Consider the following 72089-nt stretch of genomic DNA (forward strand, 5'->3'; position numbering starts at 1 on the left):
AGAGAGATATCAATGTACAAGGTTGGGGGGGGGGGCAAAGAGAGAGGGAGAGAAAATCTCAAGCAGGCCCCATGCTGTCAACATGGAGCCAGACAAGGGGATCAATCTCATAAAGCATGAGATCATGACCTGAGTTAAAACCAAGAGTCGGACACTTAATCAGCTGAGCCACCCAGGTGCCCCAAGACAGATTTTTATTCTTGAAACTCTAAGTGTATTGTCTGAAGCTGGCTTAGGGACACAAACAAGAGAAGTTGGGTTTTTATGTCTGAAAGGTAACACTGGGCTGGAAATCTCTTCCTGGCTCTCTATCTCCCTATTGCCCAACTGATTTGAAAACTTTTGACCACACAGAAATATTTTAGCATGAATGTTTTAGCAGCTTTACTCATAATCCCACAAACTAGAAGCAACCAAGATATCCTTTAGTATACGAATGGATGAACTGTGGTACATTAACATAATACAATATTATTTCATGATTTTTTTTTTAAATGAGCAATCAAACCACAGGAAGTCATGGGTGAACCTTAAATGCATATCACTAAGTGAAAGATGGTAGTCTGGAAAAGTCGCATACTAGATAATTCAATTATATAACATTCTGCAAAAGACAATACTATAGAGACAGTAAAAAGATAAGTGGCTGCCAGGGGGATGGGGACAGGGTTTGAGTAGGTGAATCACAGAGGATTTTTAGGGCAACAAAACTATTTTGTGGGATTCTGTAATGTGTATACATGATATGCATTTGTTAAAAGCAATAGAATTTTATTCCACAAAAAGCCAACCTGAATGTATGCAAAATTTTTAAAAAATTAAATCATTGGGGCTCCTGGGTGGCTCAGTCAGTTGAGTGCCTGGCTTTTGATTTTGGTTCAGGTCATGATCTCATGGTTTGTGAGATTGAGCCCGGGATCAGGCTCTGTGCTGAAAGTGCAGAGCCTGCTTGGGATTCTCTCTCTGCCTCTCTCTCTGCCCCTCCCCTACTTCTGTGCTCTCTCTCTCTCTCTCAAAATAAATAAATAAACTTAAAAAAATTAAATCATTTGGGAGGTCAAAGGATCTCAGGTATTAAATATGTACAAAACGGGGTGCCGACTTGTTGGTTAAGTGTCCGACTTCAGCTCAGGTCATGATCTCACAGTCCTTGAGTTTGAGCCCCATATTGGGCTCTGTGCTGACAGCTCAGAGCCTGGAGCCTGCTTTGGATTCTGTGTCTCCCTCTCTGTCTGCCCCTTCCTCACTCATGCTCTGTCTCTGTCTGTCTCTCTCAAAAAATAAATAAATATTAAAATAATTTTAAAATATATGTACAAAACAATCTTACTGAAAGGAAGAGATATTATTGAACCTAACTAACTTTAGAAATGAATGGAGTCTGTAAACCTAATAGGAAAAGGAAGTTTACATAAACACTGTACTCTAGTTGATAAACTTGTTTTCCACAGGGGTATGGGTTAACAATTCTGATACAGCTACAATACATGTATACTGTAATTGAACAAATAAGTAAATGTATGGTGGGTGGTGGGAGCCATTTTTTTCATTGTATGAGAGGGAATTACAGATAAGCAAGGGGAGGAAGCCAAAATGATCCATGATCCATGTGGTGATGGATTGGAGTTGGAGACATCAATGTGTACTCCTGTTTAGCTTAATATAGGTTACATGGTTCCATATAGAAATATTTAAAGATATGTGTATATAAAATAGTTAGTATACTCATTTATATTTCCTTGCTTTTTCAACTGAGAAGGCCTAGAAATAACAATACTACACTAGCAATGAACACATCTAGTGCCCAGATCTGAATTTCCAATTCCATTCTCGAAAGAGGGAGCCAGCAATCCTTGGAAAATAAACACTCAACAGGATAAATGGAAAGACTAACATGACAAGGAATGACATATCAATAAGGAAGACCCTAAGTAAATAAATAAGCCATGTCTAAAACGAAAAGGCCAAAAACTAACAGCAACGTTATTTTTCCAAACTTCATTTATTAATTGTTTAGAACTAGGGATGCATTTTACTATGTATTATATTATAAAATATTCACTTAATGAATATGTTTTATTACTACTCTGTGCAAAGCACTGTATTATAGAGACAAAACTATGAATGTGGGAGGTAAATTAGAATGAAATCAAGGCCCCTTCTTAGGGTTTGGCTTAATAAATAGGAAAGCCACATAATGAGTTGGGGAAGACTAGGAGAAACATGTGAGATGGGAAAAAGATAGGAAATTAATAATTTCATTTTATCCCGGATACATTTGAGATATTTATCATTCTAATGGTGTTATCAAGCAAGCAGTAAAATATAAACCTAATGTTTTAAAATGTCATCAGAGATAAAAATTAAAAAGCATTAAGACAGTCATTGTTAAAGTCATGGAACTAAATAAGATCACTTAGGAGAAAAATGTGGAGAAAGAAGACAATGAGGCCTACATTACAATCTTGTGACACTACAAGACTTAGAGGCCAACCAAGATCTAGAGACCAAAGAGAAGAGGATCGAGCCAAGAAGATTCAAAAGAAGTATCCACGGATTCTACCATTGTTGACCTCATAGACACACAGAGTAGAATGGTGGTTACCAGGGGGTAGAAGTGGGGAAAATGGGGAGGAGATGTTGGTCAAGGGGTACAAAATTTCAGTTATGCAAGATAAATAAGTTCTGGAGATCTAATATACCAATGGTGACTAGTTAATATTACTTATATTGTATACTTGAAATTTGCTAAAAGGGTAGATCTTAAGAACTCTCATCACACACACAGCCAAAAAAGTAACTATATGAGGTAATGGATATGTTAACTAGCTTGATTCTGGTGATTATCTCACAATGTAGACTGGCCCTCTCCCTAACCTTCCACCCCTGTTAGACTGTAGCCTAACACTACATCACAATGCCTACATCATTCACCTCACTTCATCTCACTATGTAGGAAATTTGTCATCTCACATCATCACAAGAAAGGTGAGTGTATAGCACAAGATATTTTGAGAGAGAGAGAGACCGTATTCACACAATTTTTATTAGAATCTATTGCTACAATTGTTCTATTATATTATTAGTTGTTGTTAATATCTTACTGTGCCTAATTTATAAATCAAACTTTATCATAGGTATGTATGTGTAGGAAAACACAGTATATATAGGGTTCAGTGCTATCTGCAGTGTCAGTCATCAGCTGGAGGTCTTGGACAACATTCCCCATGGAAATGGAAAAGGGGAGACTACTGTATACATATATCACAACATCAAGTTGCATACCTAAAATTTGTAAAATTTCTATTTGTCAATTACACGCAATAAAACTAAGCTAAATTAAATTAAATTAAATTAAATTAAATTAAATTAAATTAAAAAGTGTTTTTAGGGGTGCCTGAGTAGCTCAGTCGGTTAAGCAGCTGACTCTTGATTTCAGCTCGGGTCATGATCTCATGGTTCCTGGGATGGAGCCCTGCATTGGGCTTTGCACTCACAGCATGGAGCCTGCTTAGGATTCTTTCTCTCCCCCTATCTCACTGTCCTTCCCTTGCTCATGCTCTCTCTCTCTCTCTCTCTCTCTCTCTCTCTTTCTCAATAAATAAATAAATAAATAATAAAAACATTTTTTTAAGTTTTTTTAAAGGAGTACCCAGTGACAGAATACCAGGAGTATACAATACCATGAAAGCCAAGAGGAAGGATAAATCATGTGGAATGATAGTGAGAAGCCACATAAGATGAGACTAGAGAAATGTCCACAGAGGGGCACCTGGGTAGTTGAGCATCCAACTCTTGATTTCAGCTTAGATCATGATCCAGGGCTGTGGGATAGAGCCCCATTTTGAGTTCTGTGCTGAGCATGGAGTCTGCTTAAAAGTCTCTCTCTCTCTTTCTCTCTCTCTCTCTCTCTCTGCCCCTCTCCCCCACCTGCTCTCTCTCTAAAAGAAAAAAAATTAATGTAAAAAATGAATTTTTAAGAAATAAATGTCCACAGAACTTAGTTATATAGAGGTTATTGGTGACTTTGACAGGAACAGTTTCAGTGAAATAATGAAGATGGAAACCAAATAGTATGTACTCCTCAACTATTTATGTTTGAAATTTCAAAAAAATCACAGGGTCTTTCACTGATAGAAAATAATTCATTCATTTATTCATTCTTTCATCTATCCACCCTGTGCCAAGCACTGGAGCCAGAGCTAGGGATTCACTGATAAACAAAGCTTCTTTCTCTAGGCACTCCCAGGCTGATAGTAATGATCACAGGTATACATATAATTGCAATAAGATGTAGTGGCAACAGAAAGGAAGGACTAATTATTTTAACTTGGGTCATCAAGGCTGGTTGAGACTTGAATTTGAGGTATTTTGGAGACCTCCAAAGGCATACCAAGTAGGCATTTCAATTTATGGGTCTGAAGGTCCAAAGAGATATCTGGGTTGAATATATTAATCTGCCTACAGCTAGTATTTGTGTGGAGGAGATGGCCTAGTGAAGGAGTAGACATCAAGAAGAGTAGCAGGCATAGTGGAAAAGCTTTGAAGATGTCAGACATTTAGAACAATGCAGAGGGCTTTGAGCCTGAAAAGGAAGAGGGGTCATTAATTCCTATGCTGCTAAGAAGTTAAGACAAATTAAGATGTAAAAATATTGAGTGGGTTGACCAAATGGAGATCATGATGAGAATTGAAAGCATCCTTTACTTGCCTGCATGAAATCCCCTACCCTACTACCTCTTCCCCAATCTTCTCATACCATCCTTCACATAAATTAAGAGCCACATTTTGAGCCTCTACTGAAACCTAAAAATTAAAGAAGCACTTTCTGATTGTCAGGCTACACATTTTTTTAAATTCCTGCAAGACTAAAAACAGAGTCGTTTTTGTGAATAAAAGATAAGGTAGAATGAAAAAATCAGCTATGCTTGAAAAATCAAAGAAATGTTTGCATATGTCTAACTCAGTTTTAGGGCTTCTCTGAGTCCATGGCCTTTGATACATAGCAGGCAGTGAATAAATGAAATGGATTAGATGAAAAATCTCTCCTCTGTCACTTACTAAATGAGGAAACTAATCTAAACATTTGCTGAAAATTTTAAGAATCTATAATAATTAGGACATTAGACAAGTTACTTGTTGACTACAAAGGTGAATAGGAAATGACTTCAACAATCTAGAACCTGTGTAATTGATCATCGTCTTAAAGAACATCAGTCTCCCCACACCACCCCCCTCTTAGCCTACTGACATACGCAAGATTTCCCCACGTAAAGAAGAAATACTTGAACTTTTCTTCACCTCTTCTCTCCTGCCTCCTTCTCCTTCCTTTGAGAAAGCTACAACGAGAGGTCTCAGTGTAATTCCAAATAAACATCATTTTTCCTGAGCTTGCAACCTAGTCTCTGCTATCACTTTCCATACTATAATAGCCCCTTCCCTTACCCCATCCTTAAATAATAACTTTTATTTTTATTTCAATGAGAAAACTAAAGCAATCAGAAGAGATCTTCCACATGCCCCCTCTACCAAATCTATCCATAAGGCCACCTCTCCAGGTGTATACAGGATCTTGTTGCTTCTAATCTGATCAAAGACTCTTTTCTTACAATTGTCCCCTCTCTTTTTTCCAGCATTTTTTACTTCCTACTGGATAATTCTCATCAATATGTAAATATCCTACAATATCTCTCTTTAAAAAGAAATCTCATGTCTCCCCACTGTTACTGCTTCATTTCTCTATATCCCTTTATGGCAAAAATTTTTCAAAAAGTGATTTCTACTGTCTTCCTTCTTTCCCTTCCATTATCTCTGGAACCCACTCTAATAAGGCCTCTGTTCCCACCCCATCACCAAAACTGCTATTGTCAAAGCGTGATGCTGATTTTATGTGTCAGCATAGCTGAACCATGGTGCCCAAATGTTTGGTCAAACATTATTCTGGATGTTTCTGTGAGAGTGTTTTTGGATGAGATTAACATTTAATACTGTGGACTTTGAGGAAAGCAGATTGCCTCTATAACATGAGGGGCCTCATCTAATCAAACAGACCTACCTCCCCTGAAAAAAAAAGAATATCCCAGCAGATGGACTTCAGTCTTGATCCATAGCATCAGCTCTTCTCTGGGTCTCCAACCTACAGACTCATCCTGAAGATTTGTACTACCCAGCCTCCATAATCATCTAAGCCAATTCCTTGAAATAAATCTCTTTCTATAGATATATGCACATCCCACATGCCATTGGTTCTGGTCCTCTGGAAAGCCCTAACACAACACACAAGGTCATGAGGGACCTTCACCAAATCCAATGATGAATTCTCAGCACTCTTCTTACAACCTTTACCAACATTTGACACAAATGAATCACATCCTCTTTCTTCGAAAATGTTTTGTGCTTCTGCTGTAAGGTATACTCGAAAGTTGCAATGAGAGGAGATCCAAAAAAGTTTTCATCTCCAGGAAAGAAAGTTTTGGGTTTGTTTTTGTTTTTGGTTTGTTTGTTTGTTTGTTTTTTGCATCTACAGGAGGTGATGAATATTAACTAAAGTTACTTTGGTGGTCATTTAGCAATATATGTAAGTCATTATACCTTAAATGTGTACAGTGCTATATGCCAATTATGTCCCAATGAAACTTAAAGGAAAAAAATGTTCTGTCCGTGTTTTCAGGTATTAGTCTCCCACAGTTTTCCTCTGGGTCATGGGCCACACCTAAGTCTCTTTGTGGGATCTTTCTCATCAGCCCCAGAGCTCAGGCTCAGACCTCTTCTCTACGTTACCTACACTTTTCTTTATAACACTAGAATCCAGTGCTGGTTCTTCCCCCCACCACTGCAATCGGAAAGAAAGAGCAGGGGGAAATAAAACATTATACCACAAGGACAAATGTCATCAGTACCTATAAACTCAATTCTAAGGGGCTGCAGAGGAACTTGAGATGAGAGGCCTATAGAATTCTAGAAGAAAACTCTGGCAGATGGGATTTCAAGTGTGGGGTGGTCACCCACTAAAATCATTTCAATTAACATCCCATCCTGTCCCAGGAAAAAAAAAGAAAGATTTGTTCAGCAACTGAGACATGGAAACAACTTGTAGGTTAATGTCTAACAGACTCATTGATTCTCTTACTTTCCTTTAAAGTATCATCATTCCTGGGACACCTGGGTGGCTCAGTCAGTTAAGTGTCCAACTTCAGCTCAGGTAATGATCTCATGGTTCGTGGGTTCGTGCCCAGTGTCAGGCTCTGTGCTGACTGCTCAGAGCCTAGAGTCTGCTTCCAATTCTGTGTCTCCCTCTCTCTCTGCCCCTCCCCTTGTGCTCTGTCTCTCTGTCTCTCAAATAAATAAACATTAAAATAAATAAATACATAAATAATCATCATTCTTGAGCTAACATTCATATATTGATGTCCAGAAATCATTTTAAAAACCAGCATATGCACAAGTCTTAAACACATCTAAGGCCACCCTTCCCAGAGAAAAGTGAAAGCAGCCTCCCTTGGGATCTCTCTTTTCCCCGTTCAAACGCCTTCCAAAAAGGGTCTTTCATGGAATGTGGTGATCCTTTCTTTCAGCTGTTCTGTGAACAGGCCCAAGCATAGTAAGCCATGGGAGGAAAGCAAAAGGAGGCAGAAATGTTTGGCATTTTCCCTGGGGAAGTTCTACTTGTCCAAAAGAGTGAGTGACTTTTGACCAATGGGTGCTTCAATAGCATTCTTTCATGGAGTCTCAAACAGAAAAAAAAAAAAAAAAAAAAAAGAAAGAAAAAAAAGAAAGATGGAAATTCTGTTCAGGGTCACCTGGGTGGTTCAGTCAATTGAGTGTCTGACTTCAGCTCAGGTCACAATCTCACAGTTCGTGAGTTCAAGCCCCACATCAGGCTCCGCACTGACAGCTCAGAGCCTGGAGCCTGCTCTGGATTTCCCTCTCTCTCTTCCCCTCCACTGTTCTCTCTCTCTCTCTCTCTCTCAAAAATAAATAAACTTTAAAAAAATGTTTTTTAATTCTGTTCATAAGATTTTTCTCTGGAGCTTTAGAGATAGGCAGCTGGAATTCCTAGCAGTTTGAGTCTCTTAAGATTAGAAACTAATTTAGATTAGTCTAATTTAGATTAGATCTACATGAGAAGAGAATAGAATGTGAACAGGAACACCAAAGCTGGACTAATCATCACTAGTGTTAGCAAAGCCTTTCACTGGTACAACATCCACCAAACACCCCATATCAATCTCCATTCCATACTTCTATCTGTACTGTACCAGTGGTGTGCTGGAGTTGGCTCATAGTGACTCATGAGAGCCAACCATTAAAATATTCTGGAATTTGTGATCTTATTGTTAAGCCCAACATCACTTAAAAAGTAAGTTATATATTGGGGGATCCTGGGTGGCTCAGTCGTTAAAGCACCCAACTCTTGGTTTTGGTTCAGGTTATGATCTCATAGTTCATGGGATTGAGCCCCATGTTGGGCTCCAAGCTGACAGCACAGAGCCTACTTGGGATTACCGCTCTCTCTGCCCCTTCCCCCACTTGCTCACTCTCTATCTCTCTCTCTGTCAAAATAAATAAATAAACATTTTAAAAAAGTAAGTTATATAAACTTGAAGTTAAAAGCAAAGGTAGGGGTGCCTGGGTGCCTCAGTCAGTCGAGCGTCTGACTTCGGCTCAGGTCATGATCTCGCAGTCTGTGAGTTCAAGCCCCGCATTGGGCTCTGTGCTAGAAGCTCGGAGCCTGGAGCCTGCTTCTGATTCTGTTTCCCTCCCTCTCTGCCCCTCCCCTGCTCATGCTCTGTCTCTCTCTCTCTCTCTCTCTCTGTCAAAAATAAACATTAAAAATTTTTTTTAAAAAAAGCAAAGGTACTAAATGCTCAAAACCCATCACTTCCTAATTATTTTACTGCATTTTATTCACATCATGATTTACTTTTATTGTATCTGTATGGCAAAAGTGCTACTTAATGGTGCTCTACTATGCATGTTTTCCTGGCTCATAGTTCAGTGACTTCACATTAGTACCTTGAAATTGGCCATGAAATTAGCCATGCTGGGTATATTTACACCATGGAAATTGGCCAACACTGGTAATTATGTCTTTTTATGCAAGGTTGAGGGGAGCTAGTTGTTGAAATTTAACCACACTCCCCAACCCCATTTTTCCACATCTTTTTTTTAATGTTTGTTTGTTTGTTTGTTTGTTTGTTTGTTTGTTTTGAGAGAGAGAGTGTGAGCAGGGGAGGGGCAGGGAGAGAGGGAGAAACAGAATCCAAAGCAGGCTCCAGGCTCCGTGCTGTCAACACAGAGCCCCACACAGGTCTTCAACTCACGAAATGTGAGATCATGACCTGAGCCAAAGTCAGACACTTAACCAACTGAGCCACCCAGGTGCTCCAACACATCCCTTTATTATAAACATGGAGTCACTCCTTTGGGCCTCAGTTTAAGCCCTCCTTCCTCCATGAAACCTTCCCTGATCACCCCCAGCCTAATATCGTTCCCCACTCTAAACTCCCATTGCATTGTATGCCAATAAGCCTCAACTAGCCCTTGGTTAATAGTGCAAGGGAATAAAACAAACCTTTTCCCATGGCTATATACTTTTCTCCTACCTTGTAGATTGAGTGCTCTTTAACAGCATAAGCTGAGTACCTGGTAGGTATTCAACAAATGCTGAATGGAGATCTGTATATGGAACTCCCTAGATAACATGACCATGTCCCTGTTTCCAAGAAGCTTGCATCCAAAGGATGGATACTGACCAACTTAAATGTAAAAGTTTCTTTTTGTTGATGATTTAAATATTACCAATTTGAAATGCAGTTGTCCCCAAACACATATAAACTCACTCTGATGCTCCCTCCTAGGGGGGTAGTAAGTTAGGCCAAGTGTTTCTTTTTTTTTTCCCCCAAAGTGATTCTTAGTTTAGAACTCCATGGAGATACACTTCAAGTTGACTTCTAAAATGTGGAGGGGAAAGAAAGACTCTGGAAAGGAGTTAGTCTAATCCAGCCCAGTACCCCACTCCCCCCCCCAGCTAAGCAGACTTCCAAAAGGTGCTGGAACTCCTGAGCCATAGAATTCTCTCAGGAGCCAGCTGGGGGTGGGGCACAGGCTGGCTCCACACACCTTGCAGAAGAGCAGCTGGCAGAGGAAGAGGCACAGGAGGAGAGCTGGCTACAGGAGGGGAAAACAACTCCCTGGGAAGAAAAGTGTCTCCAACCACAAGTGACATTTGGCATTTGCAAAGGAAGCAGCCACAGACAGGAGATCACAGCTGGTTTGACTTACAAATAACAAATCCAATCCTGTTTCTTGCAGCTTGTCTTCTATCTGTAAACACAGACGAAGCTATCCACAGATGCAGGTTCAAATTACCCTAGTGTTCCAGAGCTCAGCGTGGGGGTTTTGGGGTGGGCCTCAGAAGAGTTAATGGACAGAGTGAGAGAAAGGAAGATGCCTCTCTGTTCTCATCACCTCCCAGAAGTGGGGGTGATGAGAACAGAGGACAGAATAGTAGTGATGAAGGAAGACTCAGGTGGGGGTGATGGTTGATGGTTGGGGAATGGGAGCCTGAATCTGATCAAGAGAGTAAGAAAGAGCATCTGGAGTAGGGAGCTTCCCTCTCCCAGAACAATAGGTGAAAAAGAATGCTGGTGAGTCACTCTGGCCCCAACAGGGTCTGCTCTGTGCCGTGGAGACACTTGCTTTGACAGCTTCTTGAGACACTGGCTGCTGCCCAAATGCATCCTGTAAATCCACTTGCTGCATTGGTTTGGCTCTTCCTTTCTTTTTTCTTTTCTTTTTTTGGTGGGGTGCAAAGGATAGGCCTGACGTTTAGACAATATGATCCATTCTAGATAGGAGAAATGAATCACAAGAGTGAGTGCCATGGTGGCCAGAATTTGTTTCCTAAAATTACTGAGCAGTCCAAAATGGACTCCCCATCCTTGCTTCTAGAGAGAAGGTACACACTTTTGCTAAGTTCTGCTCATAAGACAGTTGAATTGGAGGCTGCACATGTCCAGCTTCAGAGAGCAGAACTCTCTCCATCTTCCTTTTTCCCACTGATCCCATAAATATCAAGACCAAGTGTGCAATTCCACAGACTTTCCTTTTTTTTTTTTTTTTTTTTTTTTTTTTTTGAGAGAGAGAGAAGGTGAAGGGCAAAAGGAGAGGGAGATTAGGAATCTTAAGCAGGCTCCGTGCCCAGCACAGAGCCAGACTCAGGGCTGATCTTATAACTGTGAGATCATGACCTGAGCTGAAATCCAGAGTTAGACACTTAACCGACTGAGCCACCCAAGTGCCCTAATTTATTAGACTTCTAATAAATTGTGTCACTTCCCTGTAAATTCACTTTGGGGGATCCTGGATTCTTAGTGTGGAACCTGGGAAGTTTTTAGTCTCCTGAAGGGTATAAGCAAATCTCCTGCACAAGGTCAGTCTTGGCTTACCCCTGTGCTTCCCTAGGCTGGAACAGAACCTTCCTTATTGCATGCGTTTCTTTTCCAGTTCTCTACAGGTTGCTTTGTTATTTTCCACACACTCCCAAGGCCATGAGCTGGCCTTGTGAATGCTCTAAAACTCTTGTAACTCTGAGGGAAGCTGGGCTGGAGCCCAGGGACCCTCCCGTGTTGTCTGGAGCACCATCTGGTTGGGAGGTTTATCGCCCACTGTTATCTCTGCGTTCCTCAATGCAACTTAAAGCTATTAATTCCTTATCTTGTCATCACAGGCTAAATGAAAGCATCCTCCACTAGGCTTCCTCCCTTTGGAGCAAAAATCTTTTACCTCTTGCTCACCCCCATGTAGTTGGCCTCTGTATGTTTCCAAGAACTCCTTTTCTAGCTTCCTGTGAAGTACTTTGGTCTGAAGAACCCCGGGGGAGTCTGCCTGGGAGACAGAAAGGTCTGAAGAAAATGAAGTGGCTTGCTCCCTCTGGGTGATGTGTTTGAGGCCCCTTGGATGAACCTGTCAGCTCCAGAATGAATCTCCTGGGGGCCACCTGGAGGCCTAGGAATCTTCCATTCTGATATCAATGTTGTGGCAAGATTTTTCCAACTTCAGGAACCCCCTTCTTAAACTGCAAAGAGGTTCTGAGGAGCAAGTCCTACCAAGGCAGGAATGGAGTGTCTGTGAATGAGGACATGAGCTGGTTGGATGCTCGAGACTGGAGGAGACTGGGACAGACACCAGAAGAGAAGCTGTAGCCATGCAATGATGCTCAAAATGTAGGAGACAAAATTATCAGGTCTGGGTTACCCTCTGCTCTGGCCTCCTTCCTCAGAGAAGTCTTGGAGGTGAAAGGAGAGAGCAAGTTAGCCTCTCTGTGCTCAGACGGAAAAGGAACCCCTCCACAGGCCTGGGCTCTGCTCATCCATGTGTCATCTCCACAAAGAGAAAGAGTGTCTGTCTTCTGGCTAGTCCTTTCTAGACATGAGTACACATTTTCACCTGATCCCCTCAGCCAACTTCCCCTCTGGTCTCATTGTGCAGTGTTAGGTCACATGGCCCCTAACCTCACTGGTGAGTGCAGTGAGACTGCTGATGGTCAAGGCAGCTCTGGATCCACCCCTGGAGTAGGAGGGGTGGATTCTGTGACAGTAATTTTCCACCTGACCCAGAAGTCTGGCAGGGCAGGCATTTAATTACGCTTTAATCCTCATCACACCTCTCTCACGTAAAAGTCAGCACCGACCCCCACTGTCCTGAGGCCTCATCCTCTTTGACCTGTCAACCAATCTTGACACACGTGATGACTCCCTCCGTTTTGAAACCTTCCTCCACCTGGCTTGCAGGGCACCCCTTTCTCTTGTTCTCATCGTCTCTCACTGGTCACGTAGTCTGTTTCCTTTGCTGAACCCTCCTCATATTTCTAACCTCGAAATGATGCAGATTCCCAACACACAAACCTCAGATTTCTTTTTCCTTTATCTTCATTTGACCCCTCAGGTAAGCTCCTCTTGTGACATGGCTTTAAATACCATCTAACTGCTGTGACTCCCAAATATTTATCTCTAATGCATACCTCTCCCCCTTAATTCCAGACTTATAAATCCAGCTGCTTAATCAACATCTCCATTTGGATGTCTATAGGCATCTCAAACACTAATGACCAAAACTCCAACTATATCTTCAAAATATATTTAGAATCTAATCACATCCTACATTCCCACCACTTCCAACTCTGAGCATCTTTCCCCTAATCTACAGAGAAACCATATCATTCTCTCTCTCTCCTTTTACCCTAACCTCCTATAGCCAATTTTCCAACCAAAATGAATCTTACAAAACACGTCAGATCATGGGACTCTTTTGCTCAAAATCTTCAAAGTTCTCCTCATCTCATAGAATAAAAGCTAATAAAATTGTTACAAGTGGCCTATAAGACTCGACCTCATCAAGAAGGCTTGAATGAAGTGAGGAAGGACATGATCTGAAGGAAGTGAGGGAGCATGCCACACTGATGTCTGGGGAAAGACATCTAGTACAAAAGCTGTGAGGAGAGAATGCACTTGGCATGTCCCAGAAATAGCTAGGATCCTGCTCTTCTCTCAGACTTCCTTTCCTACCACTCATTTATAGTGGGTTGAATACTGTTCCCCAAAATTCTTATTGACCCAGAACCTCAGAATGTGACCTTATTGGAAATAGCCTGACATAATGAGTTAAGCATAGAAATGGGACTGTAATGGATTAGGGTGGTCCCTAAATCCAATGACTAATATCCTTAGAAGAAGAAAAGAATACTCACACAGAGACAGAGAAGGCAGCCATGTGAAAACAGGGGTGGACAGAGGTTGAGTTATACTGCCTAAGCCAAGGAATGCTTGGGGCCATGCTTGCTGGAAGAGATAAGGAAGGATTCCTTCCTAGAGTCTTCAGAGGGAGCACGGCCTTGCTGATACCTTGATTTCAGACTTCTCACCTTCAGATCTGTGAAAGAATAAATTTCCATTGTTTTAAGCCACCAAGTTGATGACAATTTCTAATGGCAGCACTATGAAACTCACATACTCTCCCTCCTTCACTGAGTTCCAGTTATATGGGGTTCCTCAAATGCCCCATATGGATGTGGAAGATGCCAACAGTATTATATCAAAACGGCAGAGAGATTCTGTGTGACTTTGCCCAAGTCTCTTGACCTCTCTAAGCTTCATACATTTTCCTTATGTACAAGGCATGACATTATCTAGATTTCTTTCTGAAAGCTGCAACTATTACTAATAAATGATATAGACTCAGATCCATACACTGAGGGCAATTCTCATTAGATGACCTTGGTTTTCTCCAGAGCTAGAAGACCTGCCCCAGATGTTTGCATTGGAAAAATTCTCACCCTCATAAGGCACCTGAATGCCACAGGGAAGCTGCTGGAGCTGGACCAGTCCCTGGAACAAAATCCAGTCCACATTTGCTTAACAAAACTATTCTTTACAATCTTGTGCATGCTCTCACTATGGGTATCAAGAGCTTTTCCTAATCAACATCTCAGAATGGGAACAGTCTGGAAACGTTATGAACTACTTACATATGGAACCAGAAAATACAGCAAGCAAATCAACTCAGACACAGGATTGTTATGCAACTATATTTTCCAGGAACCAAGCCTTCTGATTGGGGACTCAGTTTTGGACATTCGTTAATGGACTCCTCCTCCAGACATGCTGCTGCTGATTATCTCATGTATCCCAACAGCTTGTAATTACTTTGGGGCGGGGGTGCGGTGGTAAGTAATCACAGCGTTTGGAGCTTGAAGAGAGATCCTCAAACCCAACCTTTTCTTTTTACAAGCAAAGTGTCAAGGCTCAGATTGCTGGAGTTATTTGCCCAGGTACAGTGACAATGAGACTGGAAAGAGCTTGTCTCTATTCCCAGGAGCATCCCCTTACACTTCGTCCTCAAGTGGAAGCTTTCTGCACGTTCTGCAGACATTTGAGTTCATGCTGAAAAGGGTCTTCTGGTCTGTGCTTTTTGCTATGGGGCTGTTTCTTCTGCCCCATGAATGGGGAAGCTGCCTGATTTTGCACGGAGCCACCTTATGTTTTCTAAACCACAGAAGTTAAGTTTGCAAGATTCTTTTTCCTTTTTTTTTTTAAACGGCTCTTCAAAGACAGAAAACAACAACCATTTCCAATCTGATCCCAGACCACAGGATTGTTTTTAATTCCATTCATCAGTATCTCATTCACCCCAAGAGACTATGGGATGTTTCCATATTTACATAATGGACTCATCATTTTAAGCTCCATAGGGCCCTCTCTGACATGGTGGCAATTATGTTTCCCTGCAAGCTTCCAAGTTTACTGTAAAGGCCAAAAGGGTCTCAGACACCCAGAAAACATACTTTTTATGTTTTTATAAACTCTATAAAATTGTAATTGGATCAAACTTTGCATTCAAAAGCACATTCTTCAGGAATATTTTATATGCACATAAAACATCGAGAAAATGTTAACATTATGATCTTAACCGTTTGCACATTGGAACCAGCTAAAAGTTAGGAAAATGCAATCCATCTGTTCTCTTCTTTGAAACTCGATTATTCTGCGAGCACAAAAGAGAGCCTGGGTGGGGGAGGGTGAGTTTGACACTTCCCTCTCCCAACTCCTGTTATCAGGTGACATGGGGGTGGGCAGGGGAGGTGGTCGCACATGGAGGGGCAGCTGTTTTTCTGTCTCTCCAAACTAAGGTCTGGCCAATACAAGAGCCTTGGCTATACTGGCATATCCTCTAAGGCTGAGCAAAGAAAGGGACAGTCATATCAGTCATATCGTTCCCATGGCCCAGACTCTGGCCTCAGGTGCCTGAGGAGCTTCTGAGTCATTTCACCTGTCCTGGCTCCCAGCAGGGGCCTAATTCCCAAGGAGCACAGAGATGGGGAGCCCAGGTTTTGCTCTAGCCCTTAAGGCTTATTTGTTCAAGACTATCCATTAGGCGTTTATTAACATTCATTATAAAGTGCTAGTGGCCTGATTAGTTCAAGCTGAGGGGCGGGTAGCAAAGGCAGGGGGAAATGAGGGAATAATATGAGCAAGATATTTGCTTTCCCAGAGAACCCTGCCGCTCAGCTCCCCTGTTTTATCTGTAAGCACAGCAAATTGGACCCCTCATTATCACATTTACAAAGTGCTTAGCACACACAGGGAGAAATAATCTGGAGACGGAGAGTCAACATGTTAGCCAATAGGCTGGCTCCCACCAAAGGAGGCCCTTCTCCCTAAAAGAACAAAGCCCCTTTCTCCATGGTCATGCCCATACCTGATGGGAACCATCTGCTAAATGCAAGGGCATTTCTCTTTGGAGGATTGGGTCTCCAGTGAGGAGGATCAGACAGAATGGAGAAATTGTCCTGGAGAGGCCACCAGATCACATTCACCCTCTACTGAAAGAGATCCATAGTCTAAGAGATTGTTGGATGGGGGTTTGACTGTGTTGGTGGCAACAAACACAGAAGGATTTTCTCCATCATTAACAAAATGAGAACAGTTGTTCTTACTTTTCAATATGCATAAGAGTCACCTAGAAATCTGTTAAAATACACTCTTGGGCCCCACCCCATATCTAACAGAATCTCTGAGAGTGGTGTCCAAGGACCTACATCATAACAATTGGAGATATGAATGACACATTAGGAAGGTGCTGTAGAACAAATTGTTTAATAAACATTTCACTCACTGAATAGTCTCAGGTGAGTTCTACTATGCAGAAGGTATAGGGTAAAAAGCCGTAAGGGATACTCATGAGAGTAAGCAACTGAAATACGGTAGGAGCACCAGAGGAGAGGTAACCAAGGAACATGAAGACCGGTGGTTTGGAAGACCCCAGAGTTTACAGTTGAGTGGAGGGGTCAGAGAAACGCATGATTATGACACAGGAGTGCCACACCTGGGCAAGGCAGGGGGCATGGGAACATGTGAGAAGCTCCCATCATCCCATCTTAGGGGACAGAGAAGGTTTTCCAGACAATATAACATCTAACCTAGGAGTTGACGAGAAGTTAGCCAAGCAAAAGGTGTCCCGGGGACAGAGAACCTAGGCAGAAAATATAACCCGTGCACAGCTCTTGAAGAGACAGGTCAGTGAATTCAGGTTTTTGAAAATGGCTCCAAATTGTTGAATCATAACATGTGAGGATGAGAGCTGTAAGAAATGGGGTTGTAAATATTTGTAAAGAGCCATTCTGGTTTGGATTTTATCTAAGGGAAAGTGGGAAGAGAAAACGTTGAAGTAGACCAAGATCATTCTAGCTATGGTTTGGAGAATGAGTTTGGAAGAGTAAAATTGGACACAGACCACAGAGGAGGTTGTTGTGGTGATTTCCCTCTTCAAACTCTAGTTAGATCTGTGCCCAAAGACAGTGTCACATTGCTGACCTTCATGAGACTGGGGCTGGTATTCATGAAATAACTCCTCTTAGATTCATGGGGCATGTCAACAAGTGAGTGGTTTGCCAACTGGCAGGAGTGCCCTCTACTGGTCTGGAGCTTCACACACCACACAACTTGAAAGATGTGGGCAAAGACAAGACACATTCTTTCCTCCTCCCTGGTGGAGTGATTCTTGATGAGGGTGATGATAATACTGTGCACACTTAGAATAAACACCCCATTCCAGCTGTAAGTTGTCTCTGAGAAGTTTCCAGAGAGTACTAATCCACAGGAAGTTCCTCAGACCTGCTATGTGTCAGGGGGTTCTGTGATTATGAATAACAGGTTGACATGGATCTCCATGAAGGTTCAGACTCTTACAGTATCATCTCACTGTTGATTTAATGTACTAAGTTTGTTCCTAGGGTTTCCCACTCTAGAACTGTGGAGACCCCTGCCATTATTAGCATCCAAAAATAAAAAAAAAAAAATTAAAAAAAAACATTGCAGAGACTATATACCATCCCAGAATATTCTAGAGCTGACCCATCATCCCAGGTGCACACCCAAGTAACCGGGGCAATTATTTACCCTCTGCCCTTAATCACCATCTCCAGCTTGTGCCAGTGGGTACCCCACACTGCTACCCTCTGCCCACAGCCTGGCTGAATAAACAAAAGTGTTTCCTGCTAGGAGTTAGCATGGCCAGGATGGGTTCTCTACCCCTCAGTACACTCCCCAACAAACACTACTCCCTGTCCATGGTGGCTCCCAAAAGCCCCAGAATGACACACACTCACCTTCTCATCTGTCTGGAAGACAAGGGGAGCAGGAGTCAGAACTCCCCTCCTCCTTCAGCCACACTGCCCAATTCTTCAGCTAATACCAGGTAGATGGTGGAGATGGGCCTTTGGGCTCTGGAGCCAGAGAGACCTGCATCCAAATCTCCCTCTCCACTTGCAGCTCTGTGACTTCAGGCAAGGCACATCTCTCTGGCCCCAGTTTCTCGAAAAATAGCATGAGGATAATCACTTTACCCACCTATTGACCTGTTATGATAACAAAATTTTTAAAAAGGAAGGTAAGTGTGGAATTCTGTAAGTCATTGATTCCTGGTAAACCTCAGCTTCCTCATCCAATAAATGGAGAAATATATCCATCTATTCTATTTCACTGGCTTGTGAAGAACAAACAGCTAATATATGTGGAAGCACACTGTAGATGATACATATGTAATTGACATTAATCACACTCCTATCTGTATATAATGCCGTGCCATACAAAGAAAATGAGGGTCTCTAAATTATAGGAGCATTTGATTCTAAACAAAACACACAGAGTATAAATAAGCTTTAGAGTGGCAATACTAAATAGCGTTTTCTAGATTTTAAAGGACTTTTCCTGTAGTGGCATAAAGTCACATAGAACTGGATCTAAATTATTATTTTCCTACTTATTAGTTTTGTAAACTTGGGCAAGTTAGCTAATATCCCTGAGCTGAAATTTCTTTTTCTGTAACATGATTAGGATAATACCTACCTCACAGGATTATAAGCAGAGCTAAGACCAGGGGGAGGTGAGCGAGGCATTTGCCTCAGACACAAAATTTAAAGGGGTACCAAAAAGCAGAATAATCAAGATAAATAACATTTTAATGCAATATTTTTAAATAAAATTAATGCAAAGAGATCCATGATGAACAAAATAGGGTTGGTATTACTGATTTTTCCTTTTGTTTTAGTTCTAATATAGATCAGTACAGCACTGGGTGTGAGTTAACCATAAACTAAATGAGATAATATATGTAAACACCTAGAATAAGGCATGTCACATAGTAAGGGCTCTATGCCCAACATGGGGCTTGAACTTATGACCCTGAGATCAAGAGTCTCATGCTCTACTGACTGAGCCACCCAGGCACCCCTCCATGAATTTTTAATGAAGGAAGAAATAAATGAATGAATGGTGATTTCATGTCTCTGAGTATAGTATAGTATAGTATAGTATAGTATTGAATAATATACAATGATATAGCACAATATAGAATATAGTACAGTATAGTTCAGTATATAGATCTTTTAAATAAAGTTAAAAATTATGGTAATTTTTATGGTAAAATTAATTAAATATGGTAAGGGCATGAAGGAAAACAGCAGGACTTATAAGAAAGGGCTCCTAAAAGGAGTTTCATAAAGTTAGTGAATAGATTTTTTAAACTCTGGAGATTACATATCATGGGAATTTTTCATTCCTTGAAAGTCTGGAAGAACTCACCCTTCAGAAGTAATCAGCAGATTTACACGTCCATCATCCCCTTCCATGCATGCCCATATCTCTAAATATTGTAATTTTTAATCATTACCAACTGGAGAGGCAAAAATAATGGTAGTTACAATTTTTTTCATTTTATTCAACAATATTATCCAACAAAAACCAAATGTCACCCTCATACTACATGTTGGAGATAAAATGATCATCTGGTACCTGCCTTTATGGATCATACAGTCCGGTGGTCTTTTCAAAGAGTTGTAACATTTTCTTCAGAAGTTTCTTCACTATTCATTGCATTTTGTTTCATGGGAAAGCATTTACATTTTACATACATATGCATATGACACTCGTGCATATCAGAACTGTGTCCTCACTTTGATCTGTTGCCACTGAATCTTAGATAATTTTACACAATTAGGAAAATAATATATATGCCATTTTTCCTTGATACCTTTTCCTGGCCCCCTCCTCACCTTCTCTGCATCTCACACCCTATTCCCCATTTCCCATGCCCCACATAAGCTGCGTTTAAAAATGTATGGGAGTTGGGGCACCAGGGTGGCTCAGTGCATTAAGCACCCAACTGTTGATCTCAATTCCAATGTTGATCTCAAGGGCATGAGTTCAAGCCCCATGTTGGGCTCCATGCTGGGCATGAAGCCTACTTAAAAAAAAAATGTATGGGTGTTTTTCTGTACTTTCCTTCACAGTCAGATAATCCTACATACACACACATGCACACTGTGCACGAGCATGCTCACAAGCACATTCATATTCACAAGACTTTTTTCTAGCATCATTTGCTCTATTGCAGTTTTCTGCCTCTTGCACTATTCACTCAAACATTTCCTTAGAGAAATAATTCCAAGTCATTTGATGTGACTCTAATTTTTTTTATGGTTGCACAATATTTCATTGTATGGCTGTATCATTATTTATTCAGTCACATCCCTATCGACAAGAAATTCACTTTTTTTTCCAGTTCTTGGCCACTCAAACAATACTGCAATTAGCAAACATATATGCCTTCATGAATTGTGTACATTTGTTTTTATGCAGTAAATTCCTAGAAGTGTAATGCTCATTCTCAAAGGGTGTGTGATAGTTTAAATTTTGATAGATTGTCCCAGTTACTTTCCAAATATAACACTTTACATTTCATAAGTATAAGTGTCATACACACACACCTGAAAAGAATGAGTTTAAGAGTTCCTTGCCTAATAGGTGTAAACTGGTACTTCATTGTTTTACTTTGCATTTTCCTGATTACTGATGAATTTGAGCATCTTTTCATATAGTCTTTTACTGTTCATTCTATAAAGGGTCTTTCCAAACACACTGCTTAGTTTTCTGATGATTGGTAAGTCTTTCAACAATTTGTTAGAGCTGTTTGTATATTATAGAAATTGACTCTTTGACATCTGCATTACAAATATTTTCCCGGGTCTATTATTAATCTATAGACTTTGTATATGGAAATGTTTTCTATCCAAAAACTTTACATTTTTACATAGCTAAGTAGGTCTTTTATTACTTCTGGGTTTCCAATCTTGGTTGGTAGAATCTCTCTAACTCTACATTTTCTTGCAGCTCTATTTTTTTTACAATTGTCTTTAATCCATCTGGAATTTATTTTTGTTTTTGATATAAGAATGGAATCCATTTTTTTCTTCCAGATGGATATGCAGTTATGTCAGCATCATTTATGAAAGAGTACATTATTCTTCCTCTGAATTGAACTACCTCACTTGTCTTACGTTAAATTCCTATGTTGTCCAACAAATTCTGCACTGTTAATTCTGTTCCACTGACCTACTTGTCTATTCTTATATAAATGCCATATTGATTTTATTATAAAAGCTTTTTTGTATATATTGTATAGGAGGCAAGTCATGCCTCATTGTTCTCCTTCCTCATAATAATCTTAGTTATTCTTAAGCATTTTACCATATGGAATTTAAGGTATTTGCATCCAGTTCTAAGAAAAACCCCACTAAGAATTTAAATTGAAATGGCAATTTTTATAATCAATTTGGGAGATTTATTATTTTTATTATATTACCCATCCAAAAACATAAGGTGTCTCTCCATTTATTCAGATCTTATGTCTTTTAGTAAGATATCTCAGGTCTCTTTATATAGATTCTGTGTCTTTACTATTAAATAATTTTGTCATTTTTAATGTTATTTTAAATGATATAATTTTTCCATTTCCATTACTTGTCAGAGTAGGGAAAATTTCTTGTTTTTTTATATAATTATCTTGCATCCAAATTTATTTATTAAATCCAGTAAGTTTTTCCCCATGATTCCTCAGATTGTCTTGGTATAATCTTATTAGTAACAAGAAGAGGTGATTTTACCTATTCTTCCAATACTTATGCCTATTATTTCATTTTCGTACCTTACTACATTTGTTAACACCTTCAAAATGACATTAAATAATAATGGTGATTGTAGGCATCCTTCTCTCCAGTTTTTTACTGTAACTGAAATTGTCTTAGTGCCTTTCACTTTAGGGTAATATTTGCTGTTGGTTTTTAGTCATTTTCATATTCCAGAGTTTTCTTCTTTCTATTTATATTAATATAAGAAACTTAAATACTGAGAACAAACTGAAGGTTGCTGTGGTGGGGTGGTCAGGGGGGTGGGTTAAATGGGTGATGGGCATTAAGGAGGGCACTTTTCAAGATGAGCACTGAGTGTCATATGTAAGAGATGAATCACTAGGTTCTACTCCTGAAGCTAAGACTACACTGTATGTTAACTAACTTGAATATAAATTAAAAAAAAAAAAAAAAGAATCACTGATAAATTTAATCCAATGCCTTTCTGGCATTATTATGTTCAGATGGTTTTTCTCTAATTCACTGGTGAGATTCTTTGGTCTTCTGCTTTTTTTGTTGGTTTTCCATTTCAGTAATTCTCCATTTTTTTGTTTCTAGATAGTAATTTTTTTTATACATCCTCTCTGATTCTGGTGTTATCTAGGACTGTGGTTCTTATTTCTAAGTAGTTATGATTTGTTAGTCCCCTTTTTATGCTTATTTCTAATTTCATTGCTTCATGATAATGAATATGTCCTATAAAAGCTCTACTTTTTTCATTTTGGTCAATTTTTATGAAGGTTTTGCCACATAGCTGGTGCTGTAACTGAGTCTTCAAATGGCTGTTTCATTGTTCTATCAAGCCAGCTGCTTCCAGATGATGGAGAACATGCTCAGACCAATGAATTCCATGTGCATGAGCCCATTGCCACACTTCATTTGCTATGAATTGAGTTCCTTGATCAGAAACAATGCTGTGTGGAATACCATGACAGTGGATAAAGCATTCTATAAGTCCATGGATGATAAAGTTGGCAGAAGCATTTTATGCAGGGAAAGAAAATTCATATCCAGAGCAAGTGTGTACTCCAATAAGAATAAAATGCTGCCCTTCCATGATGGAAGCAGTCCAATGTAATCAACCTGCCCAGGTAAGAGCTGATCACTCCAGGGAATAGTGTCATAGTAGGGAGACTTGGTTTTGGTCTCTGCTGCTGGCATATTGGGCACTCAGCAGTTCCATAGTCAGGTCAGTCTAGTGAATACAAGTCTATGTTGCTGAGTATATGCATAACCTCTATCACTCCCACCAAGGCCACATAATTCATGAACCCATTAGGTGATGATAGAAGGAGCTGGGAAAAAACTGACTGGTATCCACTTAATTGTTAAAACTCTCCTCTACTAAAGTCACCCTTTGGTAAACAGTCACATGGGACATAAATATATTCAAGTTTTTTGCCCATTTAGGTAGGTATATTCACATACCTATTCCCCAAATTTCCTCGCCACCAATTTTCCAATCATGTTCCTTTCAAGTCCCAGACCATTCAGCCAAACCAGTAGCCACAGTCGATGAATTGGTATGTAATTACACATCTGGCCATTTCTTCTTCAATGCAAAATGTACAACCAGTGCACTACTCAAAGTTCTGTCCACTGGGAGGATCTCCCTTCACCACGGTGCTTCAGAAATGTCCCACAAAAGGGCTGTCCACTTTAGGGTAAAGTCTGCTTATCATGCAGAATCACCCATAAAAATGGTCTGAGTCTTCTCTTTGTCAATTAAGTAGGAACTTCCCCATGAGGTGATAAGTGAAGGCTGGGAGAGACAAGGCAGTGTCGCAATAGTGCAGGCCATGGGCATTTGAGTGGGCCATTCACTTAAGGACCAGCTTGGGCCCAATCATGTATATACCATCTTCACTTGATGATGGAGTGTTGCTGTGCATGCCTAAATTTATAGCATGGTGGGTCAGATAACACCAAGTTTATGATTGGCAGCTTAGGTCATATGGTAACTCAGTAGCTCATAGATCAGTGTTCAGTCTCTATAAAATCCCAGATAGCAAGCCAAGAGCTCTTTCTCAAAAGAAAGATGGTAGGCCTTCGTTTAAAAAATCCTAAAAATCTGTGCTGTGATTCACCTATGGAGAGCTCTCAATGGCTCCAAACAGCATCCCTATCTGCCACTGACAGTTCAAGCACAACTGGATCTGTTGGATCATCTGTCTGCACCAGCAAAGCAGCTTGCATGGCAGCCTGGATTTATTGCAGAGCCTTTTCTTGTTCTGGGCCTCGCTCAAAACCAGAGGCTTTTCAGGTCACTTGGTAAGTGGGCCAGAGTAACACACCCAAATGAGAAACATGTCTCCAAAATCCAAAGATGCTTACTAAGAACTGTGCCTCTTATGGCTGCAGGAGGGGCCAGATGCAACAATTTATCCTTCACCATAGAAAAGATGTTTTAACATGCCCCACACCACTGAACCCTAGATATTTCACTGAGGTAGAAGTCTTCTGAAATTTTGTCAGATTTATTTTCTACTCTTTGACACACAAATATCTCACCAATAAATACAGAGTAGTTGCTACTTATTCACTAGTTCCAATCAGCATGTTATCAATGTAATGGAACAGTATGATGTCTTGTGGAAGAGAAAGGCAAATTATGACATGATGCTGGAGAATTGATACACCCCTCAGGAAGGTGTATCACTGGCCTTGGCAGCTGAAAGCAAACTGCTCCTGGTGGTCTATGTTATCAGGTATAGAGGAAAAAGAATTTGCCATATCAATAGCTGCATACCAGGTACCAGGACATGTGGTTCACTTGCTAGAGAAATGAAACCACATCTGGTACAGCAGCTGCAACTGGAGTCACCACCTGGTTAAGCTTATGATATTCCACTGTCATTCTCTAAGACCCAGGCCAAATAAGTGAGTTGAATGAGGATGTGATAGGGTAACCATCCCTGCAACTTTCAAGTCCTTGATGGTGGCACTAATCTCTGCAATCCCTCCATGAATGTGATATTGCATTTGCTTTACTATTTTCCTAGGTAGAGGCAGTTCTATAGCTTCCACTTGATCTTTTTACCATAATGGCCCTCACTTCATATGTCAGGGAACCAGTGAGGGATTCTACCAGCTGCTGATTATGTCTGCTCTATTCATGGTTCTGGAACTGGGAAAATAACCACAATGGGTTTGGGGACCCATTGGACCTACAGTGAGGTGGACCTGAGCTAAAACTCCATTGATTACCTGAACTCCATAACTCTGTACTCTGATAGGCTACCATGATCTTTTGGGTCTCTTGAAATCAGTGCTGATTCAGAGCCAGTGTCCAGTAGTCCCTGAAAGGTCTGATTATTTTACTTTTCCTTAATTCATAGTTACCCTGGTAAAAGCTCATAGGTCCCATTTGGAAATACTAAGAGAAAGATTAACAATATAAGTCTTTGACAGTGTAGCAGCATCTTTCCTCAAGGGAACCTGGCCTCCCCTCCTTCAAGGGGTTCTGGGTTTGTAAGCTGGCTTAAGTCAGAATTTATTGAGGGGCCATGACTCCATTTATACAATTCAGATTAAACCTTTGTTCACTTGAACTATAACTTGTTTGCATATACAAACCAAGTAGGAACTTAGTAGACCCCTTCTTCTAGTTGTACTTAGGCAATTCCATAGGTCTGGGTGTGAGTCACATTGTTCTGATTGCTGCTTTGATGCTGTTGTCCGTGATGACAGCCTTGTTCACCTTGCCTTTGGTATTGCATGCCACCACCCAGCCCCTGCATCCCGAGATTCAGTGATTCCCATTGCATTTAGGTATCTCAATTCAGTGACCACAGTTCCCACTGTAAGGTGGCCTACATAGAAGAATGATCACAGAGCTCATTAGGATTCTGGTCTCCCTTACAAATATATTTCTCATAGGGAGAAAGATGTGTCTTCTGGACCCTCCCTGTGTGGGTGAGTAGGTCTTACATGACAAGTCCACTATAACATTCCAATTTCCCTAAGCCTTTGATTCCCTTCCTCTACATAAGACCAAGGGCAGGCCCAGCATTTCTAACTTGCTCATTGTGGCCACCTTTTGGTTTGTGTTTCAGCCAGCCAATCTTACAAACAGTTGGAGCCCCTTCTAATTCCCTGTTCTGCAGAACATTAAATGCAGAATCTGTTTGTGAGCCCATATCAATAAATTCCCCTGATCCAACATATTTTTCCTTCCACCATTATTCCACACCCTTCATATCTGTTCTCCCACATGTCTTCCAGGTTTCTGTTCATTCCAATTAGGAAATTCAAGTAGTTTTTTTGGAGTGTAGTGCACCTCCTCATAGGTCATACTTTGTACTTCACCTTTAGAGACCTGCTGGGACTTGAGGTCTAGTTACAGGTTGTGAAACAAAAAAACAGTGAGGGCAACAGCATTGTCTTGAATGGCCACTGTATCAGGGGAGTCCATTACCATTTCCTCAGGCAATGCAAGCTTAATTCCCTCAAATGGGTAGACAGGCCACTTCTATGGGGAGTGGAGAAGCTGCTTCCACTGATAAAACTTACTAGAGTTTACCCAATATCCCCAGCTTTATCAGGGTCTTCCCACATATTCCCATTCCAACTTTTAAGATCCCATTTCTTCCCTAACAATGCCATCACTTTAACAGTAGACAAACTGCAAATCTAGGAGTTCCATTTTCCTTGTAATTCAGTCAGTTACAAGATAAGATCCTGGATTTGACTTTCAGCAATTTCAGCCCTGCAGCTACAGAAGATAAATGTCTCCTTCTGGGTACATATAGAAGTTTTCAGGTCACTTATGTGGCACATGAGCTGAGCTTCAAATCTCTGAGCTCATTCTTTTCTTTCCCCACTTTGTCCAGTGACAATAGGAGCAAACAACAAATCTCATTATATTCATTAGTTTAACAAAAATGTTTGGAAGTATCATATACACAGGCATCCAGATTCTTGTTTATTGTGAGTGATTAGGAGTGGACAATGGAGCTATTTTGTATATCTCAAAAGCCAGATCATAGCATGGACTATGCTATGTTCCCTTTACTACTAGAAATAGAATCATTAGCATCTTTAAATCTAATCAGATTGGAGAATCAATTCCATAAACCCCAGAACCAATTCAGAAAATCCATTCTTAAAATTCTGTTCCTCTAGAACCTCTTTCATTACCAAAATCTTAGTCAAGGTTCTTCATAGAAGCAAAACCTGTAAGTGTCCATTATCAGTAATTCTTTTTATTGTAAAGTATCTACAATTTCTCAATGTCTGAGGCATCTTTGCCTACAAAGACCAAAGGTTGTTTCACTTATAATTATTTTTTAAGGCAAAAAACTAGATTAATAAAGAAAACAAAATTATTTGATGGGGATTTCTTTTGTTCGTTCCAAGAAACATTTTGTTATCAAAACTACTATACACGACAGAAAACAAAGAATTTGATGTTGGAGAAGACACTTCTGTATTTTTAAATTGAGAACATTTTCACATGAATGATCTAAGGCTGAGATTCTGATAAACTTGTTCTTTCTGCCTTGTACCTTTTGTGTGTCACATACTCTTCCTTATCTTTCCATCGGCTTTGCATTTCTCCATCATCTGAATTGTGTGGGGAAAAAAAGCTTATCTGTGTTTGCAATACTCATAGATAACTTGGAGATAAAGACAGATAATCTAGGATTTTAAAAATTGAAAAATCATACCAATCTGTTTGAAGAAGCTTAATGGCAAAATAAAAACTAAGCTTCAGAGAAGAGAAACTACTGATTGTGATATCTGAGAAATGAGACATATCAGATAAAACGTGTCAAAAGTTAAACTCAATAAAATAGAAGAAAGAATTATAAGGTAGATTCTCTTTTTTTTCAGTTCCCTTTCTAAATATGAAAGCTTTCTTAACGTACTTGACATTGTGAGAAATGCTAAAATTCCCAAAATATAACAACTGTTTTTGCAATCTTTAGGAAAACTTTTTTATAGGAAACTTTTTTTAAGCCAGAAAAAATAATTTATCCATATTATTTTAAAAAATTAAAAGCAAACAAGAAAGTATAGCTAATTTAAAGGTCAGTAAGCTGTAAATCCATTGGTAATAAAAATGTTAAACATTGGGAAGATGATTAACCTAAAATGTGTGAATTCTTTTTTTTTAAGTTTATTTATTTATTTTGAGAGAGAAAGAGAGCCACCCAGAGAAGGACAGAGAAAGAGGAAGAGAGAGAAAGAATCCCAAGGAGGGCCCCCACTGTCAGCACAGAGCCTGGCATGGGTCTCGAACTTACAAACCATGAGATAATGACCTGAGCTGAGATCAAGATTCAGATGCTCAACCAACTGAGCTACCTAGGTGCCCCTAAAGTGTGTGACTTCTGAGGAAGGAGTTAAGATGGGAAAGTAGCATGGAGACTCTGAACTTGTCTCATCTCTGAAATGCAGGTAGGTCAGCACCAAACCATTTTTCTTGGGCAAGCTGGCACCAGCCATTGCTCAGTGAGACCCTCCCCCAGAGAGTCAGCACAGGTCCAGCACAGGGGTCTCTGAAGTGTGGGATTTTGAAACACAACCCCATCTGAGATAAAACTCTGGAGGGAAGTGCTGCTTTGCAGGCGGACAGCTTGGACACAGACAGGGTAGAGGTGGGGAGTGGACAGAGGCCTGAGCCAAAGGAGGGATACTTGATCGCGGGTAAGAGTGTGAAGTTCCTGCACCAGAGACTAGGGAGCTGGGTAAAGCCATTTCCACCTCTCCCCGCATGCATGCACACACACTGATCTACCCCAGTAAGCTAAGCAGCGCCACCTAGTGGAGAATGGAGACTGCCCAACTGAGCCTTCCAAGCACATCCCCCAGAAGATGAGCATAAGTCACTCCACCTGCTTAGTGTACAGATTATAGAAGGCTTCATAGTTCCAATTCTAGGGGAAAATGGATGTAACTTCATTCAGGTTTCATTCTGTTTGCTGGTCACTTATTTGTTCATTTTCTTTGCTTCTGTTTTTACTTAAATTGTTTTCTTTTTTCTTGATTTCTCTTCTTGCTCTTTCTTGGATACAGAAAGAGAAACATTTTTTTTTTACTTTTTTTTAAATTTACTCTTCTATTTCATTTTCTTTATTTTATTTTATTCAATTTTATTATATAAATTTTAAAAATTGTTTTTAATTATTAAATTTTTTCTTAACTTTATTTCTTTCCTTTCTCTCTTTTTTTTTTTTTTTCTATTCTATCAAGCTTCTTTCAACAAGCACACCAAAACACACCTAGGATATAGCTTCCTTTATTTGATTTTTTGTTTTGATTTTAATTTCTTAATTTTAATTTTTATTTTATTATTTTTTTTTTCTTCCTCCAAAATGACAAAACAAAGGAATTCACCCAAAAAGAAAGAACAGGAAGAAATGACAGCCAGGGACTTAACTCACACAAATAAAAGTAAGATATCTGAACTAGAACCACGATAATAATACTACTAGCTGGGGTTGAATAAAAGCTTAGAAGACACCAGAGAATCTCTTTCTGTGGAGATAAAAGAAATAAAATCTAGTCATACCAAAATTAAAAATGCTATAACTGAGATGCAATCTTGAATAATTTCCACAACAGCAAGGGCGGATGAAGCAGAGCAACAAATCAGCAATTTAGAAGATAAAATTATGGAGAATAATGAAGCAGAATAAAAGAGGGAAACAAAGGCAAAGAGCATGATACAAGACTTAGAGAACTCAGTGACTTTTTAAAAAAGGAATAACATCTGAATCATAGGAGTCCCAGAAGATGAAGAGAGAGGAAAGAGGGAAGAAGACTTACATGAGCAAACTATAACAGAAAATTTTCCTAATCTGGGGAAGGACACAAACATCAAAACCCAAGGAGCACAGAGACTCCCATTAGATTCAACAAAAACTGACCATCACCAAGGCATAGCATGGTCAAATTCACAAAATACACAGACAAGGAAAGAATTATGAAAGCAGCAAGAGAAAAAATTCCTTAACTGATAAGGGAAGATAGATTAGGTTTGCAGCAGACCTATCCACAGAAATTAGGCAGGCCAGAAAGGAGTGGCAGGGTATATTCAATGTGTTGAGTCAGAAAAATATACAGCCAAGATTACTTTTCCAGCAAGGTTGCTATTCAAAATGGAAGCAGAGATAGTTTCCCAGACAAACAAAAACTAAAGGAGTTTGTGACCACTAAACCAGCCTTGCAAGAAATTTTAAGGGGAACTCTTTGAGTGGAGAAAAGATAACACAAAACAAAAAAGACCAAAAGCAACAAAGACTAGAAAGGACTAGAGAACATCACCAGAAACACCAACCCTTCAGGCAACACAATGGCACTAAATTCATATCTTTCTGTATTCACTCTAAGTATCAGTGGACTAAACACTCCAATCAAAAGACATAAGGTATCAGAATGGGTAAGAAAACAAGACCCATCTATATGTAGCTTATTGTTAGAGAGACTCATTTGAGACCTAAAGACACCTGCAAATTGAAAGGGGATGGAGAGCCATCTATCATGCTAACAAGGAAACGAGGGCTTTGAATGACACACTGGACTAGATGGACTTAACAGATATATTCAGAACATTCAATCCTAAAGCAGCAGAATACACATTCTTCTCAAGTATACTTGGAACATTCTCCAGAATAGATTACATAAAAATCATCCCTCAACAAGTACAAAAAGATCAAGTCATACCATGCATATTTTCAGACCACAATGTTATGAAACTTAAAATCAACCACAAGAAAAAATTTAGAAAGACCAGGAATACTGGAAGATTAAAGAATGCCCTACTAAAGAATGAATGGGTTAACTGCTAAATTAAAGAGGAAATTAAAAAGTACATGGAAGCCAATAAAGATGAAAACACAACAGTCAAAAACCTCTGGGATGCAGCAAAGGCAGTACTAAAAAGCAAGTATATAGCAATCCAGGCCTTCCTAAAGAAGGATGAAAGGTCTCAAATACACAACCTAACCTTACACCAAATTGAACTGGGAAAAGAACAGCAAAAAAAGCCCAAACCAGCAAAAGAAGGGAAATAATAAAGGTTAGAGCAGGGGCACCTGGGTGGCTCCGTCGGTTGAGTGTCCAGCTTCGGCTCAGATCATGATCTCACACTCTGTGAATTCAAGCCCCGCATTGGGCTCTGTGCTGACAGCTCAGAGCCTAGATCCTGCTTCAGATTCTGTGTCTCCCTCTCTCTCTGCCCCTCCCCTGCTCATGCTCTGTCTCTCTGTATCTCAAAAATAAATAAAAAACGTTTTTAAAAATTTTAAAAACAAAGAATAGAAGGTTAGAGCAGAAATCAATGGTATTGAAATTAAAAACAAACAAACAGTAGAACAGATCAATGAAACCAGGAGCTGGCTCTTTGGAAGAATTAACAAAATTGATAAATCCCTAGCCAGATTGGACAAAAAGAAAAAGTAAAGGACCTAAATGAATAAAATTACACATGAAAGAGGAGAGATCACAACCAACACCACAGAAATAGAAACAATAATAAAAGAATATTATGAGCAATTATATGCCAACAAATTGGACAATCTGGAATAAATGGACAAATTCCCAGAAACATATAAACTATGTTTCTATGTTTAACAGGAAGAAACCTGAAATGGGAAGAAATAGAAAATTTGAACAGACCTGTAACCAGCAAAGAAATTGAATAAGTAGTCAAAACTCTCCCAAAAATGACAATCCAGGGCTGGATGGCTTTCTAGGAGAACTCGACTAACCATTTAAACAAGAGTTAAAGTTTATTCTTTTGAAGTTGTTCCAAAAAACAGAAATGGAAGGAAAACTTCCAAACTCGTTCTGTGAGGCCAGCATTACCTTGATTCCAAAACCAGGCAAAGACCCCCCTACAAAGAAGAACTACAGACCAATTTCTCTGGTACTAGCAAAATGGATCCAACAGTACATTAAAAGAATTATTCACCAAATATCAAGTGGGATTTATACCTGTGATGCTGGGTTGGTTCAATATCTGCAAATCAATCAATGTGATACATCACACTAACAAAAGAAAGATTATTAAAATTCCTTCGTTAAAATAAAAGAAACATCTTCTCAACAGATGCAGAGGAAGCATTTGACAAAATATATCCTTTCTTGATAAAAACGCTCAAGAAAGTAGGGATAGAAGGATCATACCTCAAGATTATAAAAGCCATATACAAAAGACCCACCGTTAATATCATCCTCAATGGGGAAAAACTGAGAGCTTTCCCCCTAGGGTCAGGAACACACAAGGATGTCCCACTCCCACCACTGTTATTCAACATAGTGTTGGAAGTCCTAGTCTGAGGGCCAGGTCTTTCACTCAACCACAAAGCCAGCTGGTACTGAAATATAGATAGACATCAATTTCTCTAGCCCATCTCAGTCTTTTGCTGATCACAGCCACCCAGCTGGGTAAGAAATGAGATTTTCTTTAGCACCTTGATAGCTTTTTTGCTGAGCCAAGAGAAAAAGAAGTGTTCTCTATCGCCATCAGAATTACTCTAGGCCCATCCTCTCTTGTACATCTACCATTCTGGCTCCAGTGCTAGCCATGGACACAAGGTGGACAAGATCTCTCTCTCTCTCTCTCTCTCTCTCTCTCTCTCTCTCTCTCTCTCTCATAGCCAAGTCTTTACTGTTCCCAGAGCAACCTCTAATTATCCAGTTCTTCCTTTTCCTGGGGACCAATTCCAGGCCTGCTCTCTGATGGGACTCCATGCTCTAGATTAGGGATTGTCCAAATTAGGGATCTTGCAGACCAGTACATTTTTAAAGATAAGAAAAACAAAGAGACAGACTTGCAGTTTCCAAATTTCTATTTTGTCATATAAAATGCTTTTTAGAAAATATTTGCTTACATCATTTCATCTTTCAAAACAGACATGGCTCCCCCAAAATACTTAAGGATATGATCTCAAGATAAGTACAGGTCTTTTAAATTGTTCATTTCTCACTTCATGAATAAATAACTCTATTGCCTTTATTTTTCTCATTTTCCTAGGATAAGTGAAAACATTTACACAGTCTGGTCCCAATCTGCCCAATCATGTATACAAGCCCCTGTTCTTGATGTGTTTTGATCTCCTTCCCAATACACTCAAATATTCCTACTGAATGCTGACTATTATAACCTAAAGCAAACAGTGTAAATCTAATGGTAGAAAGTTCAGCCACTTGAAAGTTAGGAGGCCAGTGCAAGATATCCAACATTATTTGGCACCTACAAAGAATTAAAATGAGGAAAAAGGACAAAAAGGGACAAGGTGATGAAAAGGGCACCTTTTGCCCCCTTATATCCTCTTGGCCCACCTTTATCCCCAGTCTTTGCTGTGACAACCACCTTCACACATGACTAATTCAAAAGTATCTTGTCTCCACTGAAATTCATATCCTTGTTTTCTGCCCTCACCTCTCTGAGCTATGTTTGAGATGTCTGTGGAAAGCCATAATTCATGAGTATAAACATGCAAATGCAGGGAGATAACCTCATGGAGCAATCCTTAACTGGCAGGGATTCAGGATTCAGTGCTCCCTCCCTGCCTCTTAGGAGGATAATTCTGAGGAATGTAGAGTTCATCAATGGGTCACAGCAGTACTGAGTCCCAGTTATCCATAAAGGTGATAGTTGATAGCATACTCTTATATTGGCTTCCTTTCCTCCTCCAAGACCTCCAACTCTACTCCCTGACATCACTTCCTAAAACAAACGACCTACATGCAAACCCTTGTCTCAGGCTCTGCTTTCTACCTAAAGAGAATCTAGGTTGACAGTTGATACAAAATGTGAGGTGGATAATGCCTGGCATGCAGTAACATCACAATAACTAACAATTTCACCTTTGGTGGATTGAAAGGAAACACAGATGACAGTGACTCTTTGACACAGGCAGAAACAATAGTTTTTAAATGGTATGGGGACATTGGTATTCATAATGGTTGCAGAGTTGGCTTACTATTATAAACACTTCAGAAGTCTTGAAAAAAATGTTAGGTTCAGGTTAGTCTATCAACTCAAGTCTTCCTGTGAAAGTCAGACAGCAGTCCTGGCAGTGTGTAAAGATACCCTTATCTTCCGTAGCTGCAGGACAGACCACAAGCCCAGGATTTCATTACCAAGGTAACAGAGTTACACAAAAGGCCACAGCACAAAAGATGAGAAAGGAGAATAACCAAATCTTTAGAGGGCTACTAAATACAGCATCTGAGCCAGCACAGATACCAAGGACACAAAATACCATTATGGCCTCCCATTCAGAGTGGGAGCTTATGAATGTCAGATGATATATGGAACACTCAGCCAGTTTCATCTCACAGGGAACTTATGATTTGTTCTTTGGCCACTGAGTGCATAAATGTGACTGAGTATATTCAAAACTAACAAGACCCTCATGCTGCTTCCCTGTCCTGTAAAGTAAGGGCCATTTTGTTAAGAAGGACCAAGTATAAGTTCTTAAAACTGTTCCCACTCTTAAAGTCCCCCTCCCAAGAAGGCAAATCAAAGGCAAAACTTCATGTCAAAAAGAATTGCAGAGATTGGCATCACCACCAAAGACATAAGGATGCAAAAAGGTGGTTGTCGCCATATCCATGTGTAATTTACTTATATTGCCCTATAGAAATCAGATGGATTAAAGCAGATGACAACACACTGTAAATTGTAAATTTAACCAATTAGTAGACTTAAAGCTACTGATGATATCTTTACTGGAACAGATTAACGTGGCTTCTGGTAACTTTTAAAAATTGCATTTAAAGTGCAATCCTTTAAACCCTAGCAGTAAGGAAGATCAAAAGCAATTTCCTTTAAATGAGGACAACAGCAACAGACACACACTCTCATCCCCCAAAACAGCATTAGCTCTATGGGGTTCTATCATAGTAATATTGCAAGACAAGACAGCATCAGCCTAAATATAAGGCAATACTTTGTCTCAAAGCTTCCCTCAGAAAAAAAAAAGGAAGTTGCCTTCACTAAACTTATGAAGTCCCTCACATTACCTGGAGTTCTCTCAATAACTTTATTTTGAATAAAAAACTACTGCTTAGAGAAGACACATGAGCCAGAAGAGACCCAACTAATACTAGTTGTGGATGGCTACAAGTCAACTGATAGGATCAGGTGAAGAAGAAGAAGAAGAAGAAGAAGAAGAAGAAGAAGAAGAAGCAGCAAAAAAAGTAGCACCCTTTTAATAATTATAATTATAATTATTATATACATATATTTGGCTTGTCACTTTTCACTAGAATGTAAACTCCAAGAAAACAGGAACTTTGTTTACCTATGTATTCTGCACCTAGAACACTACCTGGCACATAGAAAATAATAAATATTTGAGAAATTAATGAATACATTCCTTGGGGACATGAATTCAAAATTGCAAATGTTCGTAGTCAATAACCTTCTAAATATCATTTTATTAATTTTTTAATGTTTATTCATTTTTTAGAAAGAAAGAGAGCACAAGCAAGGGAGGGGCAGAGAGACAGGGAGACGCCGAATCTGAAGCAAGCTTCAGGCCCTGATCTATCAGCACGGAGCCCGATGCAGGACTCAAACCCACTAACCACAAGATCATGACCTGAGCCAAAGTCAGATGCTTAACCAACTGCACCACTCAGGAGTCCCTAAAGATCATTTTAAAATTAAAACTTGTTTTAGACAAAAGTGGATCATGAATGTTCAGAGCAAATTTATTTATAAAAGCTACATTTTGGAAACGACCCAGATGTCCTTCAGTGGATGAATGGTTAAATAAACTGTGATAAATCCATACTGTAGAATGCAACTCAATGGTAAAAAGGAATAGGGGTGCCTGGGTTGCTTAGTCGGTTCAGCAGCCAACTTTGGCTCAGGTCACAATCTCACGGTTCATGATTTCAAGCCCCGCGTCAGACTCTGTGCTGACAGCTCAGAGCCTGGAGCCTGCTTTGGATTCTGTGTCTCCTTCTCTCTGCCTCTTCCCCATTTGCTCTCTGTCTCTCTCTCTCTCTTAAAAATAAAAAAAAACATTTAAAAATTAAAAAAAAATACAGTAGAAAGGGATGAACTAATGATACAGATAATTATTTTGATGAATCTCAAGGGAATTATGTTGAGTGGGAAAAAAGTCAACCCCAAAAGTTTATATATGTATGTTTCCATTTATGTAACATTCTTGAAGTAACAAAATTATGGAAATAGCAGATTATTGGTTGCCAAAGAGAATAGCTGATGAGTGCTTGGAGGTGGGCATGGCTATAAAAGAACAACCAAAAGTAATCTTGTGGTGATGGAACAGTCCTGTAGCTTGACTGTGATGGTGGGCACACAAACTTATATGTAATAAAATTGTATAGAGGTAAACACACATACACACATGAGTATATGTGTAACTGGGAGATCTGAATAAGATCAGTAGATTGTATCAATGTCAATTTTCTTATTATGATATTGTACCATAGTTTTGCAAAGTGTTCCCATTTTGGAGGAAACTGGGTAAAGGGACACAGGATCCTTCTGTATCATTTTTAAAAACTGTGTGCAACTATACAATTATTGCTAAATGAAAGAGGATTTCAACTACCTCCATTTTGACCTCTGTCTGTACTTCCTAACTGAGCAAGTTCTTCTTTCCAGTTTGTTTCTTAACTCAGGCAAAATATCCTGCAGGCAGAGCATCCTGGTGATGAGAACCAAACTGCCACCTCAAGCAATAAGGACTGCCGGAGCCAACAAGACCCTGTGTGATTGACCCCAAGACAGTGATTAACTTGACCTTTACTACTCACCTGCACATTGGTACCCACTGAGCTTTGTCCCACATTTTTCTTATATAAACCTGGAAGTATTTTCAGCATTTTGGAGACAGTCTTTGAGACATCAGCTCACTGTCTTCTTGGTGTTGGCCTCACAGAAATACATTCCTTTCTGGTTTCTGACTCATCTCTCTGCCCTTTGGATTTTGTCAGAGATGGTTTGGGTCCCTTTGAGCCAGGTGCTGTTGTAGCCCTCCACTCCAGCTACAGAAATTAAAAAAAAAAAAAAATAGGAAACAATCTAACAAGTAGTTAGATGGCGGAAATCACAAACGTGTAAAGGACCATCTACCATACTAGCATGTGAATGAGAAACTGTAGCCTGGAAAAAATTTCCAAGAATAGCTTCATACTAAGATTCAAAGGTACTGTATATCAAACAACATAATGAAAGTAAGAGTATATGCTCCTGAAAACTGTGTTAAATAACTCAAAAAATAACTCTAGTTGATGCCAATTCCATTAAATTAAAGCCATTTATGAAAACTTTGAATAAAATTATTTCTTAAAGTGTGAGAATTAATGAAGTACTACTTTTGAATTAATATATCTAATATAGGAGATTTAAAATGTCTGAAACTATATTAATAAACTATTACAGGTAGACATTTGACTATTTCATTTACTTTCCTAAAAACATACTCAAGTTTTTAGAAATTTTTTTATTGGTAAAATGAGAAAATCACCTTATGTTCCAGATGGCCTATATATTTAAATGTATGGAATATTATTGATGTGAAAAAATTAGGCTCAATGGAACTGTGTATTTACTACCACAAAGTATTAAAATGGCAGCGTCAGGATTAGACCGAGATCAGCTTGATTCTAGACGTGGACTTTAAGTTCTCAACCTCCAAAACTTGATCATAACATTCTACAAACCATCCCTCAATGACACCCCAAACTCACTTCCTCTTCTCCATCTGTTAAACAGCAATGCAGCCTGATTTCCATCATCTTAGTGGGGTTTTAAGCTGCTTTTCTAAAGCATTACACATGTTTCTCATGGATATTTTATTTTGAGCTATATGGCCTTTGAATATAGGAGTAAGTTTTGAAATATACATGAGTTGTATATAAAATCATTAGTGTCTGGTATGACTCAAAACAAACCGAACCCTATCTGAAGACCCTCCTCAATGTCTCCCTCTGGAGGCCCAATTAGGAATTTGTTCTTTTGGCTTCACTGAAAGTGAAGACAATGTGTGGTATAGAAAAAGAGTCCACAATTTGTCTGTGCATGGCCAGATAGCAAATATCTTAGGATTTGAAGGTCATACAATTTCTGTTGCAATTACTCTGCCATTGTAGCACAAAACCAGCCACAGACAACCATAAATGAATAAGTGTGGCTGCAATCCAATAAGACTTATTTATGGAAGTTGAAATTTTAATTCTGCATACTTTTTATGTACGCTGAAATGTTCTTTTTTTTTTTTTTTTTTTTTTTTTTTTTTAACGTTTATTTATTCTTGAGACAGAGAGAGACAGAGCATGAACAGAGGAGGGGCAGAGAGAGAGGGAGACACAGAATCTGAAACAGGCTCCAGGCTCTGGGCAGTCAGCACAGAGCCTGACGCGGGGCTCGAACTCACGGACCGCGAGATCATGACCTGAGCCGAAGTCGGACGCTTAACCGACCGAGCCACCCAGGCGCCCCTGAAATGTTCTTTTTAAATTTTTAAAAATCATTTAAAAATATAAGTGCCATTTTTATCTCACATACCATGTAAAGACAGGTGGCAAACCAAATTGGCCTCTTGCTGCAATTTGTTGGCCTTTAAGGTAGGAAAAAGAACACTGGACTTGGGGTCAGAAGACTCAATTTAGAGAACTGCTGTTGTCACTTGTACAATATGTGACATCAGATGAATCAAATTAATTCAGATAAAATCTCAGGATCCTGATTTACTAATCTATAAAATAAACCATTTGCTTAAATTAACCTTAAAGGCCATTTCAACTTTAAAAACCTATAGTGGCTAATAGATATAAAAATGCTCTCTTGCACTACTAATAAAAAAGATGAAAATTAAAATAACAAGGAGACACTACTATTCACCTGTTTTGTTGGCAAAATTTAAAAATCCCCATCATTGTTCCATAATGTGAAGAAAATACCCTTTCACATGCTGCAAGTGAAAGGGTAAAATGGTACACATTTTCTGGAGTATTATTTGGCAATACTTAATAAAAACATTAAAATGTGCATATTTTTTGACCCAACAAATCTTCAAGGAATTTTTTTAAAGGAGTGATAGTAAGTGGGATGCCTGGGTGGCTCAGTCAGTTACACATCTGACTTGATCTCAGCTCAGGTCTTGATCTCAGGGTCATGAGTTCAAGCCCCACAAAAAACAAGTAATAATAGTGATCAAAAACAATTATAAAAATGTTCATTTCAGTGTTGCCTATAATACTAAAATTTCTGAAACAATTTAAATGTTCAAAAAGAGGGAATTCAAATTATAAGTTATTGTTTATTCATACATTAAATAATACAAAGGCATTTAAAGTGATAATGTAGATCTATACTGACACTGAAACATAGCTAAGATAAATTGTTTAATGAAAAATGTCTCAAAAATATGGAAATGTATGCATATATATGTAAATTACATATAGTACACAAAAATTTTTTTCTTTTTTTTTTCAATATATGAAGTTTATTGTCAAATTGGTTTCCATACAACACCCAGTGCTCATCCCAAAAGGTACCCTCCTCAATACCCATCACCCACCTTCTCCTCCCTCCCACCCCCCATCAACCCTCAGTTTGTTCTCAGTTTTTAAGAGTCTCTTATGATTTGGCTCTCTCCCACTCTAACCTCTTTTTTTTTTCCTTCCCATCCCCCATGGGTTTCTGTAAAGTTTCTCAGGATCCACATAAGAGTGAAAACATATGGTATCTGTCTTTGTATGGCTTATTTCACTTAGCATAACACTTTCCAGTTCCATCCATGTTGCTACAAAGGGCCATATTTCATTCTTTCTCATTGCCACGTAGTACTCCATTGTGTATATAAACCACAATTTCTTTATCCATTCATCAGTTGATGGACATTTAGGTTCTTTCCATAATTTGCTATTGTTGAGAGTGCTGCTATAAACATTGGGGTACAAGTGCCCCTATGCATCAGTACTCCTGTATCCCTTGGGTAAATTCCTAGCAGTGCTATTGCTGGGTCATAGAGTAGGTCTATTTTTGAGGAACCTCCACACTGTTTTCCGGAGTGGCTGCACCAGTTTGCATTCCCACCAACAGTGCAAGAGGGTTCCTGTTTCTCCACATCCTCTCCAGCATCTATAGTCTCCTGATTTGTTCATTTTGGCCACTCTGACTGGCGTGAGGTGATATCTGAGTGTGGTTTTGATTTGTATTTCCCTGATGAGGAGCGACGTTGAGCATCTTTTCATGTGCCTGTTGGCCATCTGGATGTCTTCTTTAGAGAAGTGTCTATTCATGTTTTCTGCCCATTTCTTCACTGGGTTATTTGTTTTTCGGGTGTGGAGTTTGATGAGCTCTTTATAGATTTAGGATACTAGCCCTTTGTCCGATATGTCATTTGCAAATGTCTTTTCCCATTCCGTTGGTTGCCTTTTAGTTTTGTTGGTTGTTTCCTTTGCTGCGCAGAAGCTTTTTATCTTCATAAGGTCCCAGTAGTTCATTTTTGCTTTTAATTCCCTTGCCTTTGGGGATGTGTCAAATAAGAGATTGCTACGGCTGAGGTCAGAGAGGTCTTTTCCTGCTTTCTCCTCCAGGGTTTTGATGGTTTCCTGTCTCACATTCAGGTCCTTTATCCATTTTGAATTTATTTTTGTGAATGGTGTGAGAAAGTGGTCTAGTTTCATTCTTCTGCATGTTGCTGTCCAGTTCTCCCAGCACCATTTGTTAAAGAGACTGTCTTTTTTCCATTGGATGTTCTTTCCTGCTTTGTCAAAGATGAGTTGGCCATACGTTTGTGGGTCTAGTTCTGGGGTTTCTATTCTATTCCATTGGTCTATGTGTCTGTTTTTGTGCCAATACCATGCTGTCTTGATGATTACAGCTTTGTAGTAGAGGCTAAAGTCTGGGATTGTGATGCCTTCTGCTTTGGTCTTCTTCTTCAAAATTACTTTGGCTATTCGGGGCCTTTTGTGGTTCCATATGAATTTTAGGATTGCTTGTTCTAGTTTTGAGAAGAATGCTGGTGCAATTTTGATTGGGATTGCATTGAATGTGTAGATAGCTTTGGGTAGTATTGACATTTTGACAATATTTATTCTTCCAATCCATGAGCACGGAATGTTTTTCCATTTCTTTATATCTTCTTCAATTTCCTTCATAAGCTTTCTATAGTTTTCAGCATACAGATCTTTTACATCTTTGGTTAGATTTATTCCTAGGTATTTTATGCTTCTTGGTGCAATTGTGAATGGGATCAGTTTCTTTATTTGTCTTTCTGTTGCTTCATTATTAGTGTATAAGAATGCAACTGATTTCTGTACATTGATTTTGTATCCTGCAACTTTGCTAAATTCATGTATCAGTTCTAGCAGACTTTTGGTGGAGTCTATCGGATTTTCCATGTATAATATGTCATCTGCAAAAAGTGAAAGTTTAACTTCATCTTTGCCAATGTTGATGCCTTTGATTTCCTTTTGTTGTCTGATTGCTGATGCTAGAACTTCCAACACTATGTTAAACAACAGCGGTGAAAGCGGACACCCTGTCGTGTTCCTGATCTTAGGGAAAAAGCTCTCAGCTTTTCCCCATTGAGGATGATGTTAGCTGTGGGCTTTTCATAAATGGCTTTTATGATCTTTAAGTATGTTCCTTCTATGCTGACTTTCTCGAGGGTTTTTATTAAGAAACGTTGCTGAATTTTGTCAAAGGCCTTTTCTGCATCAATTGACAGGATCATATGGTTCTTATCTTTTCTTTTATTAATGTGATGTATCGCGTTGATTGATTTGCGAATGTTGAACCAGCCCTGCATCCCAGGAATGAATCCCACTTGATCATGGTGAATAATTCTTTTTATATGCTGTTGAATTTGATTTGCTAGTATCTTATTGAGAATTTTTGCATCCATATTCATCAGGGATATTGGCCTGTAGTTCTCTTTTTTTACTGGGTCTCTGTCTGGTTTAGGAATCAAAGTAATACTGGCTTCATAGAAGGAGTCTGGAAGTTTTCCTTCCCTTTCTATTTGTTGGAATAGCTTGAGAAGGATAAGTATTATCTCTGCTTTAAATGTCTGGTAGAACTCCCCTGGGAAGCCATCTGGTCCTGGACTCTTTATTTGTTGGGAAATTTTTGATAACTGATTCAATTTCTTCGTTGGTTATGGGTCTGTTCAAACTTTCTATTTCCTCCTGATTGAGTTTTGGAAGTGTGTGGATGTTTAGGAATTTGTCCATTTCTTCCAGGTTGTCCAGTTTGTTGGCATATAATTTTTCATAGTATTCCCTGACAATTGCTTATACCTCTGAGGGATTGGTTGTAATAATTCCATTTTCATTCATGATTTTATCTATTTGGGTCATCTTCCTTTTCTTTTTGAGAAGCCTGGCTAGAGGTTTATCAATTTAGTTAATTTTTTCAAAAAACCAACTCTTGGTTCCATTGATCTGCTCTACAGTTTTTTTAGATTCTATATTGTTTATTTCTGCTCTGATCTTTATTATTTCTCTTCTTCTGCTGGGTTTAGGCTGTCTTTGCTGTTCTGCTTCTATTTCCTTTAGATGTGCTGTTAGATTTTGTATTTGGGATTTTTCTTGTTTCTTGAGATAGGCCTGGATTGCAATGTATTTTCCTCTCAGGACTGCCTTCGCTGCATCCCAAAGCGTTTGGATTTTTGTATTTTCATTTTCGTTTGTTTCCATATATTTTTTAATTTCTTCTCTAATTGCCTGGTTGACCCATTCATTCTTTGGTATGGTGTTCTTTAACCTCCATGCTTTTGGAGGTTTTCCAGACTTTTTCCTGTGGTTGATTTCAAGCTTCATAGCATTGTGGTCTGAAAGTATGCATGGTATGATTTCAATTCTTGTATACTTATGAAGGGCTGTTTTGTGACCCAGTATGTGATCTATCTTGGAGAATGTTCCATGTGCACTCGAGAAGAAAGTATATTCAGTTGCTTTGGGATGCAGAGTTCTAAATATATCTGTCAAGTCCATCTGATCCAATGTATCATTCAGGGCCCTTGTTTCTTTATTGACCGTGTGTCTAGATGATCTATCCATTTCTGTAAGTGGAGTGTTAAAGTCCCCTGCAATTACCACATTCTTATCAATAAGGTTGCTTATGTTTGTGAGTAATTGTTTTATATATTTGGGGGCTCCTGTATTCGGTGCATAGACATTTATAATTGTTAGCTCTTCCTGATGGATAGACCCTGTGATTATTATATAATACCCTTCTTCATCTCTTGTTACAGCCTTTAATTTAAAGTCTAGTTTGTCTGATATAAGTATGGCTACTCCAGCTTTCTTTTGACTTCCAGTGGCATGATAAATAGTTCTCCATCCCCTCACTCTCAATCTGAAGGTGTCTTCAGGTCTAAAATGAGTCTCTTGTAGACAGCAAATAGATGGGTCTTATTTTTTTATCCATTCTGATACCCCATGTCTTTTGGTTGGCGCATTTAGTCCATTTACATTCAGTGTCATTATAGAAAGATATGGGTTTAGAGTCATTGTGATGTCCATAGGTTTCCTGCTTGTATCGATGTCTCTGGTACTTTGTCTCACAGGATCCCCCTTAGGATCTCTTGTAGGGCTGGTTTAGTGGTGACGAATTCCTTCAGTTTTTGTTTGTTTGGGAAGACCTTTATCTCTCCTTCTATTCTAAATGACAGACTTGCTGGATAAAGGATTCTCGGCTGCATATTTTTTCTGTTCATCACATTTGAAGATCTCCTGCCATTCCTTTCTGGCCTGCCAAGTTTCAGTAGAGAGATCGGTCACGAGTCTTATAGGTCTCCCTTTATATGTTAGAGCACGTTTATCTCTAGCTGCTTTCAGAATTTTCTCTTTATCCTTGTATTTTGCCAGTTTCACTATGATATGTCGTGCAAAAGATCAATTCAAGTTACGCCTGAAGGGAGTTTTCTGTGCCTCTTGGATTTCAATGCCTTTTTCCTTCTCCAGATCAGGGAAGTTCTCAGCTATTATTTCTTCAAGTACTCCTTCAGCACCTTTCCCTCTCTCTTCCTCCTCTGGAATACCAATTATGCGTAGATTATTTCTCTTTAGTGCATCACTTAGTTCTCTAATTTTCCCCTCATACTCCTGGATTTTTTTATCTCTCTTTTTCTCAGCTTCTTCTTTTTCCATAATTTTATCTTCTAGTTCACCTATTCTCTCCTCTGCCTCTTCAATCCGAGCCTTGGTTGTCTCCATTTTATTTTGCAGCTCATTGATAGCATTTTTTAGCTCCTCCTGGCTGTTCCTTAGTCCCTTGATCTCTGTAGCAATAGATTCCCCGCTGTCCTTTATACTGTTTTCAAGCCCACCGATTAAATTTATGACTAGTATTCTAAATTCACTTTCTGTTATATTGTTTAAATCGTTTTTGATCAGTTCGTTAGCTGTTGTTATTTCCTGGACGTTTTTTTGAGGGGAATTCTTCCGTTTCGTCATTTTGGATAGTCCCTGGAGTGGTGCGGAACTGCGGGGCACTTCCCCTGTGCTGTCTTGAATAACTTGCGTTGGTGGGCGGGGCCGCAGTCAGACTGGTGTGTACCTTCTCTTCCCCTCTCCTAGGGGCAGGATTCACTGTGAGGTGGCGTGGCCTGTCTGGGCTACTTGCACACTGCCAGGCTTGTGGTGCTGGGGATCTGGCGTATTAGCTGGGGTGGATTGGCATGGTGCACGGGGGGGGGGGGGGGGGGGGGGGGGGGGGGCGGGGAGGGGGGGGGATGGGGTGGCGGGAGGGGCAGGCTCAGCTCACTTTTCCTTCGGAGATCCGCTTTGGGAGGGGTCCTGTGGCACCAGGAAGGAGTCAGACCCACCGGAGGGATGGATCCACAGAAGCACAGCGTTGGGAGTTTGCGTGGTACAAGCAAGTTCCCTGGCTGGAACTGGTTCCCTTTGGGATTTTGGCTGGAGGATGGGTGAGGGAGATGGCACTGGCAAGCGCCTTTGTTCCCTGCCAAGCTGAGCTCTGTCGTTCGGGGCTCAACAACTCTCCCTCCTGTTGTCCTTCAGCCCTCCCGTTCTCCAAGCAGAGCTGTTAGCTTATAACCTTCCAGATGTCAAGTCCCGCTTGCTGTCGGAACACACTCCGTCCAGCCCCTCCACTTTTACAAGCTAGACTCGGGGACTCTGCTTGGCCGGCGGGCCGCCCCTCCACCCCGGCTCCTTCCCGCCCGCCCGTATACCGCGCACTGCCTCACCGCCATTCCTACCCTCTTCCGTGGGCCTCTTGTCTGCGCTTGGCTCTGGAGACTCTGTTCTGCTAGTCTTCTGGCGGTTTTCTGGGTTATTTAGGCAGGTGTAGGTGGAATCTAAGTGATCAGCAGGCCGTACGGTGAGCCCAGCATTCTCCTACACCGCCATCTTCCCCGGATCCAGCCAAAAATGTTTTTTTAAAAAGGTGCTCAAACTCAAGGTTTTCCTCAGGGCACTTGCCCATCTCCAAAACCCTAGAAATTCAGATGCAATAAGCCTCACATAAAGGCAGAAATCAAGGTCTGTACTAAATGAAAAGTCAAGCATGAACCTTCATACAAAGCAAGAAGCCCAAAATTCAGCTGTCAAAGGACTAGTGAGGAGGGAGAATAACCCAACCATTAGAAAACTGGGAATAGAAGGGAACTTCCTCACACTTCTAGAGGACATGCATGAAAAACCTCCAGCTAACATTCCACTTAATGTTTTCTCCCTAAGATCGGATATAAGAAAAGGATGCTTATTTTTGCCCCTTTTATTTGACATTATAGTAGAGGTGCTAACCAGTGAAACAAGCCAAGAAATAAAAGGGGGGGACGGTGGCAGCAGCAAAATAATGGAACTGAGAGTCCTAGGAGCCCTAGCTCTCATCCACACCCCCACCCCCACCCCACCAGAAACACTGATTTAACAACTGCATAAGAAACAAAATACCTTTATAAGAAGTCCAGAATCCAGTTAAGAAATTGAAGTATGTAGATGTGTAAAACATGAAAGTAGACACACTTTAATAGGCAAGAGAAATTTCACTCTACCCAGGTCAGCTCTTCTCCTAAATAAGCACAGCTCAGTGCCAAGAGAGATCTTACTCTTTCCTGGGAAAAGGGTGAGAGATTGGGGTGAACATCCAATTTCCCCAGGCTTCCAGATTACTTCTGACTTTCAGGGCACTCTCCAAGAGCTGGTTTCTGTCTCACTTCACACAAGAGATTGCTGAAAGAACTGGCAGAGTTCAGACCCCTGGGTCAGCTAGAACAAAAGGCATCTTCCTTGCAGCCATATCAGATCTATGAGGTTCAGAAAATGCACACGAAAGAGGATTTTTCTCTAGAGGAGAGAGATGATTTGAGTTTGAATCCAACATCCCATACTTCCCAAAGGGCTGGTTTCTGCCTCACCTCACACAGAGCTCTGAAGGAAGTGACATACTCAGACACCAGAGAGACCAAGAGATTATGGGTTCTTGAAAGAAAAAGAAAGATTGGACACCTAGGGCAGCTAAAAACAAAGGCCAAGAATCTCTAGCCAGGATGACAGAGAAGACTGGTCTTCTCAGTCAAACCAGTCTATAAAAACGGGGAAAGTTGGCTGTTTCTTCAAATATGCAGACACCAATGCAAGACTATGAAAACGTGAAGCATCAGGAAACACAACATAATCAAAGAACAAAATAAACCCCCAGAAAGTAACTGACTCTAAAGAAATGGAGACCTATGCATTGCCTGAAAAAAAATCTTAAAGAAGTTCAATGACTTACCAGAGAACAAAGATAGACAAGTAAACAAAATTGGAAAAACAATACATTAACAAAATGAGAATATCAACAGAGACTTCAAAATACTGAAAAGTACCAAACAGAAATCATAAAGCTGATGAATATAATAACTGAATTTAAAAATTCACTAAGAAGTTGAACATCAGAATTGATCAAGCAGAAGAAAGAATCAGAGAACTTGAAGACAAATCATTTGAGATTATGTATTCAGAAGAAAAAAAGAAAAAAGGATTTTTAAAAAACTGAAAAACAAAGCTTAAGAGAATTATGAAATACTATCAATAAAACTGTGATACACGTTATGAGAATCCCAGAAGGAAAAGAGAGAGATAAAGAAAGAAGCATAAGGCTTAAAGGAATAATGGCTGAAAATTTCCTAAATCTTGGGAAGGAGATAGACATCCAGATTCATAAAGCTTAAAAGAACCAAAAAGGGTGAATCCAAAGATTACATTAAAAGACTTTAACATCAAATTGTTAAAAGTCAAGGACACAGAGAAGATTTTGAAACCAGTAAGAGAAATGCAACTCCTCATATACAAGGGAGCCCCCAGAAGATAATCAGTAAATTATTCAGGAGAAAAATTCAGGCAAGAAAAGAATGGGCTGATATATTAAAAGTACTGAAAGATAAAAACTGATAACCAAGAAAACTGTATCTAACAAAACCATCCTTTAGAAATGAAGAAGAAATAAACACTTTCCCAGACCAATAAAATCTGAGGGGGTTCATTACTACTCTGCTTTATGAGAAATGCTAAATGGAGTTAATGAAGTTGTTCAAGATGAACAACTCCTCCATATATATATATATATATATATATATATATATATATATAACACATAAACATAAATAATGAAGTTATTTAAGTTGAAACTATATATATATATATATATATTACACATAAACATTGAAGGCATGCAAAAGTATAAAATTCATTAACAAAAGTAAATATGCAGACAAATACAGAATAATGTAATACTGTAGTGGGGTTGTGTAAATCACTTTTAACTCTTGCACAAAAGTTAAAAGAAAATAGTACTAAAATAACTATAAATACAGAATGTATTAACAAATACACAATATACAAATATGTAAATTGTAATACCCATAAAACATAAATTGGAGGAGAGAGGTAAAAGTGTAGAGTTTCTGTATGCAATTGAAGTTAAGTTGTTATTAGCTCAAATAGACAGTTTTAACTATAAAATATTTTATGTAAGCCTTGTGATAACCACAAAGAAAATATCTATAGTAGATACATAAAAGAAAAAAAGAAAGGAATCAAAGCATATCACTATAGTCACCATAACAAAGGAAAATGGTAAAGTAGGAAAAAAGGGACAAAAGAACCCAAATCAAACAGAATAAAAATTAACAAAATGGTAATAGTAAGTTCTTACCTATCAATAATTGCTTTAAAAATAAATAGATCGGGGCGCCTGGGTGGCTCAGCAGGTTAAACATCTGACTTCAGCTCAGGTCATGATTTCACGGTTCATGAATTCAAACCCCATGCTGGACTCTCTGCTGTCAGTGCAAAGCTCACTTCAAATCATCTTTTTCTCCCTCTCTCTCTGCCTCTCTTTCTCTCTCTCTCTTTTTCTCTCTCTCTCTCAACAATAAATAAACATTTAATAAAATAAAAATATATAGATTAAACTCTCCAATCAAAAGAAATAGAGTGGCTAAATAGATAAAATAAAAACAAGATCCAACTATATGCTGCCTACAAGAGATTCACTTCAGAATTAAAGACATATGTAGACTGAATGTGAATATTCCATGCAAAAGATAATCCATGCAAATGGTAACCAAAAGAGAGTACAGATGGCTGTACTTATATCAGAAAAAAAATAAAATTTAAATCAAAAACTGTTATAAGAGACAAAAAAGGTTGATATATAATTAAAAAGCTAATTCATAACAAAAATATAACAATTATAAACATATATGCACTCAACACTAGAGCCCCTCAACATATAAAGCACATATTGACAGATCTGAAGAGAGAAATAGATAGCAACACAATAATAGTAGAAGACTTCAACTACATTTTCAACAATGGATAGACCATCCAGACAGAATGTCAATAAGGAAACAAAGGACTCAAACAACACTACAGACTGAATGCTCCTAACAGACCCATACAGAACATTCCACCCCCTCCAAAAAAACAAATAAAACAAAAAAACACAAAAAACCAGAATACACATTTTTCTCAAATAAACATGAAACATTCTTCATGAGATATCATGTTAGGACACACAAAAAGTCTCAACAAATTTAAGAATTTTGAAATCACACCCAGTATCTTTTCTGAATACAGTGGAAGGAAGTCAATAACAGAAAGAAAACTGGAAAATTCACAAAAGTGTGGAAATTAAATAATAATACAATCCTGAACAATCATTAGGTCAAAGGAGGAGTTAAAAGGGAAATTAGGAAATACCTTGAAACAAACAAAATGAAAATACAATATACCAAAACCTATAGAATGCAACAAAAGCAGTACTAAAAGAGAATTTTATTGCAATAAATGCTTACATTAAAAAAAGAAAGATTACATTAAGAAAGATTTTAAATAAATAGCCTAAACTTATCCTCAAGGAACTAGAAAAAAAGGGGACACACTAAGCCCAAAGTCAGCAGAAGGAAGGGAATAAAGATACAAGCAAAAAAAGACTAGAAAAACAATTAAAAAAATCAATGAAATTGACAGATGGTCTTTTAGAAAGATAAACAAAATTCACAGTTAGGTAGACTAAGAAAAAGGAGTAAAGACTCAAAATCAGAAATGAAAGAGGAAATTTTAAAACTGATGCCACAGGAATAAAAGAATCATAAGACATTACTATGAACAACAAATTGGGTAACCTAGAAGAAATGGATAAATTCCTAGAACCACATGATTTACAAGAACTGAATCATGAAGAAATAGAAAATCTGAATAGACCAATAACCAGTAAGGAGATTGAATTAGTAATGCAAAATTTCCCAACAAAGAAAACCTCAGGACCAGATGGCTTCACTGGTAAATTCTATCAAACATTTAAAGAAGAATTAATGCCAATATTTCTTAAACTGTTCCAAATGTTGAAGAAAAAACACTTCCAAATTAATTTTTGAAGGCTTTAGTACCTTGTTACCAAAGCCAAAGACATATCTCTCTCTCTCACACACACACACACACACGCACATGCATACACACACACATACACACCTATAGTCCAATATCTCTAATAAACATAGATATAAAAACCCCTCAACAAAATACTAGCAAACTAAACTTAACCACACATTAAAAGGATCATATCCCATGACCAAGTTGACTTTATCTCTGAAATGCAAAAATGGTTGAACACATAAAAATCAATTAAGGGAGAGGAGGAGTTAAGATGACAGAGTAGTAAAGGGACCCTGGGTTTGTCTTGACCCTCAAACACAGCTAGATCAACAAGAAACCATTTTGAATATCTAGGAAATCAATCTGAGGATTAACAGAACAATCTGCATAATTTGAGGGAGAGAACACAGCAGGTATGTGGTGTGGAGCAGAGGTGAATTGGGGGAGATGAACAGAGGGGAGGGAGCCATTTTCATGGAGAGAAGAAAGACAGAAGGGGAAAGAGAGCAGTTCCCCAAAACCATTAACAGGGGGAAAAGGAGAGGGTTTCAATACTGCCAGTTTTTATAAACAGTGGGGCACAGAGTCTGAAGTTTCAGAGGTCAGGCCCTGGTGGTGCTCCTGTAAGGAATAAAGATGGAGCTCCGGTAGGGGGCAACACAGTGTGAGGATCCCCTAGGTTGCACAGGGAGAAGTGGTTCCCCTACTTAGAGTGCATTTGGTAGAGGTGATATGGCTTCTCCGCAGGCAAAAGACACAGAGGGCACCATCAAGCAACCACGTTCACCCATATAGGAACAAAAGACACTGGTTGAGGGCAGCAAACCCTGACACTGGCTGTGTGTTGTGATTTACCATAAATTCTGAGCTGTTGCCTCTGCATGGTTGCACAACCATTTCCTGGGACAAGCCAGCCCTGGTCACAGTGTGGCAAGACCCTCTCCCAGAAGATCACGGAGGGTCCAAACTGTGGGGGTCTCTGAACTGTGGAGTTTAGAAACACAGCCACATCTGAGATAAAACTCTGGAGAAAGGTGCCACCTAGTAGGGAGACAGCTCAGACACAGACATGGGAAATGCAGAGAGCTGTTGGAAGCAGGGAACACAAGAGGGGTGACTGATTGCTCATTTGTGAGGGCACAAATTTCCCACTCTGGAGTAGTGAGTGGGGCGAAGTCATTTTCACCATTAGCCCACCAACACTGATGGACCCCAGTGAGCCACCAACTGGAGAATGAAGCCGTTACACCAAGCCCTGCCCCACTGTGCCCTCCGGGTACATCTCCACTAGAGTGAGTAAGCCTGAGAATCAGAGCCACAGGCTCCTCCCCCAGAAGACCAGAACAAATCCCTTCCATGAGCTTAGTGACTGCTACAAAGTTTCACCTCTAGGGAAAACTGGATCTAGCTTCATTTGGGTTTTTTGTTTGCTTGTTCATTTGTTTTTATTTTTGTTGCTTCTAGTTTTGTTTTTGTTGTTGTTGTTTTTCTTTTCTTTTGTTTCTTGATACAGAGGGAGCAATATTTCCCATTTTAAAATTTTTTTTTATTTTTTAATTTTTAATTTTTTTCTCTCTTCTTTTCTCTTTTCTCTTCTTTATATCTAGCTTCTCTTAACAAGCAGACTAAAATACACCTAGGATCTAGCTTCCTTTATTTGATTTTTTAAATTTTTTTAATTTTTATTTCATTCTATTATTCTTATTGTTTTTTTCTTCCTCCAAAATGACAAGGCAGAAGAATTCACCTCAAAAGAAAGAACAGGAAAAAATGATGGCCAGGGATTTAGTCAACACAGATATAAGTAAGATGTCTGAACTAGAATTTAAAACAATGATTATAAGGCTACTGGCTGAGCTTGAAAAAAACACCACAGGATCCATTTCTGCAGAGAGAAAAGAACCAAAAATCTAATCAGGTGAAAATTAAAAATGCTGTGGCCAAGAAGCAAACTCAAATGGAGGCCATAAAAATGAGGACAGATGAGGCAGAGGAATGAATTAGCGATACAGAAGATAAATTATGGAAAATAATAAAGCTGAAAAGAAGAGGGAAACAAAGGTCAGGTATCACAAAGGCAGATTTAAGGAACTCAGCAATTTATTAAAATATAATAACATTTGTATCATAGGAGTCTCATAAGATGAAGAGAGAGAAGAGGGGGCAGAAGGCTTATGTGAGCAAATTGTAGCTGAATTTCCCTAATCTGGGTAAGGACACAGATATCAAAATCCAAGAAGCACAGAGAATATTGTGAAATTCAGCAAAAGCCAGCCATCACCAAGACATATCATAGTCAAATTCACAAAATACACAGACAAGGAAAGAATTATGAAAGCAGCAGGGGGGTTGGGGGGAATGTCCTTAACCTACAAGGGAAGACAGATCAGGTTTGTAGCAGATCTGTCTGCAGAAACTTGGCAAGCCAGAAAGGAGTGGCAAGATATATTCAACGTGCTGAATGGAAAAATATGCAGCCAAGAATACTCTATCTAGAAGGCTGTCATTCAAAACAGAAACAGAGATAGTTTCCCAGACAAACAAAAATTAAAGGAGTTTGTGACCAATAAGCCAACCTGCAAGAAGTTTTAAGGGGAATTCTCTGAGTGAAGGAAAAAAAAAAAAAAAAAGACCAAAAGCAACAAAGACTAGAAAGGACCAAAGAGCATCAACAGAAACACTAACTCTACAGGCAAGACAATGGCACTAAATTCATATCTTTCAATAATCACTCTGAATGTAAATGGACTAAATGCTTCAATCAAAAGATAAAAAAAAAACAAGACCCATCTATATGCTGCCAACAAGAGACTGATTTTAGACCTAAATACACCTGCAGATTAAAGTGAGGGAATGGAGCAGGTGGCCAGTGAGCTCAGTTGGTTAGAGCATGGTGCTAATAAAGTGAGGGAATGGGAAACCATCTATCATGCTAATAGAGGTCAAAAGAAAGCAGAAGTAGCCCTACTTATATCAGACAAACTAGATTTTAAAACACAGACTATAACAAGAGATGAAGAAGAGCATGATATCATTATAAGGGGTTTAGCTATCAAAAAGAGCTAACAATTGTAAATATTTATGCCCCCAAGTTGAAATAACCCAAATATATAAATCAATTAATCACAAACATAAAGAAACTCATTGATAATACAATAATAGTAGAAGACTTTAACACCCACTTACAGCAATGGACAGATCACCTAAACAGAATATCATCAAGGAAAAAATGGATTTGGATTGGATGACACAGTGGACCAGATGGACTTAACAGATATATTCAGAACATTTCATCCTAAAGCAGCAGAATACACATTCTTTTTTGAGTGCATATGAAACATTCTCCAGAATAGATCACAAAGTGGGTCACAAATCAACCCTACACAAGTATAAAAAAGTCAAGATTGTACCATGCATATTTTCAATTCACAACACTGAAACTTGAAGTCAACCACAAGAAAAAATTTAGAAAGACCTCAAATACATGGAAGTTAAAGAATATCCTAGTAAAGTATGAATAAGTTAACCAGAAATTAAAGAAGAAATAAAAAATACATGGAAGCAAATGAAAATAAAAACACAACAGTCCAAACCCTTTGGGATGCAGAAAAGGCAGTCCTAAGAGGAAAGTATATAGCAATTAAGGCCTATCTTAAGAAGCAAGAAAGGTCCCAAAGACACAACCTACCCTTACACCCTTACAACCTACCCTAGCTAGAAAATGAACAGCAAATAAAGCCTAGAGCCAGCAGAAGAAGGGAAATAATAAAGATTAGAGCAGAAATAAATGATATAGAAACAAAACAACAACAACAACAACAAAACAGTAAAACAGATCAATGAAACTAAGAGCTGGTTCTTTGAAAGAATTAACAAAATTGATAAGCCCCTAGCCAGACTTATCAAAAATAAAAAAGAAATGACCCAAAAAGACAAAATCATGAATGAAAGAAGAGAGATCACAACCAACACCATCAAAATACAATTATAAGAGAATACTATGAAAAATTATATACCGACAAACAAGGCAATCTGGAAGAAATGGACAAATTCCTCACAAACTACCAAAACTGAAACAGAAAGAAATAGAAAATTTGAACAGGTCAAAACCAGCAAAGAAATTGAATCAGTAATCAAAAATCTCCCAACAAACAGGAGTCCTGGGCCAGATGGCTTCCCAGGGGACTTCTACCAGACATTTAAAGAAGTAATACCTATTCTTCTCAAACTGTTCCAAAAAATAGAAATGGAAGGAAAACTTCCAAACTCATTCTATGAAGCCAGCATTACCTTGATTTCAAAACCAGACAAAGATCCCACTAAAAAGGAGAACTATAGATCAATTTTCCTGATGAATATGGAAGCAAAAATTCTCAACAAGATATTACCAAATCTAATTCAACAGTATATAAAAAGAATTATTCACCATGATCAAGTGGGATTTATTCCTGGGTTGCAAGGCTGGTTCAATATTCACAAATCAATCAATGTGATACACCACATTAATAAAAAAAGAAAAGAAAAAAAAAGGATGAGAACCATATGATCCTGTCAATAGATGCAGAAAAAGCATTTGACAAAATACAGCATCTAATCTTGATAAAAAACACTCAACAGAGTAAGGATAGATGAAACATACCTGAACATAATAAATACCATATGTGAAAGACCCACATCTAATATATCCTCAATGAGGAAAAACTGAGAGCCTCTCTCCTACAGTCAGGAACAAGACAAGAATGTCCATTCTCACCATTACTATTTAACATAATATTGGAAGTATTAGCCTCAGCAATCAGACAACAAAAGGAAATAAAAAATATCCAAATCAGCAAGGAAGAAGTCAAACTTTCACAATATGCAGACAACATGATACTCTAGGTAGAGAACCTGAAAGACTCCACCAAAAAAATTGCTAGAACTAATACATGAATTCAGCAAAGTCACAGGATATAAAATGAACATACAGAAATCTGTTGCATTTTTATACACCAATAATGAAGCAGCAGAAAAAGAAATCAAGGAATCTATCCCATTTGCAATTGCACCAAAAACAATAAGATACCTAGGGATAAACCTAACTAAAGAGGTAGGGGTGCCTGGGTGGCATAGTTGGTTAAGAGGCTGACTCTTGATCTCGGTTCAGGTCATGATCTCACAGTTTGTGAGTTTAAGCCTGTGTTGAGCTCTGCACTGACAGTGTAGAGCCTGTTTAGAATTCTCTCTCCCTGTCTTTCTGCCCCTACCCCACTCATGCTCTCTTTCTCTCTCTTTCAAAGTAAATAAATAAACTTTTAAAAAAAATTTTTAAGCTAAAGAGGTAAAAGGTCTATACTCTGAAAACTATAGAAGCTTATGAAAGAAATTGAAGAGGACACAAAGAAACGGAAAAGCATCCCATGCTCATTGATTTGAAGAACAAACACTGTTAAAATGTCCATACACCCAAAGCAATCTATACATTTAATGCAATCCTTATGAAAATACGACTAGCATTTTTTGCAGAGCTAGAACAAATAATGCTAAGATTTGTATGGAACCACAAAATACCCCAAATAGCCAAAGCAACCATGAAAAAGAAAAACAAATTAGAGGCATCACGATTCTGGATTCCAAGCTATATTACAAAGCTGTAGTCATCAAGACAGTATGGTACTGGCACAAAAACAGACACATAGATTAATGGAACAGAATAGAAAAGCCAGAAATGGACCCACAACTATATGGTCAACTCATCTTTGACAAAACAGGAAAGAATATCCCATGGAAAAAAGATGGTTTTTTTCAACAAATGGTTTTGGGAAAAGGGGATGGGGACACACAAAAGAATGAAACTGGACAACTTTCTTACACCAACACAAAAGCACATTCAAAATGAATGAGAGACCTAAAATATGAGCCAGGAAACCATCAAAATCCTAAGGAGAACACAGGCATCAACCTCTTTGACCCTGGCTGGAGCAACTTCCTACTAGACATGTTGCTGAAGGCATGGAAAACAAAAGCAGTGATGAACGACTGGGATTTCATCAAGATAAAAAGCTGCTGCACAACAAAGGAAACAATCAACAAAACTAAAAGGCAGCCTACATAATAGGAAAAGATATTTGCAAATGACATATGAGATAAAGGGTTATTATCCAAAATCTATAAAGAACTTATCAAACCCAACATTCAAAAAACAAAAAACCCATGAAGACATGGGCAAAAGCCATGAATCAACACTTTTCCAAAGAAGACATCCAGATGGCTAACAGACACATTTTCATTCATCATCATGGAAATACAAGTCAAAACCACAATGAGATACCACCTCACACCTGTCAGGATGGCTAAAATTAACAACAGGTTTTGACAAGGATGAAGAGAAAGGGAATCCTCTTGCAGTGTTGGTGGGAATGCAAACTGGTGCAGCCACTCTGGAAAACAGTATGGAAGTTCCTCAAGAAACTAAAAATAGAACTACCCTGTGATCCAGCAATTGCACTATTAGGTATTTACCCAAAGGATACAAAAATACAGATTTGAAGGGGTACATGCACCCCAATGTTTATAGCAGCATTATCAAAAATAGCCAAACTATGGAGAGAGCCCAAATGTTCACTGACTGATGAATGGATAAAGAAGATGTGGTATATGTATATATAATGGAATATTACCCAGTCATCAAAAAGAACAAAATCTTGCCATTTGCAATAATGTGGATGGAGCTAGAATGTATTATGCTAAGCAAAATAAGTAATCAGAGAAAGACAAATACCATGATTTCACTAGTATGTGTAATTTAAGAAACAAAACAGATGAACATGTGGGGAGGGTAAGAGGGAGAGAAGAGAGGGAAACAATCATAAGAGACTCTTAATGATAGAGAACAAACTATGGGTTAAGGGAGGGAGGGGGGATGGTCTAGATGGGTGATGGGTACTAAGGAGGGTCCTTGTAATGAGCACTGGGTGTTGAATGTAAGTAATGAATCACTGAATTCTACTCCTGAAACCAATATTGCACTGTATGTTAACTAACTAAAATTTAAATTAAAAACTCAGTGTGATACATCACATTAATGTGAATGAAGGAAAAAGTTTTCACCTCAATAGATGTTGAAAAAGTATTTGACAACACCTATTCATGAAAAACTCTCAACTAGGTATGGAAGGAATGTATCTCAATATAATAAAGGCCATATATAAAAATCCCACAGCTTACATCATACTCAAAGGTGAAAAACTGAAAGATTTTCCTTTAAAGACCAAGAACAAAGGGTGCCTGGGTGGCTTAGTCAGTTAAGCATCTGACTTTGGCTTAGGTCATGATCTTGCAGTCTCTGAGTTTGAGCACCATGTCAGGCTTTATGCTGACAGCTCAGAGCCCGGAGCCTGCTTCGGATTCTGTGTCTGCTTCTCTCTCTGCCCCTCCCCTGCTCATTCCCTCTTTCTCTCTCTCTCTCTCTCTCTCTCTCTCTCTCTCTCTCTCTCTTCTCAAAACATAAATAAACATTAAAAAGAATTTTTTTAATAAAAATAAAGACCAAAAACAAGATAAGAATGCCCACTCCTGACTCTTGCCACTTCTATTCAATGTAATACTGGAAGTCCTAGCTACAGCAATTAGGCAAGAAAAAGAAATAAAAGGCATCTAAATTGAAAAGGAAGTAACAAAATTATATTTCCAGATGACATGATCTCACATGTAAAAAATCCTAAAGACTTCACACACACACACACACACACACACACACACACACACACATATTAGAAGTAATTAACAAATTCAGTACAGTTGTGGAATACAAAATCAACATTCAAAAATCAGTTTCTATCACTCTTTCCACCATCTTGGAACCTGTGGAAGCCTGCTGGGAACAGGACTCCTATGATGACAAATATGTCTAGAAGGCTGTGGTCCAAAGCCATTTTTGCTGGCTATATGCAGTGTCTGTGGAACCAGAGGGAGCACACAGCTCTTCTTAAAATTGACAGTGTTTATGCTTGAGATGAAACTGAATTCTATCTAGGCAAGAGATGTGCTTATGTGTACAAAGCAAAGAAAAACATGGTGACTACTGGTGGCAAGCTGAACAAAACCAGAGTCATCTGGGGAAAAGTAACTCATGCTCATGGAAACAGTGGCATAATTTGTGCCAAATTACAAATAAACTTTCCTACTAAAGCCATTGGCCACAGAACCTGTGTGATGCTGTTCCCCTCAAGTATTTAAATTAGCTGAAAAGGAAATAAACAAATAAATAAACAAGGGTGTAGATTTATTTTCTTGTATTTTTGTTTTAAAAAATCCGTTTCTATCACTTTTTTTCAGTATAGAAAAATCATTTCTATACACTAATGTGAACCATCCAAAAGGGAAATCAAAGAAATAATCCCTCTACTATAGCATAAAAAATATTTAGGAATAAATTTAACCAAGTGAAAGACGTGTACACTGAAAACTATAATATATCAATGGAAGAAATTTAAAGAAGACAAATAAATGGAAAGACATCCATGTTTGTGGATTAGAAGACTTAATATTGAAGGCAATCTACAGATCCAATACTATCCCTATCAAAACTCTAATGAGATTTTTTACAGAAATAAAGAAAAATAATCCTAAAGTTCATATGGAAACACAAAAGATACAGAATAGCCAAAGTGATCTTGAGAAAAAAAGAACAAAGCTGGAGGCATCACACTTTCTAATCTCAAAATATATTACAAAGATAAAGTAATTAGAACACTCTGGTACTGGCATAAAGACAGACATGTAGACAAATGCAGCAGAACAGAGAGCCCAGATAAACCCACACAGGTACAGTCAACTGGTCTTCAAAAGGGTGCCAAGAATACACATGGGTAAAATATAGTCCATTCAACAAAGAGCATTGGGAAAACTGGATATCTATATAAAAAGAAAATAAAATTGGACCTCTATCTTACACGATACATAAAAACAAGCTCAAAATGGATTAAAGACTTAAATGTAAAACTTGACACTATAAAATTCCTAGAAGAAAACAGGGGGAAATTTTGACACTTGGATAGATACCAAAAGTACAAACAACAAAAGCAAAAATAGACAAGTGGGACTACATCAAACTAAAAAGCTTCTGCATGGCAAAGGAAACAATAAACCGATGAAAAAGGCAATTTATGGACTGAGAGAAAATATTTTCAACCCTATATCTGATAGCTAAAATCCAAAATATATAAGAAACACCTACAACTCAATAGCAAAACATTTTAAAAAGACTTAAAAATATGCAAAAGATTTGAATAGGTATTTCTCCAAATATGACATACAAATGGCCAACAGGTATATGAAAAGATGTTTAAATTAACATCACTAATCATCGGGGAAACACAAATCAAAACCACGGTTAGATATCACTTCACACTAGTTAGGATGGCCACCATTAAAAACACATAAATAAATGTTGGTGAAGATGTGGAGAAATTGGAACCTTTCTACACTGTTGGTGAGAATGTAAAATGGTGCAGCCACCATGGAAAATAGTACTGAGGTGCCTCAATAAAATTAAAAAAAGAGCTACCATAAGTTCCAACAAACTCATTTCTGGGTATAGACCCAAAAGAATTGAAATCAGAATCTCTTATGTTAATGGCAACCCTATTCATAACAGCCAAAATACCAAAACAACCCAAATGTCCATCAACAGATGAGTGGATAAAGAGAATGTGGTATATACATACAATAAAATATTATTTAGCCTTAAAGAAATAAGAAAATTCTGGCATTTGTGACAACACAGATGAACCCAGATGACACTATGCAAAGTGAAATTAGCCAATCACAAGACAAATACTTCATGATTCCGCTTGCATATGGTACCTAAAATAGTCAAATCATAGAAACAGAGGAAAGAACAGTGGTTACCAGGGGCTGGGGGTATGAGGAAATGGGAAATTTTTGTTTAATAAATATAAAATTTTAGTTATTCAAGATGAATTAGGTCTAGGGATCTGCTATACAGATCAACAATGTTATGTTGTGTACTTAAAAAGGAAAGGAAAAGGTAAAATTGTCCCTATGTATGGATTACATGATTGTTTATGTAGAAAATCCTAAGGAACCTACAAAATAAAATTACTAGAACTAATAAGTGAATTTAATAATGTCATAGCATGCCTGTTATCAGTTTATTGCCTCTAATCTCCAAATTCTTCCTTTTAGCCTGCTCTGTGAAAATAGATCTGGGCCTTTTAAGTATTTTTTTCCCCATGACGGTTGGTACTGAAGTTTTGTCAACAGAGAGCGCTGGAGAGACATTACAGAAGAAGAAGAGTTTTGTTTTCTGGTTCCAGTGTGCTCCTTGGGCACGTTCTCATCAGGAGTACAGCTTCCCTAGCGTCAGGCTGCTAAAACACAAAGCTTCTCTTGCAGGGGCCAAGCAGCCCTCAGCAGCCAGCAGCTTCCTCTGCAACCTCACTGTGACTCCTCTTCTGACAGTTTTGCAGCAAAATGCCTCTAGTGAGGGGCTCACAGCTTCTCTAGAACCCTTGGCAGTTTTGTAGTGAGTAGCCAATGAGATACCTCCTACTGAATAGCTCTCCTGGTACCCTAAAGAGTGGATTTCCAGCAAGTCTTCCAGCACTGCTCTCAGCAAATTCTCTGCCATCCAGTGAGCTGCAACTATGTCCTAACCTGCAAGTTCTGGATCTCTGCCCTGGGGAGGGAGAGAGTCTCTTCTTTAGGTGCTCTGTGTCAGGGCTAGGATTAGTGATTGCTGCTTTTAACTTTCATTCCTATATTCTTTAGAATTCTTTTTATTTCTTACTAGTCAATCCCTCATTGTTATAATCCCTTGTTATAGTTAATAATTTTTATCTTAAACTGTCCCTGTTCAAATTACTGTGTGGTTGCTTTCTCCTGATTGGACCCAGACTTACATACTCCAGATACATTTTAATATACTGTTGACTAACAATGGTATTTTTATATAGTAGCATCAATCAATAGGAAAATTTCTTAATTTTAAATTTCATTTATAATCACACCAAGAAATAGAAAATACTTGGGAATAAATTTAACAAAAGATGGGCAAGACCTCTTCATTGAAAACTACACACTGGGACACCTGGGTGAGTCAGTCAGTTGAGCATCTGAGTCTTGACTTCAGCTCAGGTCATCATCTCAGGGCCATGGGATCGAGCCCCGCATTGGGCTTCACACTGAGCATGAATCCTGCTTAACATTCTCTCTCTCTCTCTCTCTCTCTCTCTCTCTCTCTCTCTCTCTTCCTCTCTCTCTCTCTTTCTCTTTCGCTCTCTCTCTCTCCTTCTGCCCCCTCCCCCTACTCACACTCTCTCTCTCTAAAATTTAAAAAAATAAAGAAAAGAAAACTACATGTTGCTGAGGGAAATTAAAGAAGACTTAAGTAAATAAGGGATATGCCACACTTAAACATTAGAAAATCGAATGCTTTCACCTTGCAATTCTCCCTAAATTTATCTATATATTTAAAGCAATTCTAAGCATAATTCCAGGAAACTTTTTTTTAGAAGTCAGCAAACTAATTCTTAATTTACATGGAAATGTAGAGGCCTAGAAGAGCCAAAGCCATCTTAAAAAAATAAAGAAGAACAAGAGCTTACACAACCTTACTTGAAGACTTATTATAAAGTTACTGTAATCAAAACAGAGAAGTACTGGCATAAGAATTGACAAATAGATTAATGGAAAAGAATAAAGCTCCTAGAAGTAGAACCACACTTATACAGCCATTTGATTTTCAACAAAGATGCCAAAGCAACAAGGAAAGGAAAGTCTATTCAATAAATTGTCCTGGGATAACTGGATATTCATATGAGGAAAAAAAAATTAAACCTCAGTTCCTACCTCACATTATACCCAGAAATTAATTCAATATGGACAAGACACCTAAATATAAAAGCTGAAACCATAAAGCTTTTGGAAAAGAGAGAGAGAATATCTCCAAGACAAGAGGCAAAGATTTCTTAGGACACTGAAAGTACTACTCACAAAAGAAAATACTGTTACATTGACTTTATCAGAATTTAAAACTTCTACTCATCAAAGATCAGGTTAAAGAAATAAATAGGCAAGTCATCACAGACTGGGAGAAAATATTCACGAAACAAATATCTGACCAAGGACTGGTACCCAGGCATATTAGTCAGATCGGGCTGCCATAACAAAATACCATTGCCTGGGTGGCTTAACAATAGAAATTTATTATTCATGATTCTGGAGGCTGAGAAGTCCAAGATCACAGTTTTGGCTGATTCAGTTCCCTGGTGAGGGCTCTCTTCCTGGCCTCCTCACTGCATCCTCACATGGAGGAGACAGAGACAGAGACAGAGAGAGAAAGAGAGAGCTTTCTGGGTCTCCTCTACAGGCACTAACCTCATTACAAAGTCCCCACCTTCATGACTTTATCTAAACTGAATTACCTTCCATAGTCCTCATCTCCAAATACCATCACATGTGGAGCTTATGGATTCAATATGAGTTTTGAAGGGACACAACTGAGTCCATAGCACCAGGACGTAGAAAAAACAATAACTCAACTAAAGACAACAACCCAACCTAAAATATGAGTAAAAGATGTTAACAGACTTTTTTATCTGTATGTGAACACATATATGAATGGCAATAAGCACATGAGAAAGTGCTCAGTATCATTAGTCATCAAGGGAAAGCACGTTAAAACCACAAGATATCACTACATGTTAAAATTAAACAGCCAAAATTTATACGACTGATAACACTAAATGTTAGAGTGGATGTGGAGCAACTGGAACTCTCATATCATTGGAGGGATGTAAAAAGGTAAACCCACTTTGAAAAAATACACTTTGAAAAAATGCCTGGAAGTTTCTTATAAAACTAAGCATAAATCTACCTACGACCCAGCAATGAGAAATGAATATATGTTTATGCAAACATTTGTATAAGAATGTTCACAACAGCATTGTTCTTTTTTTTTAAGATTTTTTTTAGGTTTATTTATATTGTGAGAGAAAGATAGCAAGTGGGGAAAGGTCAGAGAGAGAGAGAGAGAGAGAATTCCAAGCAGGCTCCACACTACCAGGGCAGAGCCTGATGTGGGCCTTGAACCCACGAACCACAAGATCATGACCTTAGCCAAAGTCTGATGCTTAACCAAATGAGCCACCCAGGCGCCCCAACAGTGTTTTCTTTAATAGTCAAACTATAGAAATAGCTCAGGCACCCACTAATAGGAGAATCTGGAATAAACTGCTGATATATGCAACAGCATGGTTAGATCTCAAAACTGTTATGCTAACAGAAAGAAACCTTGCACAAAAGAGTACATACTGTATGAGTCTATCTATAGAAAATTCTAGAACAGTCAAAGCTAATCTACAATGGAGAAAAAAATCAAAACAGTTGTTACCATTGAGAACATAGAGTTAAGAATTAACTAGGGAGGAGCACAAAGAGACTTTCTGAGGTGCTGAGAATGTTCCATATGTTGCAAGGGTTTGCATTATACAGGACTGTGCATTTGTCAACATGGACACTTAAGATTGCATGCTTCCTTATATCTAAATTTGATGCTAAAAAAAACTATAATTCAACATTGAACTTAAGTTAATAATATGCATGTTAATGTACATGGGGGCAGTGTAATGATGTCTCCAGTTAACACTGAAATGGATGGATAGGGGAATGAAGTATATTAAAGCAAGTAGAGGAAAGTGCTTACAGTGAGAAGTTGGCAGTGAGTGCACAAGTTTTTGCAGTAAAATCCTTTTAACTTTTTTGCATGCTTAGAATATTTCATGATAAAATATTGAGAAAAAAAAAGGCCTGAAATATATGTATAACAAAATATGACCTTGACATGGTACACATTTTCTTAAGACAAAAATACACAAAAGATAGGTACATTTACAGCATTAAAAACAAAAGGAAAGGCTGGTCTACAAAAGACATTGTGAAGAAAGTAAAGAGTGAAAATACATGTTAAAACCAAAGGAACACATCTGCCACATATGAAATCCACAAAGGATTTGTCCAGAATACATAAAAAACTTGTACAAATCACTTTGAAAAAGGACAAATAGCCAATGTATCAATGGGCAAAAGACATAAACAGGCATTTTAAATAGCAGGACATGCAATGAGCAAAAAATATTAGTATGGGGGGAGATTAAACCAGAATTAGATACAATTCTATAACCACTGTTTTGGTAAATAATAATAATAATAATAATAAATTAAAAGTCAGATAATGCCAAGTGTGAGGAGTACAGTAGACCTAATAATGGTCCCCCAAGATGTCCACATCCCAATCCTCAGACCCTGTGAATATGTCACCTCATGTGGAAAAAGAGACTGCATGTGGATGTGACCTTAAGGGTCTTAAAATGGAGAGACTATGTTGGGTTCTCCAGGTGGGCCTTATGATTTAATCACAAGTGTCCTTACAAAAGGGACGCAGAGGGAGATACAACTACAGAAAAGAAGGTGATGCCTTGACAATGGAAGCAGATTTTGGAGCCATGTACTTCGAGGATGGAGAAAAGGGCCACGTGCCAAGGAGTGCAGGAGGCCAGTAAAGCTGAAGGAACCAGACCCTCCTCTCAGAGCCTCCAGAAGGTTGCAGGCCTGCCCACACCTTGACTCTAGCCCCAGGAAATGGATTGCAGACTTCTGACCTCCAGAACTGTGAGAGTAAATTTGTGTTATTCAAAACCACCAAGTTTGTGGTAATTTGGAATTTAGGGAGAGTGTGGATCTAATCGGTTATACACTGCCAATGGGAGTACATATTGGTTTAACCATTTTAGAAAATAGTTTGTAATTACCTAGATGAGCTGAAGATGTGTATACCCTCCATGGTGAGACAAGTGCTCTAGAGAAATTATTTCACATATGCCCCACAAAACATGTATAATAATGTTCACAGCATCTTTATTCATAATCACCTAAAAAACAAATATGTATGGTTCTCCAGAATAGACCATATACTGGGACACAAATCAGCCCTAAGTAAGTACAAAAAGATCGAGATCATACCGTGCATATTTTCAGACCACAATGCTATGAAACTCAAAATCAACCACAAGAAAAAATTTGGAAAGGTAACAAATACTTGAAGACTGAAGAATATCCTACTAAAGAATGAATGGGCTAACCAAGCAGTTAAAGAAGAAATTAAAAAGTATATGGAAGTCAATGAAAATGATAGCACCAAAACCCAAAACCTATGGGATGCAGCAAAGGCGGTCATAAGACGAAAGTATATAGCAATCCAGGCCTTCCTTAAGAAGGAAGAAAGATCTCAGATGAACAACTTAACCTTACCCCTTAAGGAGCTGGAAAAAAGAACAGCAAATAAAACCCAAAACCAGCAGAAGACAGGAAATAATAAAGATTAGAGCAGAAATTAATGCTATCAAAACCAAAAAAACACAGTAGAACAGATCAATGAAACCAGAAGCTGGTTCTTTGAAAGAATTAACAAAACTGATAAACCACTAGCCAGTTTGATCAAGAAGAAAAAGGAAAGGACCCAAATAAGTAAAATCAAGAATGAAAGAGAAGAAATCACAACAAACACAACAGAAATAAAAACAATAATAAGAGAATATTATGAGCAATTTTATGCCAATAAAATGGGCAATCTGGAAGAAATGGACAAACTCCTAGAAACATATACACTACCAAAACCGAAACAGGAAGAAATAGAAAATTTGAACAGACCCATAACCAGTAAAGAAATCGAATTAGTAATCAAAAATCTGCCAAAAAACAAGTGTCCAGGGCCAGATGGCTTTCCAGGAATTTTCTACCAAACATTTAAGGAAGAGTTAACACCTATTCTCTTGAAACTGTTCCAAAAAATAGAAATGGAAGGAAAACTTCCAAACTCTTTCTACGAAGCCAGCATTACCCTGATTCCAAAACCAGACAGAGACCCCACTAAAAAGGAGAACTATAGACCAATTTCCCTGATGAACATGGATGCAAAAATCTTCAACAAGATATTAGCCAACCGGATCCAACAATACATTAAAAAAATTATTCACCACAACCAAGTGGGCTGCAGGGCTGGTTCAATATCCGCAAAACAATTAACATAATTCATCACATCAATAAAAGAAAGGACAAGAACCATATGATCCTCTCAATAGATGCAGAGAAAGCATTTGACAAAATACAGCATCCTTTCTTGATAAAAACCCTCAAGAAAGCAGGGATAGAAGGAGCACACCTCGAAATTATAAAAGCCATATATGAGCGACCCAACGCTAATATCATCCTCAATGGGTAAAAACTGAGCTTTCCCCCTAAGGTCAGGAACAAGACAGGGATGTCCACTTTCACCACTGTTATTCAACATAGTATTGGAAGTCTTAGCCTCTGCAATCAGACAACACAAAGAAATAAAAGGCATCCAAATCGTCCAGGAGGAGGTCAAACTTTCACTCTTCGCAGATGACATGATACTCTATATGGAAAACCCAAAAGATTTCACCAAAAAACTGCTAGAACTGATTCATGAATTCAGCAAAGCAGCAGGATATAAAATCAATACACAGAAATCGGTTGCATTCCTATACACCAACAATGAAGTGACAGAGAAATCAAGGAATTGATCCCATTTACAGTTGCACCAAAAACCATAAAATACCTAGGAATAAATCTAACCAAAGAGGTGAAAAATCTATACACTGAAAACTATAGAAAGCTGATGAAAGAAATTGAAGAAGACACAAAGAAATGGAAAAAGATTCCATGCTCCTGGATAGGAAGAACAAATATTGTTAAAATGTCGATACTACCCAAAGCAATCTACATATTCAATGCGATCCCTATCAAAGTAACACCAGCATTCTTCACAGAGCTAGAACAAATAATCCTAAAATTTGTATGGAACCAGAAAAGACCCCGAATAGCCAAAACAATCTTGAAAAAGAAAACCAAAGCAGGAGGCATCACAACCCAAGACTTCAAGCTATACTACAAATATGTAGTCCTCAAGACAGTATGGTACTGGCACAAGAACAGACACTCAGATCAATGGAACAGAATAGAGAAACCAGAAATAGACCCACAAACGTATGGCCAACTAACCTCTGACAAAGCAGGAAAGAATATCCAATGGAATAAAGACAGTCTCTTCAGCAAGTGGTGCTGGGAAAACTGGACAGCGACATGCAGAAGAATGAACCTGGACCACTTTCTTACACCATACACAAAAATGAACTCAAAATGGATGAAAGACCTCAATGTAAGACAGGAAGCCATCAAAATCCTCGAGGGGAAAGCAGGCAAAAACCTCTTTGATCTTGCCCGCAGCAATTTCTTACTCAACACGTCTCTGGAGGCAAGGGAAACAAAAGCAAAAATGAACTACTGGAACCTCATCCAAACACAAAGCTTCTACACAGCAAAGGAAACAATCAGCAAAACTAAAAGGCAACCGACAGAATGGGAGAAGCTATTTGCAAATTACATATCAGATAAAGGGTTAGCATCCAAAATCTACAAAGAACTTATCACACTCAACACCCAAAAAACAAATAATTCAGTGAAGAAAAGGGCAAAAGACATGAATAGACACTTCTCCAAAGAAGACATCCCGATGGCCAACCGACACACGAAAAAATGCTCCACATCACTCATCATCAGGGAAATAGAAATCAAAACCACAATAAGATACCACCTTACACTTGTCAGAATGGGTAACATTAACAACTCAGGCAACAACGGATGTTGGCAAGGATGCGGAGAAAGAGGATCTCTTTTGCATTGTTGGTGGAAATGTAAGCTGGTGCAGCCACTCTGGAAAACAGTATGGAGGTTGCTCAAAAAACTAAAAATAGAACTACCCTATGACCCAGCAATTGCACTACTAGGCATTTATACATGGGATACAGGTGTGCTGTTTCAAAGGGACACATGCATCCCCATGTTTATAGCAGCACTATCAATAATAGCCAAAGTATGGAAAGATCCCAAATGTCCATTGATGGATGAATGGATAAAGAAAATGTGGTATATATATACAATGGAGTATTACTCAGCAAACAAAAAGAATGAAATCTTGCCATTTGCAACTATGTGGATGGAACTGGAGGGTATTAAGCTAAGTGAAATTAATCAGAGAAAGACAAAAATCATATGACTTCACTCATATGAGGACTTTAAGAGACAAAACAGATGAACATAAGGGAAGGGAAACAAAAGTAATATAAAAACAGGGAGGGGGACAAAACAAAAGAGACTCATAAATATGGAGAACAAACTGAGGGTTGCTGGAGGGGTTGTGGGAGGGGGGATGGGCTAAATGGGTAAGGGACATTAAGGAATCTACTGAAATCATTGCTTCACTATATACTAATTTGGATGTAAATTTTAAAAAATAAAAAATAAAGTTAAATCAAAAAAAAGGAAAAAGGAAAAAATGGTAAAATTATCAAGTCAAAAAAAAATTAAGAAAAATAAATCTGAAAAAAAACAAATATATATATATATCCAAATGTATTATAAAAACTGTAGTGAAATAATATAATGGGATATTTTACAGGAATGAAAATTAGGGAAATATGGCACTAACACTGACAAATCTCAAAAACATAATTATAAGATGCAAAATGTTTTGAAAAATATTAAACGATATATATTTCAAAAACAGGCAAAATTAAGCAATATATTTTTAGATATACATTTATAGGTAAACTATAGTAAAAGGAATAATAATTATAATATTCGAGAGTGGTAACCTTTGAGGAGGAAGGGAGAAGCAAGTAACAATTATGCTCTATTATCTACTAGGCTCTTTTTCTCATTTAACCTCAACTTGCCAGCTCTACCTAAAAAGAACAAGAAAAAAGAAACCATTACAATCCCTTCCCATTCCATTCCCAACTCTTCTTAAAACATTTGAAATGCTTTTCCTTACCCCCCCCCATCCCCTTGAAACCATCCTATATGCTATGATAAGTTAGTAACTTACTACTTTCTTTTTAAGATTTTTCTTATGTCCTTATTTTTGTTAAGTTTATTTATTTATTTTGTGAGAGAGAGAGCGCACAAGTGGAGGACGGGCAGAGAGAGGTAGAGAGAGAATCCCAGGCAGGCTCCACGCTGTCAGTGCATTGCCCCATGCAGGACTTGAACCCACAAACCATGAGATCATAACCTGAGCCCAGGTCAAGATGCTCAACTTACTGAACTACCCTGGCACCCCTCATGTCCTTATATTATATTACACAGTTCTAGACAAGGTATTCATGTGTGTGTGTGTGTGTGTGTGTGTTCTCCTCCACCTTGAGATTCCTATCTATTTCTTGTTTTGTTTTATCTGGATCTTTTCTCAATATTTTTGTGCAATGATATGGATGATAGACTATGAATTTTTGTTTATGCACAGACTTTTTTCCAGCAGGTGAATGATATCTTAGCTAAGTGTGGGATTCTTCCTTATAAGCCCCTTCTTTCAGTCGTCTGTGTGAGTTCCCCCACTGCCTTCTTACAAAAGCTTATGGGACATAAAAAAAAGATAGACATTATAACATTACATACATTTATTATTCACAGAAACCTATGAAACAATGAAATAAGCTGTCATTCAGATTTCCTCACCTACACAGACTCCAGTACTTAATTTGATATTTACAATTTTGTAATATTTTTCTTCAACAAGGCTCCCCCAAATTATATAAGTTTCAAGCTCCACAAAACCTGGGGCAAACTGGAATTCAGTATTCAACTAAAGAAGTTGGGGAAATAACAATAAATAAGCCAAAAGGAACTATGGAGAGAGAAGTAATAAAAGTAAAAGCTTAAAATGAATGAAGCAGGAAAAATAGCACAAATGATAAAAAAAAAAAAAAAATTCCCCAGAGTTGGCTATTGAAAAATGCCAGTTAAGTAGATTAAACTCTCACAATTCTAATCAAGGGAAAAAGACGGGAAGCACCAGTGGACAAGATCTGAATGGGAGGTGAAGCACAATCACAGATGGAAATAAGAATAAAAGAATTACAAGAAAATCGCACATGCATCTCTGTAATAACAGAAGTGAAAACCTGAAGGAAATAAAAACTCTCAAAAATTGTTGCAAGAAGAAATAGAAAATTTGAATAAAGTAATTTCTTCAAAAGACAATGGAAAGGTGTTTAAGATTTACTATCAAAATGTTCCATGACCTTTTAGCTAACATTTAAAAATTAGGTAATTCCAGGGCCACCTGGGTGGCTCTTTCAGTTAAGTCTCTGACTTTGGTTCAGGTCATGATCTCCCAGTTTTGTGAGTTCAAGCCCTGCATCAGGCTGTCTCTTGTCAGCACAGAGCCTACTTCCAATCCTCTGTCCCCGTCTCTTTCTGCCCCTCCCCCATTTGCTCTCTCACAAAATAAATAAATAAATAAACTTAAAAAAGAAAATAAGAACTAGGTAATTCCAATATGCTTTACATTATTTACATAGAAAAGGATAGAAAGTTTTCCAATTTGTATGAAGCCAGAATACATTTAATATAAAATTCTGGAAGAGAAAAGAAAAAAGAAAAAGCTATAGACCAATCTCATTTGCAGATGCAAATGCAAAATAAAAATAGATTAGAAAATAAAATTCTAGCAAATATCAAAAGAATACCACATTTGGACCAAATAGAGTTTATTTTTAAAATATATGGAGCACTCAGGAAGTATGTGTTCAAATAATCCATTATAATAGGATTGGAAAACTTTCTTAAAGGGCCAGCCAGTAAAGGCTTTGGGGCCACGTGGTCTCTGTTGCAACTGCCCCTGTAACATAAAAGCAGCTTCAGACAATAGTAAATTAATGGGTGTGGCTGTGTTCCAATAAAATTTTATTGGCAAAACAGGCAGCTGGCCCTCAGAATGTGGTTTATCCACCTGCATTACATCAATAAACTGATGGAGAAGATCATATGGGCGTGTGAGTTATCTTGGTTTAGGCTTTACTGGAAGCATACCCTGAGATAGGGATTCAAATAGAAGTCATTTATTAAGGACGTGATCCAGGAAACACCAATAAGGAAATGAGTACATGAGATAGAGAAGGGAGGAAGCAACAATGGGATGCATTATCAGACCAGTTACCACTGCAGGTAAGTGGGAAACTTGCAGAGACATTACAGAACACGGTTGAGAGTTTTCTCTCTCAGGAGACAAAGAAACTAAAGGATGATACACCACCACCCCCATCTGTCATTAGTTGAGAACTGCTTCAGGGGTGTTCATTCTTGGACTCTTCATGTTTGCCCTGCTGCTCTCAAGGTCAGAAAGAAAACTGTTAGGCAGAGAGTCACAGTTGTTTGCAGCAAACAACCTTTAGCATGAAGAGGTGAGCACTGACGGGTCATAAGGAGAGACTGATAGAATTTGCTATATTAATAGATGCTGGAACCATACCTGGTAAAATTCAGCAATAAATCCTAATGAAGACTGCATATAATAGAAATGGAAGAACATTACTTAAATATAACAAAGACAGCTTACTAAAAACTACCGGAAAATATTATCTTAAATGACAAAAGATTAAAACCACCTGGATCGAAATGCCTACTGTCACCACTAATTTTCTCAAGGTCTTAGAGATTATAGATAATATATTAAGACACATAGAAAATAATGCATATAACATTGGAAAAGAAGAAAGACATTTGAATTTGTTTTCTATCTTTCCTAGAGATCCTATTGTAAACCTAGAAAACCCAAGGATCTTAAAGAAAAAAAGCCAAAACAGTGAGAAGACTTAATATAATTTTGGGAAAGGGGATGTTATGGACTGAATTGTGTTCACCCAAAATTCATTGGAGCCCTAATTCCCAATGTGACTCTTTTTGGAGACAGGGTCTGCAGGGAGGTAATTAAGGTTAAGTAAGGTCAGAAGGGTGGGCCCTAATTTGATTGGTGTCTTTATAAGAAGAGGAAGAAGAGACACTGGAGATCTGTCTCTCTCCTCTCCTGCACAGAGGAGAGGCCATGTGAAGACATAGCAAACAATGGCTATCTGCAAGCCAGTAGAGTTCTTACCAAAAACTGACTTTGCAGGCACCTTGATCATGGACTTCCAGCTTCCAGAACTATCCAAAAATAAATGTCTCTTGTTTATACCACTCAGCCTGTGGTGTTTTGTTATGGCAGCCCAAGCAGACTAATACAGAGGCAGAAGACAAGAGAAATACATTTTTTATAGCTTTACTCTACACTAGAAATAAGCACCTAAAAGAAGAAATAGAG

The 72089-nt window shown here is 38.4% G+C and overlaps 1 long non-coding RNA gene and 1 pseudogene across 1 annotated transcript; both read left to right on the plus strand.

The window, feature by feature from the left end:
• Positions 1-2884: 2884 nt before the first annotated feature.
• LOC132691786 (uncharacterized) lies at positions 2885-37269 on the plus strand. The gene is made up of 3 exons (XR_009615991.3): positions 2885-2988; positions 22765-23115; positions 36624-37269. It is a non-coding gene; the product is annotated as an uncharacterized LOC132691786 (long non-coding RNA).
• A 20470-nt stretch (positions 37270-57739) lies between these two features.
• LOC132693207 (large ribosomal subunit protein eL33 pseudogene) lies at positions 57740-58081 on the plus strand (annotated as a pseudogene).
• Positions 58082-72089: the final 14008 nt, after the last annotated feature.

Source organism: Panthera onca, chromosome B1 (assembly GCF_046562875.1).
Source record: "Panthera onca isolate mPanOnc1 chromosome B1, mPanOnc1 haplotype 2, whole genome shotgun sequence".
NCBI classification, from domain to species: domain Eukaryota; kingdom Metazoa; phylum Chordata; class Mammalia; order Carnivora; family Felidae; genus Panthera; species Panthera onca.